The sequence below is a fragment of the Pinus tabuliformis genome, chromosome 3_1 (assembly GCF_031772625.1).
Source record: "Pinus tabuliformis cultivar Carrire ecotype Pingquan chromosome 3_1, CPIR1, whole genome shotgun sequence".
NCBI lineage: Eukaryota > Viridiplantae > Streptophyta > Pinopsida > Pinales > Pinaceae > Pinus > Pinus tabuliformis.
The window spans coordinates 13,273,570-13,345,658 of NC_142301.1; the positions used below are offsets into that span (position 1 = coordinate 13,273,570).

General features: G+C 39.4%; 1 pseudogene; it reads right to left on the minus strand.

The window, feature by feature from the left end:
* Positions 1-2,952: 2,952 nt before the first annotated feature.
* On the minus strand, positions 2,953-56,913 carry LOC149185531 (putative disease resistance protein At1g58390; annotated as a pseudogene).
* Positions 56,914-72,089: the final 15,176 nt, after the last annotated feature.

Consider the following 72,089-nt stretch of genomic DNA (forward strand, 5'->3'; position numbering starts at 1 on the left):
ATAGACCCAAACTCTACGAGAGTAATCATCAATGAATGTTAAAAAATACAATGCACCTCCATATGACATAACAGGGGAAGGCCCCCACAGATCAGAATGAATGTAGTCTAAAATATCTTTACTATTATGATTGCCAACTTTAAATCTCTGTTTACACTGTTTTCCATACACACAATGTTTACAGAAATCTAAATTCAAGGATTTCAGACCGGGAAGAGATTTACGTTTCATCAATATGTGAAGACCTTTCTCGCTCATATGACCCAAACGCTGATGCCACAGACGAGTACCTGCTTCTTCATTTTCTGACGCAACCACTGCTTCACCGACCTGAGTACTTCCTTTTAACCTGTAAAGATTTCCGACCTTTTCTTCCTTCATAACCATAAGAGCACCTTTGAAGACCTTCAAGACGCCATCCTGACCTGTAAACTTATAACCATCTGAATCCAACACTCCCAAAGAGATTAAATTTTTCTTCAAATCAGGTACATGTCTAACACTAGTTAATGTCCTAACTGTGTTATCATACATCTTAATCCTGATATCTCCCATCCCAACAGTCTGACATGACATATTGTTACCCATAAACACATAACTACCGTTTACATTTTCATACGAAGTAAACCAGTTTCTACGTGGGCACATATGATGCGAAGCACCAGAGTCTAACAGCCAGCTATCAAAACTCTGAGAGACATTACATTCAGGTGAAGTTTCATCTATCATACACAAATCTTCAGCAGATAAAACTTTGTCTACCATACCTGAATCAGCCTGATTCGCTTCGTTCTTTAGGTTTTCGGATTCCTTCCGTTTCCAACAGTCCTTCTTCAAGTGTCCAACCTTACCGCAGTTCCAACATTTTGCCTTACACTTCTTGCCCTTCGATTTCGACCTGGAAGACCCCCTTGGTTTGTCTCCTCTTTCCTTTGAGCGTCCTCTAGCAACCATGGCTTCTGACGCAGTTGTATCAGTGCTGGATTTCCTTCGTACTTTTTCAGACAGAAGAGCTCCCACGACTGATTCAAACTTCAAAGAATCAGCAGAGCTGAAGCTGATTGAGGTTACGAAGTGATCCCATGATTCAGGCAGAGAACACAGCAAGGTTATGGCTTTATCTTCTTCCTGTATTTTGACTTCCATATCTGTTAATTGACAAATTAGTGTATTAAAAACATTCAAATGTTCTGCAACGCTTGAACCTTCTTTCATTCGAAGACTGTATAATTGTCGTTTTAGATAAATTCTGTTGGTTAATGATTTTGTCATATAAAGGTTTTCAAGTTTTTCCCACAAACCTGACGCCGTAGTCTCTTCAACGGTGTTGAAGAGAACTTCATCCGCTAGACATAACTGGATGGTACTGAGAGCTCGGGCATCCAAGTCCTCCCAGTCTGAAGTAGTCATGGTTGTAGGTTTCTTAGTAACCCCATCCAATGCCTTGTGCAACCCTTGTTGCACAAGCAGATCCTTAACCTTCAGTTTCCAAAGAGCAAAATTGCTCTTTCCGGTGAATTTCTCCACCTCGAATCTTGCATTCGACATCTTGGCCATTTTTCCTCCTTCCTAGGGTTTCAGTCTTTCTAAAAAAAAACAAATAACCTCCCCAATTCAAACAGAAAGAAAAGTTTCAAATCCTTTGTTTCTTGCAAACCCTTTTGTTTTTCTAGTTTCAAAACATTCTTGCAAATCTCTTGCAAACTTTTCCTTCTACAATATTTGTAAAAAACAACATCCTTTTCAATCTCTGCTGTCTTTAAAAAAATTTCTGAACAACCAAACAACCTTTTCAAACTCTGCTGTCTTAAAAAAAAAATTCTGAACCTTTTCAATCTGCTGCTGTTTTAAAAAACAAATTCTGCAAACCCTTCCTTTTTTTTTCAATATTTTTATAAAAACCACAACTTTTCAATCTTCAGCCTTTGTTTTTTTTTTTTTAAATTCTGCTAGAAAAAAAAAAAACAAGTCTGGAAACTCCGATCAATACCCGGATTTCACGCTCTGTCACAAATCCTCTGCAACTTTATGCAGGCCAGCAGGCAGATAACGCAAGTTCTCCTTCTTTTAAAAAAAAACAATACGCAGCAGTCTGGCTCTTCTGGTTCTTCACGCAGGGACAATACGTCTACAGGGTCTTTCAAAAAAACGCCTCACGCTACACAGCGCTACACAGCAATCTCCCTCACGCACAGCCTTTCACGCTTCATTTTTGGTCACTGGAACGGTTCTTCAGCCTCACGTCTCCGTCACGCAGGGTTTTGGTCACTGGAACGGACGCTACACAGCAATCTCCCTCACGCACAGCCTTTCCCGCTTCAGTTTTGGTCACTGGAACGGTTCTTCAGCCTCACGTCTCCTTCACGCAGGGTTTTGGTCACTGGGACGGTTCTTCAGCAACGATTTCGAGGGTCTCACGCTGATACAGCGACACGCCCAGGTGTTGGACTCACGGCTCTGATACCACTTGCTGAAATAATAGCAGAGATTGAAGAAAGAATAGCAAGAAAATGGGAGAAGACCAAGAAATATAAAACTGAATTTGTATCTGCTTTATTCAAGAATGAATTTCCTCTACATGAGCATTCGATATATTCATGTGAATAACTACCGTTACATACATAACTAAATTACTCGTTACAAAACCGTTTAACTACATTTACCCAAATTCGTTGTCAAACTAACACAAATGCAGATCACACCCTTGATGTACTTTAAAAATCTTTAACCAAATGCAGATCATACCCCTGATATACTTTAAAATACAATGATTTTTTGGTTAAATCTTCAATACTTAATGCGATAAAATCGAATAGTAGGCCCGCAAAGAAGACTACCTTTAAGAGCTCAGTTTCTTCAGTAAGTGGGAAACATAGCCGCGAGAATTGATCTATAACTGTTATCTTTGAAAACAATTCATTTGAACACATCTGCTATACAATGGAAGCAATCTAACCAACTGGAAATATGTCAAGATCTACAATAACAAATCTTTTATACAATGGGAGCAGTGTAAATATGGGACGCTTTTGTTTTTTTTTGGATTTTGGTGATACAAGATCATGAATTTTAGTTGTTTAGTATGTATTTTTGCATCTATAAATAGATGTAACCCTTGGAAAATTTATAGTGTGCACTTGATTTTTGCAGCTTATACAACTGAAACTTCAGATTTTAATGAATCCAGGCAGAATTTCTACCAAAATTATCCAGGGAAAAAAATACCCAGAAAGAACTAAAGAAAAAAACGCCTATCAGAAGCAGACTCCCTATACAATATCAATTTTTAGCTTAATCCTGCGGTCAAGCAAATTTTGTAGCGAATGACCATGCCTGAGATACTTACTGTACTGGATGCGGTCTACTGTCCCCAAATCTATTTCTTCAATACTGCTAAGCCTCTCCAACCCTTGGGGCATATTTGTCAGTTTACAACAATCTTTGATTCCAAAAAACTGTAACATTGGCATTGCATTGTCCTGCAACAAGGGAAACGTTGTCAGAGACTTAAAATCTTCTATCATGAGTCGCTGGAGTTTAGGAAATGCCGTTGGTTGACCAAACTCTTGTGGAAGCTCACTGCACTTTTCGTTTCTATAGAGGCGTAGCTTTCTCATATTGGGAATCCTTTCAAGGCCTCTATAATCATATCCACTGGAACTGTTATCAGCCTCTAACTCCAGCTCTATGAGGTTCGCACGCTGAAAGATCCATTTAGGCACTGCCCATCTACTTAGACGAACTACTTCAACGTGTTTCATAACTTCCATATCAATGGGAAGAATGAGAAGGCTCGAACTGAGAGGCAGGCTGTACCAAATCAGCCTGTTCGCATGTTTGTCATACAAGCAAAAGTCCCCTCCTCCAAATCAATAGCACCTACTTGTAATGATGTGGAGTCATCGGTATCAATTATTAATGATAGGTGCTGGAGAAGGGTCAATCTTTCGAGATCCCTCAATTGCAAGGCATTGACACTGGGTTTGCCTGCGATTTGTCTTTTCAATACAGCACCCTTCAAAGTATGTAGATGAATGAGCTTTGATATTCCCACAGGCAAGTACTCCAAATATGGGCAGTGTTTCACATTCAGATGCAGCATATATTTGTGGTTACCTATCCCAGAATGCAGCATTCTGAGACGTTTACAGCGGCTAACATCAAGAAACATGAGGCGTCTGAGGCGATTGAAGGACTCGGGCAGCATAGAGATACTTGTGGAGGATAAATTGAGGAACTTCAGATGCTTTAAATCCCCCATAGTTTCGGGCAATTTGTGGATAGAAGTATGACTTAAGTCTAACACTGCTAGATATCTCAAATTGTTGAAAAAGCTTGCAGATATTAATGTGAGATCATTGTTATAAGATAACAATAAAGTGCGTAGCCCTGGACAGCGAATGGCCTCCTTGATTGTAGATATATTGTTTTTCATCAATGAAATGCTACGCAAATCCTGGCATTCTTCCACTGTTAATTTTTCCAATTGTCCTCCTGCCTTGAGAAAACATTTAATTTGGTTGAGAGATTCAGAAAGAGCTATATCATGCAACAAATCATGCATTTTGCAACAACCACCCGGTGAATCTTCCATCAGGCATCTATCAATAAGTTCCTTCAAGTAAGAGGGCCCTACATCGTATACGTCCTGTGCAGCATCTTGAGGACAAGTAGAAACAAGGCCTTGACTAATCCACAGATACACTAGAACTTTGCATTTTATTTCACTATTTTTAGGAAACGCAGCACAGAAAAGAAAACAATGTTTTAGATGATATGGCAAAGTATGGTAGCTTAATGTTAAAGAGTTCATAACGTGGTTGTCTATGAAATCTGGTTGATTTAAACGACGCAAGGTCGACTCCCAGTCATTAGTGTTGGGAATTTCTGGTAATTCCAAACAAAATAAACAGAACAAAACATAGGAAAAATGTTCTGTTTTAACCCAGGAAACTAAAAAAAAATTGTTTGCTGAAGACAAAAGTTTACACATGCACAAATAACACTTATATTCATTAAAAAATACTGTTGTTACAAAATAAGATCTTTTTCTTCCTCTAACAGAGGGATTACACAAATTCCAAAAAGAAATTTGCTCTATCTCTGCAACAGAGAGCAATACTCTGTTTTCCCAAAAAAAAATTAACACTGCTGAACATAAAAAAGGCTCTGTCTCTGCTTCCGCATTTCACACCACTGTGTATAAAAAGATTTTCATTCACGCGCTGCTGCGTTTTTCCCTTTCACATTCTGAACAAAGAAAAAATTACATTTCGGCTGCGCATTCCCTTTCTTTTCTTACCAACGAACAAAACTTACTTTCACACTGTTGTGTGTATTTTTATTTCATATTCATCGAACAACAAAACATAAAACATTACATACGTTTTTACTTGTGTTGTAAAAACAAAAACTATATCAGTGAAAATAAAAAATATTAAAATGAAAAACTTTACTAACCTTTACCTACCCATAGTAAATACTCATTAATTGTTTTACTGAGAAAAGCTGGCGGTCAAAATAAAAACTTTCAGTTCACATCAAATTCATGTTGCAGGCTTGAACACAAACTCTGATTCGATTGGACAGCTTCAAACCTTGGTTTCAATCGAACGGCTGTTGGACTATATCGCAAGGCTCTATCTGCTGAAGTTTACGCTCCAGGGAAAACTGCTCTGACAAAACAGTTATGCACGTGTCAGTCGATGATTGTTATCGTTGCCCTTCGGAGGAAAACCATCAACCGGAAAAAGGCGGAGCAGGGAAGTCTGGTGATTTTTGCCTGCAATAAATGCCGCAGTTGAAATTATATTTCAGCACTCCCCTTTAATTTCAACTGCTGGGTTATCAGTCATACTTAGACATTTCCTCAAAAACTCAAAACTATTCTGCCCCAATGGTTTGGTCAAAATATCAGCAACCTGCTCCTCAGTTTTGCAATGTTGTAAAACAATTTCTCCATTGTTTACCAATTCCTTGATGTAATGAAACTTTGTGTCAATGTGTTTCGTTCTCTTATGAAACATAGAATTCTTGGATAATGCAATTGCTGAGTTATTGTCACAAAAAATCACAGTTCCTTTTGTTTGCTCTTGGCATAAACTCCTTAACATCATTCTCATCCAAATTGCTTGACATGTTGTTGCTGTAGCTACCACATATTTTGCCTCTGCTGTAGACAATGCTACAATAGGTTGTTTTTTAGAAGCCCATGAAATGGCTCCTGAACCCATGTGAAAAACATAAGCGAATGTGCTCTTCCGATCATCTACACTTCTAGCCCAATCACTATCAGTGTATCCAATTAATTATGAACATTCTGAAGTAGTATATAAAATGCCAAACCTTTTAGTACCTTTAACATACCTCAGAATCCTTTTTGCTACCTGCCAATGTGCTTCTTTTGGCCTCTCCATGAATCTGGAAATCAAACTAACAGCATACATTATATCCGGCCTAGTTGCAGTCAAATACATGAGGCTGCCAACTATGCTCTTGTACAAACTAGGATCAAAATCCTTGTTGTTGTCCTCTTTGCTGAGTTTTAATCCCATCACTGTGGGAGTGATTGTTGCCTTGCTCTCCTGCATATTAAATCTTTCCAACACTTCATTAACATATTTTGCTTGTGAGATAAAAATCTCATTTCCATTTTGTTCTATTTCTATTCCTAAGAAATATCTCAGCAAACCCATGTCAGTGATTTCAAATTCTTCTTTCATGACTGTTTTGAAATTTTCAATAAGATAATCATCATTACCTGTGAAAATAACATCATCAACATATAACACAACAATTAGTAATTTACCATCATTTTCTTTGATGTAAAGGGTGGGTTCTCCCTCACAATTTTCAAATCCATTTTCCAGTAGATAAGAATCTATTCTACTGTACCAAGCTCTTGGTGCTTGCTTCAGCCCATAAAGAGCTTTCTTCAATCTGCACACTTTGTGCTCTTGGCCTTTCTTTTCATAGCCTAGAGGTTGTTCAATGTAAACCTCTTCCATTAACACTCCATTTAGGAATGTTGACTTCACGTCCATTTGGTAAACTTTCCACTTGTTTTGTGCTGCTATGGACATCATTGCTCTCACTGTTTCCATTCTAGCAACCGGTGCAAAAGTTTCCTCATAGTCTCTCCCATACTGCTGCTTGTATCCTTTGACAACAAGTCTTTCCTTGTGTCTTTCTATTTTGCCTTCAGCATTACTCTTGGTCTTGTAGACCCATTTAACTCCAATGACTTCTTTTCCTTTTGGTAGTTCAACTAAATCTCATGTTTTGTTTCTTTCTATGGCATTGATCTCCTCATCCATAACTTCTATCCATTTCCTATCCTTAATTGCTTATTCGAAATGAACAGGGTCATCAACATGACAATATAAAGCAAACAAAGAGTTCATACCTTCATTTGCTGCCTCTTGTTCATGAATGTCACTTAATTTTCTAAACTTCTTACCTCTTTCATTTGGTGTACAAGTGCTTGAAGAAGCACTTGAATTTCCTCCTTGTGGTGTGCTTGGAGAAGCACTTTCATTTCTTCTCAAGGGTGTCTTTTGCTGCCCTTGTTTTGGTGCTGCTGTTTGGGGATGTATTTCAACGATCTCCTCATCATCTTCATTATGAGACAAAGAGTTTTTAACATTCACTGTTTTCTCTATGCTTCCATCGCAAGCTTCCTCCTCAATGAACTGAACATCTCTACTCACAATAAGCTTCTTGGTGCATGGGTTATACAACCTATAAGCTTTGGATTCCTCACTATATCCAATGAAAATACATTTCTCCCCTTTTCTGTCCAACTTCTTCCTTAGCTGATCTGGAATGTGTGCATAAGCCACACATCCAAAAACTTTCATGTCGATGACTCCTTGCTTTGTCCCACTCCCATGCTTCTTCTGGCACTCTGTTCATGACTACTTTTGTAGGGCATCTATTCAAAATGTACGTTGCACAATGTACAACTTCAGCCCAATAATCATTTGGCAAATGCTTTGCTTTTAACATACTCCTCGCCATATCCATGATTGTCCTATTCTTCCTTTCGGCAACTCCATTTCGATGCGGAGTGTACCTAGTGGTAAACTGCTTATGAATTCCATTTTCTCTATAAAAACGTAGAAATTATTTGGAGATATACTCACCTCCTCTATCAGTTCTTAGAACTTTGATATGCAACCCGCTTTGGTTTTCTACAAGTGCTTTGAAATTGCAAAATCTTTCAAAAACTTCACTTTTGTTCTTCAGGAAATAAACCCAAGTTTTTCTAGTAAAATAATCAATAAATGTTAGTATGTAGTGGCTGCCTGCAAGTGATGGAGTTTGCATCGGTCCACATAAATCTGAGTAGACAATCTGTAAAGGTGCTTTTGCCCTTATGCTTTTCTGTGATGGAAAACTCTCTGTGTTGTTTCCCCAAGATACAACCTTCACAAATGTTGTCTGGTTTCTATATCAATGGTAATCCTCTTACCATTCCTTTTCTACTCAACAAGTTAAGACCTCCAAAGTTGAGATGTTCAAATCTCAAGTGCCACAACCAATTTTCATCCTTTGGTTCGCTTTGGAAAGCTTCTTGTGTCACTGCTGCTATTTCTTCTTTATTTTTTAAATCTGCTTTCATTCTGAGAGGGAACATCATATTCCTTGTCATCTTCACTTCAGCAATACATTGTTTGCTGGGTGTTTTATCCATGATGGTGCATACATCATCCATAAATAAAACATTGTACCCCTTTTGAACAAGCTGTCCAATACTTAAGAGGTTACATTTCATTCCAGGTGTTATCACTCAAGAAAAAATATTTTAAATTCTAAATATCAATTTTTTAATTATAAAGGTTTGGTGTCAGTGCCTTTGCAGTTTCCTGTGGATGAAAGTCCCGTTTTTCTTCTCTATCGAGATTGGGCTTTTAGGCTTATATTTCTCAAGATATGGACAAAATTGGTATTACTGGGTCAAATGGCACCCCTTACAGATGACAACTGGCAAATAAAATTGATCACCGCCAAGCAGAGAGTGAAATAGATCGTATGGATTGGATTGAGAAAATAACAGGAGTAATTGTTTCACTTTTGTGTTCTCAAATACCAGAGCGGAAGCTACCTTGTAATCCAATGAGCAGTGGGTATCAACGCACAGCCAATGAGAGCAGCTCATTGAGGGCAGCAAATGGTCTGGAATCCAAAACCGAAGACAATTCTCGGGCAAATAAGGGATGTACTGGAGAATGTGTGATTTACCTTAATTGTGGTGGTTGTAGCAATGCTGGTTCTGGCATTTCTCATTTCTGGCACTGGTATCATTTGGAAAGATGAAAATGTGAAAAGTAAAAAGAGTGCGGAGGATATAACGAAATGTGCTTTTCTGCAAAAGCAATTACTTCTTGCAGCAATTGACATGGCGGATGCAGGCTCAAAATCAGGAGGTTATGTAGTTTGCCGTAAGAGATTCATTGGTTAATGTTGGTCCATTGAAAGACTTCACATCTGGATTGCGATTGAATGCAGACCTTAACGCAACAGGTGTTGCAAAACAAAGCAACTATGAACTGGTAGGTTGTTCTGGTCATGGAAAGAATGGTTCGTTATGTGTGCTTCAACAATCTATCCGTCCAGAACTAATCACTGAGGTTGAATTGGCGGGTTGCAAAGGAATGTGGACGGTATATCACAAGGGTTCAAGTAGCCATGCATCTGAATCTGCAAAGCTAATGATTCAATCCACGGCCTATGCACCAGCTCATTGCATTATTTTGAAGGACACGATAGGGCAGGTGCAGCGGTGTGCTTATATATGATTCTCAAATGATAATACTTAAAGCTGCCCAGGCTGGTTATGGACTTGTTGGAGATGACGAAGCTAGTGGTTCTGGTGGTACTGTTTTTGTGCATATTGAATCGTCATACATTGTTAATGTGCACGATTTGGATATGAAACACCTGAAGGACTTCACATTTATTCATGGATATATAGAACCTGTGAGGGTCATACTTCATGAGAGGGAGCCTACATGGGCAGGGCGCCTAGCCTGGAAGCATCACACATGCACAATTTCAGCACTTAGTATCAGCATGACTTTAAAGCAACATCCTCTTATTTGGTCTGCTCCTAACCTTCCACATGATGCCTATAAGCTTCTTGTGGTGCCTTCTCCTATTGGTGGTGTGCTTGTAATATGTGCCAACAGTCTTCATTATCACAGCCAGTCTGTATCTTGTGCACTGGCATTAAATGATTTCACAATGACTACTGAAGGCAGCTCAGAGATGCCAAGGTCAAATATTGATGTGGAGCTTGATTGTGCTCATGCGACCTGGATATCAAGTGATGTGGCACTGTTCTCAACAAAAACAGGAAATCTTTTGTTGCTTTTTTGGTTTATGATGGGAGGACTATCTAGAGATTGGAACTCTCAAAATCCAAGGCCTCAAGCTTAGCATCATGCATATGCACAGTTGGAGATGCATTTTTTTTCTCGGAAGTCGCTTGGGTGACAACCTATTGGTTCAGTTCAGTTGTGGGTTGGTATCATCTTCTTCAATTTCAAGATCAGTAAAAGATGAGGCTGCAGAAGTTGAGGCAGAAACTCCTGCAGCAAAGAGGTTAAGCAGGGCTAGAGACAACAACAAATCTTTATTTGAATTGTGTTCATAGGTCTTGTCATGAAGTCTGAAACATTATACTGAAAAAGGCCCTGATATATTTTTCTTTAATGCTAAAAATCTGACATACTGGGGTGGACTAGCAAGACAATGAACTTCGTTTAAGCCTCTTATGTCAGGCAGCTATTGAAGCTCCAAGGATTCTTAATCTCTCAAGCAGTGAACACTTTAGTGAACCTTATGGGGAGGATTTTTTCTTCATTGCCAATGATTGGCATACATCTCTTCTTCCTTGTTACTTGAAGACAGTCAGATTTTGGGTTGAAACTGTGTTTTTGGAATTACCCAGCAGTTTCGTAGCGCGCTACGAAACTGCTGAAGAGGATGCATAACGCTCAGCAGTTTCGTAGTGCGCTACGAAACTGTTGAAGCTACATAATTTAAACTCAGTCAACCGATTTTGTGAGACCGAGGGAAAGGTTTTGAAAAAGGAATATCCTCAAAGGGTCATTTAAAGGTATCAACTTTCAACGAGGGCAAGACAGGTAGATGAAACATATATTCGAACCCAATTCTAAACTTTTTGTTATAAAGTGATCACATTTACTAGTCCATGGTATGTCAGACAACTTGGAGGAGGTTTTTATCTTCACACACGGCAAAGGTAGACAGCAGATCAAAGACGTGGCATTCTGATATGTTTTGTATAATCAAAGATGAAGGGCATAGTTCATTGGATTCGAACATCTTTGAGGAAAACCAAAGGCCGATACACAGGGACAATTTTCTATTTTTCAGGGGCAATGGAGAAAGTGCGACATCAAAGTCCAGCAAGCAGCTTTAAACATCCATCAAGGCTACAGCTGTAGTAATCCACTTGGCAGAGAATGAATCTTGATTGTAATAAATGCTATGTTCAGCATGATGTAGAATTAGAATCCTAATTGTTTTAGGTTTCTAGAGCTGTCAATTAGTAGCCAGTTGTATTTATTAGTTTGTTAAAAGGTTAATAGGTGTCATTAGAAGTAGTTTTCAAATTCCCCTCATGCTTGAGGAGGAATCTCGATTAGTTAGAATAAGAGCTCTATATATGGCTGAAACAGCAAGGTAATAGGGGTTGGAAAACTTTATGAGAGAGCATTGTATTTGGCTTATGTAGAGACAGAGTTTCAGTAATATAATTTGGCTTTACTTCTCAGGACTTATGAAGGATTTCTATGTTCAGAATGTGTGATCTTGTTCTTTCCTTAATTTTTTACAGTTGTATAAATGTATAATCACTTAGAATTCACTGATTGTGCTCTGATTTCCTGTATGCATTTATAAACTATGGTTCCATATGAGTTGTGTTCTGAATATTCAAATGTTGAATGCCCTGACTTCTATGTAAAGTCAAGATCCATGTTTATTAAGATGTTGTTGACTCCATAGGCCCAATGGAAACTTGTTTAATGTTTTTCCAGCATCCATATTTGTCTCAGTTATTTCACAAAGAGTTAGCCATCTTATCTTTCTCAAAATCATTAACCTTTGAGAGAGCCCTCTCAGGTTGAGGAGGCTAAGCCTCAGCCAAAAGTTGGTTTGAAATAGTTACTTAGAGTCAACCTGACCAACAGCCTATCAGGATCTGATTTTGAGATAACACCAGGAACATAATAAACATCTGTTATGGTTTTCTTTTCACCTTTCCTTGTTAAAACTTTACTTCTCCTTTTCCCATAACAGAAACTTTATTATCAGTCCCTAGTGTGACTTGTGACTTCACACTTTGATCTAACATAGAAAACAGGGTTATGTTTCCTATCATATGGTTACTGCAACCGGAGTCTAGAAACCATACATCTTCACTCTTTTCTTCAGCCATATTACAGGGTAAAAACAAATTATTTTGGCTGATATTTTCTCTAGTGAAATTTGCACTAGTTCTATTATTCATATCATGCTGCTTCTTCCTACATTCATTTGCATAATGCCCATATTTTTTACAATAATGACATTGGACATTGGCTTTATCATACCTTTGTCCCTGAGCATGATGTTGTCCACTTTGTTGGCTACTTCCTTGGCCTTGATTCTGATTTGGATTGCTGCCTCTTCCTTGAGCATTTGCTGGATTGTTTCTTCCACTTCTGTTTTGGTTTCTGCCTCTTCCTATCTTGTTTCCTCTGCCTTAACATCTTCCTCTTCCAAAGAACATCTGGGTCTTAAAGGCATGTTCTAGAGATGAGTTTTCATTTGTACTCAATCTCTACTTATGTGTTATCAGTGATGCATGTAGTTCATCAACTGAAAAGTTTGTAAGATCCTTTGTCTCTTCTATGTTGGTGACAATCACATCGAACCTTGAGGGTAAGATCCTCAATAATTTCTCCACAATCCTCTTTTCTTCAAGAATCTCTCCATGAGACCTTATCTGTGTGACCAGACCAATCACATGTGTGAAGAATGAGTCAATATTATCTGACTTCTTCATGCAAAAATTCTCAAAATCTCTCCTCAGCAACTGTAGTTTTGTTGTCTTCACTTTCTCCATGCCTTGATAGGCTATCTTAAGAGTTTCCCATGCTTCTTTGGATCTCTTAGCTATTGCTATCCTTGGAAACACACTCTCATGCACTGCTTGATACAAGAAGTAGAGGGCTTTAGAATCCTTCTTCTTATTTCTCTTCAACAGATCTTTCTCTGCCTAAGTTAAATTATTAAACTCATTTTCATCTGCTGGTTCTTCAAAACTGTCCTCAACAAATTCCCATAAGTCTTGGGAAGCAAGCAAAGCTTTCATGGTTATTGCCCAATAGTCATAGTTCTTTCCATTAAATTGTGGGAGCTGAGTATTACAGATACCCATGCTAGTGCTGGCTCCAGCCATTCTTGCACTCTTAACTATGCTTCAAAATACTTGACTGTGTATTTAAAACAACTGACTGTCCTCAGCAGTAACACAAAAAACTGACTTGAGAAATACCTTGGGTTCTTTCTTGATTGAGTCTTCACTCTGCTGGAGAAGCTGCTGCAACAAGAAATCCTTCCTTCAGCTTCTTTAACACCTTCAAAGAGCCCGGACAAGATTCGATACCATGTTGGGAATCTCTGGTAATTCCAAACAAAATAAACATAACAGAACAGAGGAAAAATGCTCTATTTTAACCCAGGAATCAAAAAAAAAATTGTTTGCTGAAGACAAAGATTTACACATGAACAAAGAACACTTATATTCATTAAAAAACACTGTTGTTACAAAATAAGATCTTCTTCTTCCTCCAACAGAGGGATTACACCAGTTCCAAAAAGAAATTTGCTTTGTCTCTGCAACAGAGAACAATACTCTGTTTTTCCAAAAAAAGTTAACATTGCTGAACATAAAAAAGGCTTTGTCTCTGCTTGCACATTTCACACCACTGTGTGTAAAAAGATTTTCATTCACGCACTGCTGCATTTTTCCCTTTCAGATTCTGAACAAAGAAAAAATTACATTTGCGCTACTGCGCATTCCCTTTCTTTTCTTACCAATGAAAAAAACTTACTTTCACACTGTTGTGTGTATTTTTATTTCATATTCAGCGAACAACAAAACATAAAACATTACATACGTTTTTACTTGTGCTGTAAAAACAAAAACTACATTTGTGAAAATACCAAATTTTAAAATTAAAAACTTTACCAACGTTTACCAACCCATAGTAAATACTCATTAATTGTTTTACTAATAAAAGCTGGCGATCAAAATCAAAACTTTCACTTCACGTCAAGTTCATGTTGCAGTCTTGTACACAAACTCTGATTCGATCAGACGGCTTCAAACCTTGGTTTCCATCGAACAGCTGTTGGACTATATCGCAAGGCTCTATCTGCTGAAGTTTACGCTCCGGGGAAAACTGCTATGACAAAACTATTGTGCACATGTCAGTCGATGATTGTTATCGCTGCCCTCCAGAGGAAAACCATCAATCAGAAAAGGCGGAGCAGGGAAGTCTGGTGGTTTTGGCCTGCAATAAATGCCACAGTTGAAATTATATTTCAACAATTAGGAAGCCTCCCTACTCTGGCCAAGGACACTGCTATTGTCTTGATGGCCAACGGTAATCCACTGCACTTTTTTACAATGAGGTGGGCAATGTTAGTCAGCTTCCCTGGAGGCTCTTCAAGTTCAGGGAAGGCGTGAATGTAGAATAATTTCCAGCTATTGTCTTATGATAAACATGTCTTGTAGTGGATGTGATGAGCCCTCATGGCAGCTGCAACTGTTTTATCATGACTAGTAAGAACAATCTTGTTTTGGGTATCGAATGGAAGACCAATCTTTTCCAAAACATCTTTGTCCCACATGTCATCAAGAGCAAATAAAATGTGTTTCCCTTGTAAATTCTTATGAAGCATGTCTCTAAGCACCTCTGCGTTTATGTATCTAAGATCCTCTTGACTTACCTCGTTTAAATTTTGAGTCTGATTTTCACGGCTTCGGAAGCTCAGCTGAGGGCTTCAAAAGCTCATCTTTTTGTTGATCTGTTTGCTGATATTTTGATCTTTCTTGTTTCTCACCTCATCTGCACTTGAATCCTTTAAATTTTGAGTTGCACTAGTTGGAAGTTTTGCCATATTTTGATTGCTGGGGAGTTTGATCTGTCTCCGTATTTCAAACAGCAGTTGTTTAGCCGCGAATTTTTGTGACACTGATAGCCAAATGAAATGGTCGAAATTCTCTCGGACCTTCTCGCTCTTGAAAACATGTTGAAGAAGACGCCTTTTCCCAAGCCCTCCCATTCCCAAAATCGCAATCACTCCATAGCCATCCTCCAATATCCAATTTGTAATGATATGGATGTTATGTTCCATACCCAAAGTATGGGATTCTCTAATAAATGCACTAGATTTCTCCCTCAGATCTTCTGCATTATATGCATTTAAAAAATTCACATGAAGTACTGAACTGAGATATTTTGTTGGGAATTTCTGATAATTCCAAAACAACAAAAATGAACAGAGAATAATGCTCTGTTTTTAACACAGGAAACAGAGTTTTTCACACACCCAAAAAAAACTTTGCATTCATTAACAACACTGACTGTTACAAAAAAACATACTTCCTCTAACAGAGGGATTACACCAAGAACGCTTCAGATGCCTTTAGTTCTTCACTCTATCTCTTCCTAAAAAAAATAACACTATTGTGTCTGCACTTCTGTGCATTACAAAAACACTCTGTCTCTGCTTGCAAATTTACACTGCTGTGTGTAAAAAAAAAAATTCATTCGCACTTTGCTGCGTATTACATTACATTTTTCAATAAAAAACATGACATAACTTTACGTTTTACTTGTGCTAAGAAAAAAAACAATAAATTAAAGTCTTCACCTACATTTACCAACCGCAGTAAGTTTCCATTAATAACTTCACATGGCGATATATATTTTTATTATTAACTGTAGATTTTACTCCAAGTTAATCGGACGATTGTTGGTCAAAATCGCACGACTCTTTTTATCGAAATTTACGCGCCGAGGAGAGTTGTTTTTGACAAAACTGCTTAGGGCACGTGTCAGCTGATTAGTGTGATCGCTGCCTCCGGAGAATTACCACCTTTCCGTAAACGGTCGTGCGAGGAATTCTCAGACGGTTTTCAAAAATAAACGTTGCAGTTGAAAGTACCATTTCAACACTCCCCTTTAATTTCAACTGTTGGGTTATCAGTCATACCCAGACATTTCCTCAAAAACTCAAAACTTTTCTGCCCCAATGGTTTGGTCAGAATGTCTGCAACCTGCTCCTGAGTTCTGCAGTGTACTAAAACAATTTCTCCATTGTTTACCAATTCCCTGATGTAATGAAACTTTGTGTCAATGTGTTTCGTTCTCTTATGAAACACAGAATTCTTGGATAATGCAATAGCTGAGCTATTATCACAAAAAATCACAGTTCCTTTTGCTTGCTCTTGGCATAAACTCCTTAACATCATTCTCATCCAAATTGCTTGACATGCTGCTGCTGTGGCTGCCACATATTCTGCTTTTGCTGTAGACAACGCTACAATAGGCTGTTTTTAAGAAGCCCATGAAATGGCTCCTGAACCCCTGTGAAAAACATAACCAGATGTGCTTTTCTGATCATCTACACTTCCAGCCCAATCACTATTAGTGTATCCAATTAAATTTGAACATTCTGAAGCTATATATAAAATGCCAAACCTTTTAGTACCTTTAACATACCTCAGAATCCTTTTTGCTGCCTGCCAATGTGATTCTTTTGGCCTCTCCATGAATCTGGAAATCAAACTAACAGCATGCATTATATTCGGCCTAGTTGCAGTCAAATACATGAGGCTGCCAACTATGCTCTTGTACAAACTAGGATCAAAATCATTGATGTTGTCCTCTTTGCTGAGTTTTAATCCCATCATTGTGGGAGTGATTGTTGCTTTGCTCTCCTGCATATTAAATCTTTCCAACACTTAAACACTTAATTAACATATTTCGCTTGTGAGATAAAAATCACATTTCCACTTTGTTCTACTTCTATTCCTAAGAAGTATCTCAGCAAACCCATGTCAGTCATTTCAAATTCTTCTTTCATGACTGTGTTGAAATTTCAATAAGGTAATCATCATTACCTGTGAAAATAACATCATCAACATATAATACAACAATTAGTATTTTACCATCCTTTTCTTTGATGTAGAAGGTGGGTTCTCCCTCACACTTTTCAAATCCATTTTCCAATAGATAGGAATCTATCCTACTGTACCACGCTCTTGGTGCTTGCTTCAGCCCATAAAGAGCTTTCTTCAATCTGCACACTTTGTGCTCTTGGCATTTCTTTTCATAGCCTAGAGGTTGTTCAATGTAAACCTCTTCCATTAACACTCCATTTAGGAATGCTGACTTCACGTCCATTTGGTAAACTTTCCACTTGTTTCGTGCTGCTATAGACATCACAGCTCTCACGGTTTCCATTCTAGCAACCGGTGCAAAAGTCTCCTCATAGTCTCTCCCATACTGCTGCTTATATCCTTTGACAACAAGTCTTGCCTTGTGTCTTTCTATTTTGCCTTCAACATTACTCTTGGTCTTGTAGACCCATTTAACTCCAATGACTTCCTTTCCTTTTGGTAGTTCAACTAAATCCCATGTCTTGTTTCTTTCTATGGCATTGATCTCCTCATCCATAGCTTCTATCCATTTCCTATCCTTAATTGCTTCTTCGAAATGAACAGGGTCATCAACATGACAATATAAAGAAAACAAAGAGTTCATACCTTCATTTGTTGGCTCTTTTTCATAAATGTCACTTAAATTTCTGAACTTCTTACCTCTTTCATTTGGTGTACAAGTGCTTGAAGAAGCACTTGAATTTCCTCCTTGTGGTGTGCTTGGAGAAGCACTTTCATTTCTCCTCAAGGGTGTCTCTTGCTGCCCTTGTGTTGGTGCTGCTGTTTGGGGATGTATTTCAGCCATCTCCTCATCATCTTCATCATGAGACAAAGAGTTTTTAACATTCATTGTTTTCTCTATGCTTCCATCCCAAGCTTCCTCCTCAATGAACTGAACATCTCTACTCACAATAAGCTTCTTGGTGGATGGGTTATACAACCTATAAGCTTTGGATTTCTCATTGTATCCAATGAAAATGCATTTCTCCCTTTGTTGTCCAACTTCTTCCTTAATTGATCTGGAATGTGTGCATAAGCCACACATCCAAAAACTTTCATGTCGATGACTCCTTGCTTTGTCCCACTCCATGCTTCTTCCGGCACTCTGTTCATGACTACTTTTGTAGGGCATCTATTCAAAATGTACGCTGCGCAGTGTACATCTTCAGCCCAATAATCATTTGGCAAATGCTTTGCCTTTAACATACTCCTCACCATATCCAGAATTGTCCTATTCTTCCTTTCGGCAACTCCATTTTGCTGCGGAGTGTACCTAATGGTAAACTGCTTATGAATTCTATTTTCTCTACAAAAACATAGAAATTCTTTGGAGATATACTCACCTCCTCTATCAGTTCTTAGAACTTTGATATGCAGCCCACTTTGGTTTTCTACAAGTGCTTTGAAATTGCAAAATATTTCAAACACTTCGCCTTTGTTCTTCAGGAAATAAACCCAAGTTTTTCTAGTAAAATCATCAATAAATGTTAGTATATAGTGGCTGCTTGCAAGTGATGGAGTTTGCATCAGTCCACATAAATCTGAGTGGACAATCTCTAAGGGTGCTTTTGCCCTTATGCTTTTCCTAGATGGAAAAATTTCTCTGTGTTGTTTCCCCAAGATACAACCTTCACAAAGGTTGTCTGGTTTCTCTATCAATGGTAATCCTCTTAGCATTCCTTTTTTATTCAACAAGTTAAGACCTCCAAAGTTGAGATGTCCAAATCTCAAGTGCCACAACCAATTTTCATCTTTTGGTTTGTTTTGGAAAGCCTCTTGTGTCACTGCTGCTATTTCTTCTCCATTTTTTAAATCTGCTTTCATTCTGAGAGGGAACATCCTGTTCCTTGTCATCTTCACTTCAGCAATACATTGTTTGCTGGGTGTTTTATCCATGATGATGCATACATCATCCACAAAGAAAACATTGTACCCCTTTTGAATAATTTGTCCAATACTTATGAGGTTACATTTCATTCGAGGAACATAATAAACATCTGCTATGGTTTTCTTTTCACCTTTCCTTGTTAAGACATTTACTTCTCCTTTTCCCATAACAGAAACTTTACTATCAGTCCCTAGTGTGACTTGTGACTTCACACTCTGATCTAACATAGAAAACAGGGCTATGTTTCATGTCATATGGTTACTGCAACCGGAGTCTAGGAACCATACATCTTCACTCTTTTCTTCATTCATATTATAAGCTAAAAACAAATTATCTTGGCTGATATTTTCTCTAGTGAAATTTGCACTAGTTCTATTACTCATATCATGCTGCTTCTTCCTACATTCATTTGCATAATGCCCATATTTTTTACAATAGTGACATTGGACATTGGATTTATCATACCTTTGTCCTTGAGCATGATGTTGTCCACTTTGTTGGTTGTTGCCTTGGCCTTGGTTCTAGTTTGGATTGCTGCCTCTTACTTGAGCATTTGCTGGACTATTTCTTCCACTTCTGTTTTGGCTTCTGCCTCTTCCTCTCTCGTTTCCTCTGCCTTGACCTCTTCCTCTTCCAAAGAACATCTGGGTCTTAAAGGCATGTTCTAGAGATGAGTTTTCATTTCTACTCAATCTCTGCTCATGTGTTATCAGTGATGCATGTAGTTCATCAACTGAGAAGTTTGTGGGATCCTTTATCTCTTCTATGGTGGTGACAATCACATCGAACCTTGAGGGTAGGATCCTCAATAGTTTCTCCACAATCCTCCTTTCTTTAAGAATCTCTCCATGAGACCTTATCTGTGTGACCAGACCAATCACATGTGTGAAGAATGAGTCAATATTATTTGACTCCTTCATGCAGAGAGTCTCAAAATCTCTCCTCAGCAACTGTAGTTTTTCTGTCTTCACTTTCTCCATGCCTTGATAGGCTATCTTGAGAGTTTGCCATGCTTCTTTGGATTTCTTGGCTGCTGCTATCCTTGGAAACACACTCTCATGCACTACTTGATACAAAAAGTAGAGGGCTTTAGAATCCTTCTTCTTATTGCTCTTCAATAGATCTTTCTCTGCCTGAGTTAAATTATTAAACTCATTTTCATCTGTTGGTTCTTCAAAACCATCCTCAAAAAATTCCATAAGTCTTGGGAAGCAAGCAAGGCTCTCATAGTTATTGCCCAATAGTCATAGTTTTTCTCATTAAATTGTGGGAGCTGAGTCTTACAGATTCCCATGCTAGTTCTGGCTCCAGTCATTCTTGCACTCTTAACTATGCTTCAAAATACTTGACTGTGTATTTAAAATAATTGACTGTCCTCAACAGTAACACAAAAACTAACTTGATAAATACCTTGGATTCTATCTTGACTGGGTCTTCAATCTGCTGGAGAAGCTGCTGCAACAAGAAATCCTTCCTTCAGCTTCTTTGACACCTTAAAAGAGCCTGGACAAGCTCTGATACCATGTTGGGAATTTCTGATAATTCCAAAACAACAAAAATGAACATAGAATAATGCTCTGTTTTTAACACAGGAAACATAGTTTTTCACACACCAAAAAAAAAACTTTGCATTCATTAACAATACTGACTGTTACAAAAAACAGACTTCCTCTAACAGAGGGATTACGCCAAGAACGCTTCAGATGCCTAAGTCCTCCACTCTGTCTCTTCCTAAAAAAAATAACACTACTGTGTCTGCACTGCTGTGCATTACAAAAACACTCTGTCTCTACTTGCAAATTCACATTGTTGTGTGTAAAAAAAAAAAAAAAATCGCGCTCTGCTGCGTATTACATTACATTTTTCAACAAAAAACATGACATAACTTTACGTTTTACTTGTGCCGTAATAAAATTAAACTCTTCACCTACATTTACCAACTGCAGTAAGTTTCCATTAATAACTTCACATGGCGATATATATTTTTATTATTAACCGTAGATTTTACTCCACGTTAATCGGACGATTGTCAGTCAAAATCGCATGGCTCTTTTTATCGAACTTTACGCACCGGGGAGAGTTGTTTTTGACAAAACGGCTTAGGGCACGTGTCAGCTGATTAGTGTGATCGCTGCCTCCAGAGAATTACCACCTTTCCATAAACGGCCGTGGGGGAATCCTCAGACGGTTTACAAAAATAAACGCTCCAGTTGAAACTACCATTTCAACATATTTCACATATTGGGCACTCCTATTGATTTTGTTGATCCTCTCCTTTAATATCTTGATCTTGCAACCCATCCTATACTTGAATATCAGTTTTCAGAACTTAGGAGTTGTACAACATTCCTCCACTATGTCCTCACGTCGATGAGAAAATCCTCAAGACTGTCAAGCCAATTGCACATCAAGGTGGAGTTGCTCTTCTCTGCGGCGTCATTCAGGAGACACTTAATGGAAATAAGCTCATCACAGAGAAATTCAAATTCCTCTCTGAAACTAGTAAACATCCATACCTCATCAAAGAGTTTCTGCATTACCATAGCAATAAATGTTTGCGTAAGTGAACCCACAATGGTTGCCTCTGCCATGTCTTTCTTTTTTCTATTCCACCACAATGCGCAGGGATTGACTGATTCATCAACATGAAGAGGAGATATTCTTCGACCACATACCCTCACCCGAAAAGGCCTCGTATATGTTACGTTTTTTAGTTTTCTTAATTCTACTGAATTGTTTTTATCAAATTTTAATTTTTGTTGTTGAATGTTTCATCAAGAAGGCCAGAAGATATGCCTCAATCACATACATATACATTTTTTCAAAAAAAAAAAAAAGTATAAATAGGTTAGGTTTTAGAGTGGTTTTTTCTTTTTTTTCTTTTTTTCTTTTTTTTTTTAATTGGTTAAATTATGTTTAGGTTAAATCTTAATTTTTGTAGTCCCACGGGGTAGGTGAGTTGTTAATCACAATGCGGTGAAGTTCCTTAGAAAGTTGGACTGCATACTGAAGATCACGAGTTCAAATCTCCCGGATTAGCCCGGACGCTGTGGAGAGGGGCGGGCATAGTTTCCTAGGGGTTATAGTGGTAGTGGTAAAAATCGACCCCGTGTAACGCGAGTTGCGAGGCTGCTCCAGTTGCCGATTTCTCTGGAATAAAAAAAAAAAATCTTAATTTTTGTTATTTAAATTGAGTTTTTGAATATATATATATATATATATATATATATATATATATATATATATATATATATATATATCGTTTCAGCACTTTAAAAAACTTACTAGACATTTGCATTTCAAAAAAATTATAATTCAAATTTGTGATTCCAAAAAATCTTATCTTATAAGATTCTCCTCCAATAAAAACAAACATGCAACCAAAAACATTCCAACCAAAACTTAATATATCTTACAAGACTCTTGTTGTGCTCCCCATTAATGGCGGTGTTGATCCAACGCTCCCGTGTGTTTCGTGGCATGTGCTTAAATCTAGCGATGTGTCTGTTTACTAATACCTGCGGGTTTTGGTGTAACGGAAATCGTCGCTCCAACAAGTGGTATCAAAGCCAAAGGTCTCGAGTTCGAAACACACCTAGCTCGCGTTGAGGGGGGAGATTGTTGCGCTCCCCGTTAATGGCGGTGTTGATCCAACACTCCCGTGTGTTTCATGGCATGCGCTTAAATCTAACGATGTGTCTGTTTACTAATACCTGCGGGTTTTGGTGTAATGGCAATCATCACTCCAATAACTCTCCTCCTATAAAAACAAACATATAACCAAAAAAATCCCAACCAAAACCTAAAACAAATAAAAATCTTATCTTACAAGACTCTCCTCCCATAAAAACAAACATTTAACCAAAAAAAACCCCAACCAAAACCTAAAACACATTTAAAAAATACTTATCTTACAAGACTCTCCTTCCATAAAAACGAACATGTTACCAAAATAATCCCAACCAAAACCTAAGGCAAATAGAAGGAATCAATTTTTGTCTTCCCATTATATAAGATTCCTTGTTTTGTGTGGTGGGACAATCAGGTTTACGTTTTCCAAATTCCTTTTTAGTCTTATCATCTTCCAGCTATATATTGCAAAAGATTCCTTGCAATTTAGGGTGGAACCATCGCGTTTAGCCTTTTCCAATCCCTTTTTAATCTTATCTCCTTCCAGCTATATATTGTCCTTTACATGTGCAGTGGGATTGGGGTTAAATTTTACGAGTCTTTACTCTCTTTACTTTCTTTTTTTTTAATAGTTCTAGGTCTTAGTCAATCGTCGTCAATCGTGTATACACTTTGATGTAATAACAATGGAGTGATGCTTTTACCAAACTATAATATCTATTGAATTTTTCGTTTAGATTTTGATAACATTTTGTTGGTAATGTTGATATTGATGTCAAATGATCATCTGTTGATTAATTATTTGAAGTTAAGGTTGATTTATGTTGATTACTAGATTGTCATTGTTGCAAGATTGTTGATAAGTGATATGAAGCGTAAAGGCTGATCATTATTGGTTATCTTAATGTATGTTTTACATTTAAAATGAAAAATGGCACATGAGATTTTAAGATGTAAGCCGGAAAATGAATGCTTAAATTATTAAACAAAGTCACTTTTACAACAACATAATATATTACATGTCATGAAACTCATGGTTTTTCATGTTGTTGATCCTCAGATGCATTAGGGTATGAACAAATCTGAAATAGTACTAAAGATGTAGCTGATGCAAATCTCAAAAGCTTTCAAGATTTCTCTTTTGCAATCATTGTTGCCGACCTACATTATTTCATCTCTTTTTTATCTTACAAAAAATCTTGAAATAAATTTCAGATTTGAAAATGAAGTAGCATATTGTGAACAACATTAGAAGACCAAGAGGCAAATCCTCATTTTGTATTCTTGAAAATAATGCAAACAACCAATAAGCTATGCTTACAAAATATACATTGTTGAATAAGAATACATCCCTTTTTGTGAGCTTGATGGGGTCAGCCCATCATGTCAAGAGTTTGAGTGTTTTTCAAGCAACTTCCTACCCCGAGGTGTTGACTGGGCTTTGTTACTGCTGAAACTAGCAGGGGTCCTAGGAGGGAATCCTATAGAGAAACTACTAGGTCAAGGGGCAACAATGGAGCGATAGCCCACTGTCACTTCAGCGAAGGCTCCCTTCTCTTTACGGACTTTAACCGTTGGGAGGAGTCTTGGTATGAAAGGAATCACAAGAATAGATGGATCTCCATGGATGGGATCGCATGGTGTTCGGGGTGAAAAGATGATCGATGGTTATTCCTCAAGCGTGTTGGAAATAATACTGAGAGGGGGGGTGAATCAGTATTATCAGAACTATAAAACTTTTCAATGCTCAGAAACATATACGCTACTTTCGTTAAGTGAACCAGCGTGTACACGCAACTATGTATAAAGAAAACAACGTATAACTAGAAATCTTATAATTTAGTCAGTTTATCTTCAGTTAAGTGCATGAGGACATTATTCACCATATTAAGAGTAAGCAGATGCAGTAGAACAGATCACACAGAAACCATACACATGAACACCAAGATATAAGGTGGAAACCCAATGTGGGTGAAAACCACCTGCTGCAAGTCGTCTCTATCTTTCTTTAATATGAAACTTCAGTTTACAATCTTTTTGTACTGGTGCAGCCTTATACCAGTACGCAGGCTACAACCTGCAGAAGGCTACAACCTTCTCTCGTTCTCCAAACTTCCTTGGAAGGGAGCTTCAACCCCCTTTGCTCTTGTACTAGCTAAGATACTAGTACGTAGGTGCTGACCTACAATCTTCTTTCTTTCAGGTACCACCTTTCATACATTTTCAGACTGGATATTCCTGAAGCACAACATTACAATCTGTAGACCACAATTCATTCAACTTTCACAACAGATCATTAAAGTATAAAACAACCAATACTAGCATCATCAAACTTTGAATCACTTAACCACTGAACCCTTTCAATCACCAGTTACCAGAACACAGAGCAGTCTACAGAACTCTGAAATAACAGTCAGATCCAACTGCAAACCCAAAAATCAAGCTTCAAAAGATATACGCTACTTCAATAAGCGAAACCCGCGTATACACGCGCTTTTACCTAAGCCAACCTGCGTACAGATCTAAAATAAATTCTCTCAACTTGCAGCTGTACCAGACATCAGTTAGACCCAGAACATAATATTGCGACAGTATGCAGATCTAGAAATACGCATAATCAACCATATCATAATAGTGCATTTCAAACCATTAGATCCCGATCTATCCTTAGATCTAGTCTTCCATCATCCGATGTGATTTCTCCTTAGCTTAGATCAAGCAACCCAGAACCTGCATATCAGATCTCTTTCTTTTTCAGATATTCAAGCCTTGTCAAAAGATGATATTGCCTAATGATCTTCTTCTCCTTATATAGCCTTAGGCCTTGCTCAATACCAAGAGCCAAAACCATAGAAATCCAAAACCATCAACTTCAAAACTAGAGATCTACACGTCTGTCGAGGTACTTTGGTCCAAAGACATGGGCACAAGTACCGAGGACTAACTACCATGGACCAAAAGGAAACTTCCCGACATATACGCCCTTTTCTGTTCATGCATCTGCGTGTATACGCGCCTTAGTATATAGATCTCCTGCGTATACGCGACTTAGTATGAATATCACCAGCGTGTATACGCAACTTTGACTTAATTATGCGTATATGAGATTTCTCTTCATTATGTAGTCTGAACGAAGATCTGACATCAAAGAGAGTTGCCATCAAGGACAACACCTGTATCATAGCGCCACACCTGTGCCAAAATGCCAACAATCTCCCCCTTTGGACTTGATGGCAACCTCAAGATTCTTAGAATCATTCTCCCCCTTTGTCATCAAGGGCAAAGGGCAGTGCTCCCCCTGAGTGTTATAGACAATTTTGTGCCTTACAGCAATAAGCATGAATTGTCAATAATCCAAGGGATCCAAAGTTCCCTAAACATGATGTTCCTACCCCTAGAGGAACAAGGTCAGCAAACCAACAGCTCTCAGATCAGTTCTCCACCTGAAAACACTCAAAAACAAGCAATCCTGAAATCAAAGCAGATGCTCCACTAGGCTTCTGCGCTGAAACACAACTGCTCCATGGTGTACCTGCGTTGCAAAGCAGGTAGAACAAAGCCCACCTGCGTTGAGCGAGTTTGGACATGTGGCACACTGGTTCATTGCTCTGGAATCTTCCAAAAATGACACTTGGATCAGGGATTTCGCCTTGTGATGAGTCAGAGGCTTTGTTTCTCCAAGTGGAAGCAAGGTTCACCAAGTGGACTCAAGAACTGAAGATCAACTAAAGATTAACTGAAGAGAGAGAGGACACAAGGCAGCTACACATCAGTTGCAAGCTGACTCATCCTTTCTCAATTCATCTATATATTGAGCTCTCTCCTATGAGCTCTGGAGGCGGGAATTTTGTGCAAAGTAATGATATGCTGTTGGTTTCATTATTGAGTTATTGGGTGATTGTTTGAGAGAGGTGAAGAAGAGCAATTCTTTCTGCTGGGAGGTGTTGCTGGGTTGGAGCCTGCAATGGTTGTAATACTCTCAGAACCTTTATTTCTTCATTAATAAAAGCTATTGAGGTTCTTCTATGTGCTCTTGTTTCAATTATATATTGTGATGATTGCATGTTTGGTTTACACTAATCCATGAACCAGTTATGATTGCATGCCTCTTGTAGTTTCCTTCTTTGTTATTGTGCAGGATCTCATTGTAGCTGGGCGAGCAGAAGAACAAAGAGCTAGGAGCAAGCGGCCAAAGAGAAGAGTTTGGATTCGACATTAAGCGCAAGGCAACGGTTAGTGCTTTCTCCATTCTCTTTTGCTTTCATAAAGAAGTAAACCCTTAGTAGTTTGTTTTACAGTTGTTGCTAAGGAACTGTCACCCTTAGAGTGGGATAGGGTCATCCGAGTCGGATACTTTTCCCTACAACACTGAGTACATGCTGATACCTCTGCTTGGCTGTGCTGAATCATGCTCCCCCTGACAGTAGGCCAGATCTGCAAAAGATGTTCTTCAACAAGAACCAAGACTTATACACCATAAGGGACCTTCCTATCACCAAAAGACTCAATACATACATCCATACTCCCTACCAAGAGGGGACATATCAGAAACAACCAATTATATTACATCATTCATCCCAGGCATAGTGGGGAAACCAACATAGGCCGTTACATGACCTTGACACCATAAAAGAAATATCACAAAAGAGAGACATGACATAGAGACAACAGATCTAGACCAAGACTTATGAAAGTCACCAGCAGCATCTGATAAACATCTTTTAGATCAGCAACCAGGATTTCTTTCTGGGAAACCAATAACCAAAACATCTAAATTCCAACAATGCTTTATAAGACTTTTAAGCTGCTCCCCCTGAACCTGTGCCTGCTGCTCCCCCTGAAACTGTGTCTGAAGAATTCTGACATACCCATCTCAGACCTTTTAAACCAGAGTTTGCCCTTGCTGTTCAGAACTCCATATACGCGATTTCTCCTGCATAGACCAGCGTATGTACGCGGATATACTCTCTGCAACAGGCGTACAACATACACGCGACTTACCCCCCATAAATCAGCGTATATACGCGGATATCCCTTACGTAACTTGCGTATACCAAAAAGATCGAGCGCTTGTTTTGTTCGGCTCGTTAAAGCAATCGAAAATTCATCCCTTCTGTATTGTTTTATACTTTTTCGGACTTAAGGGATTAGATGACGAAAAAGAAATTTTGGAGTTAACTTTTCATACCTTTTCAGACTCTCTAAAAATGAAAAGGACCGAGTTTTCTTTGTCGTTAGACTCGTTAAAATGATTAAATAGCGACAAACTTGTCTTTAGACGAGAACGAGTTTCCCTATCGCTAGGCTCGTTAAAACATAGCGATAGGCTTGCCCGAAGGGCAGGTTATAGAACAAGCATATGTTATCCTCCTCAAGCTTGACAAAAATAAAGAGGTACTGGTCAGCAATGACTGGGGAAAAATTGGGAGAACCTCACAGCATTAATGGTAGCAAGTCGCTCTTGAACATGACACTTTGTCCTCCGTAGCACATCGGGTTGGGTTGTTTCATTCACCGGTCGCATAACCATGGTCCTCGCCACACCATCCGCAATTGGGGTAATGCTACCAATCCATCACATCAGTGTCGTTATATGTTCAAGAGATGTGGTTCTGTAAAGAGTCAACCGTGTTCCACCCACTGCCATACATTATCCTTCATCCATTTCATGACCGCCACCCTGAATCATACATCACAGTTTGTTTTCACCTCATCACAATCACTAGCTCCGTTCCGTGTCACTGATGTGGGATTCATTAAGGCCCTCCTTTGACGGATCGCTCCTTGTCGACATCAGCTCATTATCCAAGGAGTTGATCTAGGAACACCCCCCCTCAGTACTTTGAAGCTTGCATGCCTCAATGGCAAGTTTCTCACTTCCGGCGACAGGTATACATCAATGACCTTCGACCAGAAGATTTTGCATGGTGGTCGACGCCAAGTCCTTTTTCCCACCATGTAGATTGTACTGCAGTACCTTGAGGGTCATCATCCTTATCGGTGATTCCTCTCGCGCTTGTTAACGGTTTACATCATTGACCGGTAATCAAGCGATGTCTTTCCATGTTCAACTTCAAGAAATTCTCACATGGATCGACTTGTACATCGAGTGAAGATCGGAAGAGATTGAAGACCCCGGATCTAGTTTCATCCATCCGGGCTGCGATATATATTCAGGACATAAAGACATTTGATATGTACATCATTACAGCAGATGATCATCCTTCTCAAAGGATGATAACTTCGGCAGAGAATTATCAGTCTACAATCAGACGATCGTCTGTTCTATGTACCAAAATGTATTTATAAAGCTGAGCATGGGAATGCCCGCCTCAGCTAGATCATGAAAAATGTATGAAAAATAATGTATTGTATTGTATCTTATTACAGGACACTTCTCAGCAGATTGAATGAACTTCGGATCCTCTCAATAAAGCATTTCACCCGATAAACGACCTCATACTTTAGGGGGCATCTGTTATAGACAATTTTGTGCCTTACAGCAATAAGCATGAATTGTCAATAATCCAAGGGATCCAAAGTTCCCTAAACATGATGTTCCTACCCCTAGAGGAACAAGGTCAGCAAACCAACAGCTCTCAGATCAGTTCTCCACCTGAAAACACTCAAAAACAAGCAATCCTAAAATCAAAGCAGATGCTCCACTAGGCTTCTGCGCTGAAACACAACTGCTCCATGGTGTACCTGCGTTGCAAAGCAGGTAGAACAAAGCCCACCTGCGTTGAGCGAGTTTGGACATGTGGCACACTGGTTCATTGCTCTGGAATCTTCCAAAAATGACACTTGGATCAGGGATTTCGCCTTGTGATGAGTCAGAGGCTTTGTTTCTCCAAGTGGAAGCAAGGTTCACCAAGTGGACTCAAGAACTGAAGATCAACTAAAGATTAACTAAAGAGAGAGAGGACACAAGGCAGCTACACATCAGTTGCAAGCTGACTCATCCTTTCTCAATTCATCTATATATTGAGCTCTCTCCTATGAGCTCTGGAGGCGGGAATTTTGTGCAAAGTAATGATATGCTGTTGGTTTCATTATTGAGTTATTGGGTGATTGTTTGAGAGAGGTGAAGAAGAGCAATTCTTTCTGCTGGGAGGTGTTGCTGGGTTGGAGCCTGCAATGGTTGTAATACTCTCAGAACCTTTATTTCTTCATTAATAAAAGCTATTGAGGTTCTTCTATGTGCTCTTGTTTCAATTATATATTGTGATGATTGCATGTTTGGTTTACACTAATCCATGAACCAGTTATGATTGCATGCCTCTTGTAGTTTCCTTCTTTGTTATTGTGCAGGATCTCATTGTAGCTGGGCGAGCAGAAGAACAAAGAGCTAGGAGCAAGCGGCCAAAGAGAAGAGTTTGGATTCGACATTAAGCGCAAGGCAACGGTTAGTGCTTTCTCCATTCTCTTTTGCTTTCATAAAGAAGTAAACCCTTAGTAGTTTGTTTTACAGTTGTTGCTAAGGAACTGTCACCCTTAGAGTGGGATAGGGTCATCCGAGTCGAATACTTTTTCCTACAACAAACTGGCGACTCCGCTGGGGATCGTATCCGTTTGATTGTGTTTGTAGTATTTTGCTATTCATTTCCTGAACGAAAGAGTACCAAATCGAAAAGCTTTTGACTATATCAAAAGCGAAGTAGAGGGCAGTTACTCTTGCTCATTTTCTGAGCAAATTCATGATTTGAAGAGCTGATCTACAAAGATCCTTGTAAGCTCTTAGTGATAGCTTTGCACCTTCTAAATCATCCCTTTGAGTGTGCTTGACTGATTGCTTCTGATTTGAGCAAAAACCGTGCATTTTTGAGAAAATTATGACCCGGAAACTGTGAAAACGCAATTCTCGTTTTCCAAAGCAGGTAGTACACAGGCTACCTGCTTTGCAACGCAGGTCCCGAACTGGCTACCTGCACTGAGAGCCAGTTTGACTGTGCAGAGCCTGCGTTGGCCCAAATTTGCTTAGTGCATTTGGGGTTTCCTCCTTTCTCTTGCCTGTTTTCACTTAGTTTTGCTGCTAGGTGTCAGTCTTGTGCCTGTTTTGAAACCAATATTACTTGCCATCATTCCGCCTCTGTTATATAATGAAATTGTACTTGTTCTTTGTATTTCTTACTCATTTACAATTTCCCATAACGAAAAGTAAACTAGTCATGCTTTTGGCCTCTTAGATCTGAACCTGTGTTAGGCGTTTTGCTGGTCTAAAGAGTTAGCTTGTTTGCTGTCCATAGCTGATTAGTCATTTTACTTTCGTTAGTATGGTTTGATTTCATGTATTTCCAGTGATTAAGCAAGTGAATCTTAAGGTGTCTTTTGATTTTGGACAAACTTGTTTACTTTCGCTTTAAATCGAAATCAAAGTTATATAACCACTTTCTTTTTGTATCCATCCACATTAAGAAAGGGAAAAGAAAATACATGCATTGTGCATTTTTCATTTGACTGTGTGCTTGACGATTTAGGAAAAATTTGCATTTTAGTGTGTGCTCTATGATCTGTGTGAAAAGATTTGCCTTTCTTTTCCCTCAGTAGTTGAGGTTTTCAAAGTTGAAAGATTGAAAAGTTTGCTTCTCATCTTAGACTGCATTCAGGAATTTGTTATATACATCTCGTGGTGATCCTTAAAGGCAAACTGATAAGCAAGATCAACATTAAAATAAATCCAATTTACATAACAACGCTTTGTAACGTAACGCAAACACATAGAGGTCTAGGTAGAGACGTGTTCCGGTGTCGTTAAACATAGTGACTGTCGATCTCTACGAAGGTGGGTGATTCCTCCTGAGAGTCGGTGGCACTAATACGGACTTGTGCTCCCACGTACCGTCGCGTATATATTGGGAGACCCCTATAGGCAATTATCCTTTATCCATAGGAAGCCGTGTCGACCGCCCTACTGATCGCGATGCAGTGAACACAGCATTCACGAAGATCGACCACCCGTACCGTAAAACGTATTCTGTGGTTTCGCGAAAAGTTTGGCACACCCTCTGCCTAGAACTCCAGAGCAGTTTCTTTTGGCCTTTTTCAAACTCTATAACTGAAAAAGTCCATCCAAGCATTTGTCACTTCGGGCTCGTTAAAACATCGAAGGCGACTAGAGTCATCTTTAGCTTTTTCTCGACTCTTAAAACATGAAAAAGCAAGTTTGTGTCTAAAAGCGTCGTTAATAAAATTTATTTTAAGCGGAACATAATCACCTGTTATTCCCACGTTGATCTTTCAGTTGAAAAGAATGGAGCCCACCAACCAAGGAAGTAACCTTGGCGGAAGTCCAAATCCCTTCTCCTCTTGGGGAGATGTTGGTGCGCCTCATATGGCAACATTGTCACTTCCAGGATTGACAATTGGCCTACCTGTATGGCTCTTTTCAACTAATGTAGTCCAGATCGCCACTAATCCTGAGCAGTCGAATCAACAGTCAGAACAGTCTAGAGCTACCCACCAGCCTTCCACTTCTTATAATTCTTCCTCTGATCCTTCATCTTCACAAGGAAGAGCTGGCAAAAGTCAGCCTCCCATGGAGAAGAAGGAAAAGAAGAAGAGAGAAAAGAAGCAGAAGGGGCCTATGGCGAAGGCGACTGGGGGCAAGCAAAAGACAGCTGACAAAAACCCACACACTGCACCGACCGGGCCTAAATCGCCATGTGTCATTTGCAAAGGGGCCCACTTCCATCGTGATTGTCCTTGTATTCCCCGGATACTAAGGGACTGGTCCCCAAGGTTGCACAATCCGGTAGCATCAACCTCTGGTAGTCATGTTGATTGCAGTCCGTCAACTAGCGAGAGTGAAGGACGAAGAGGGAGACCAAGATCACCCTGTATATTGTGTGAAGGCGAGCACGCCATCCACAAATGTCCATTCTTAGATGAGGCAAAGAGAGTTTTGGAAGATCGTCCGGTTTCACCGTTACGACTTCCTCCTGGATACCAAAAACTCGCGCCTAATCCCTCGATAGTTGAAAATCCAGCTGACCCGCCCAAGTGGTCAGCTGAAGTGTCGGTCATTGAGAATGAACCTACTGAATCCAGACCAGACGAAAGTCTAAAGGTCGAAACGGCAGTTGACCCGGTTCTTCCTTCAGAGTTTTCATCGTCCAATGACTCCGTCATTGAAGACCCATCTTCAAATGACACCCTCACTGAAGAGGATAAAGATGACACCATCCATATCCTTTTCATTAACACAGACTCTGATGAGCATCAGGGCAATGCGCCCATTCCTTTATCGCAGGAAGGAACATCGTCAGGGTCGTATCCGGCCATGTATTCGGTCCCACCACCAAGCAACCTAGTTGTATCCTTTGATTGGAATCAACTAGGCAGACCCCGGTTACCAGCCAGTATCCCATTCAGAATCATAGTCCAAATCTACAGAATGGTGATGGCTGGAACTATCATTGATGAAGGGGCATCTGTGAGTATCCTTTCCTCTGTTGCTTGGAAAGCACTGGGTTGCCCGGCGCTTTTACCTGAGATGAGGAATCTATCAGGTTTTGATAAAGGAACCAGTCACCCGTTAGGGATTCTCCCCAATGTTCCAGTTACATTGAAAGGGAAGACAGTTCGCATGAACATCATGGTCGTCCAGGGACCCTTGGCATATAAATTACTCCTTGGACGAGACTATATATATTGCATGGAGGCAATAGAGTCCTCTCTCTTTAGAGTCATGTGTTTTCCGCACGAAGGAAGAATGGTCAAGCTCGTAGACCAACTTTCATTTCCAGGATCACGCATTGCAAATAGTCAAATACCATCCCTTAACGGTTTATTCACTCAAGGAATGCCACCGCCCCCGGTCCTACTTCCCGATGAATGCGAGTAATTCGAGAAGAAAAGAATGGGGACCCAGGGGGCATGCACCCTGGCCTGCCTCGGGCAGAGAAAACCTTAGGTATAAAGTTAATTTCCGCAGAAGGATGGACTAGTCCGTACCCCGTCCGGCAGAGGAAGAGAGGGTTGTTCTAGGATAAAATTCTTTTGTCAAAGTTATGTGAGCGAAAAGAATCGCTCCCTTTGTCTAAAAAAGTGGGCTCTCCTAAGGAGGGGATCTATTTGTGGCAGCAAGTAGCCACCATCTTTGAATGTCAAGCCTCACCCATTAAAACAATATGTTTTGAAGGATAAGTAGGGGCAGTCTCCAAAGAAAGAGATGAAATTGCTGCAACAAGTAGTCACCATCCTTAGCAACCTAATGATAGACATCGCCGAAAAGAGAGTTTAGTTTGCGGCAGCAAACAAAACCATTTTTCGAATAATAAGTAAGAGATGGCAGAATCTCGAAATTATACTTTATACCTGGGGGCATGCAAACCTTTTGGAGTGCAAGCACGGGACGACTATTTATTTTTTTAAATTTTTAGGTCCTCCCTTTAAACCTGTAGGTCTAACCCGTTAAACTCGTAGGATTAGCCGTTTCCAGCTTGCATAAAGAAAGGATGAAGGGCAAAAGTTAAAACCTGCCAAATTGGAGTAATTAGTGAGGTATCACTCCTTAAAAGAAGATTACCTCACCTGAAGCATTCCTTGTATTAAGACTGGTATAATCGAGCAGTTTTAGCAATGTTCATGCTCGTTAAAAAATAAACGCAAGAATCGAGCAGTTTTTGTGCAGAGTTCATGCTCGTTAAAAAATAAACATAAATTGTGAGCAATCTTTCCCTAGCAGTTCAAGGTCATCCAGAAAAAATGAACCGGTAAACAACCTCGAGAAATGTAACCTTTGAAAGCCATATTAAAAGCCCTTGGTCGTGTTTATATGCCATCACCTCCATCCGTTCATTTGGCCAATCGTTCACCTCCATATGTTTGTTTACCCATTTTGAGGAACAGCTGCGAAGAGTGATTTCATTTAGCCATCCTTGTGACACTGCCGTGATTGGAGAATTCCAACCTGTACCTGGAATCTGCTGCTATCCCTGTTCATCACTCGTTCCTCAAAAGACAAGTCTTCTTTGAGCTCTTTTCACTGACTCGTAAAATATGAAAAGTTTGCCGAGTTTTGGCCTTCCAGCTCGTTAAAGCGACCGGAAAGCTATCCCTCCTCTAAATTTTAATCTTTTTGGACCTGAGGGATTATTGCACAAAAAGATCGAGCGCTTGTTTTGTTCGGCTCGTTAAAGCAATCGAAAATTCATCCCTTCTGTATTGTTTTATACTTTTTCGGACTTAAGGGATTAGATGACGAAAAAGAAATTTTGGAGTTAACTTTTCGTACCTTTTCAGACTCTCTAAAAATGAAAAGGACCGAGTTTTCTTTGTCGTTAGACTCGTTAAAATGATTAAATAGCGACAAACTTGTCTTTAGACGAGAACGAGTTTCCCTATCGCTAGGCTCGTTAAAACATAGCGATAGGCTTGCCCGAAGGGCAGGTTATAGAACAAGCATATGTTATCCTCCTCAAGCTTGACAAAAATAAAGAGGTACTGGTCAGCAATGACTGGGGAAAAATTGGGAGAACCTCACAGCATTAATGGTAGCAAGTCGCTCTTGAACATGACACTTTGTCCTCCGTAGCACATCGGGTTGGGTTGTTTCATTCACCGGTCGCATAACCATGGTCCTCGCCACACCATCCGCAATTGGGGTAATGCTACCAATCCATCACATCAGTGTCGTTATATGTTCAAGAGATGTGGTTCTGTAAAGAGTCAACCGTGTTCCACCCACTGCCATACATTATCCTTCATCCATTTCATGACCGCCACCCTGAATCATACATCACAGTTTGTTTTCACCTCATCACAATCACTAGCTCCGTTCCGTGTCACTGATGTGGGATTCATTAAGGCCCTCCTTTGACGGATCGCTCCTTGTCGACATCAGCTCATTATCCAAGGAGTTGATCTAGGAACACCCCCCCTCAGTACTTTGAAGCTTGCATGCCTCAATGGCAAGTTTCTCACTTCCGGCGACAGGTATACATCAATGACCTTCGACCAGAAGATTTTGCATGGTGGTCGACGCCAAGTCCTTTTTCCCACCATGTAGATTGTACTGCAGTACCTTGAGGGTCATCATCCTTATTGGTGATTCCTCTCGCGCTTGTTAATGGTTTACATCATTGACCGGTAATCAAGCGATGTCTTTCCATGTTCGACTTCAAGAAATTCTCACATGGATCGACTTGTACATCGAGTGAAGATCGGAAGAGATTGAAGACCCCGGATCTAGTTTCATCCATCCGGGCTGCGATATATATTCAGGACATAAAGACATTTGATATGTACATCATTACAGCAGATGATCATCCTTCTCAAAGGATGATAACTTCGGCAGAGAATTATCAGTCTACAATCAGACGATCGTCTGTTCTATGTACCAAAATGTATTTATAAAGCTGAGCATGGGAATGCCCGCCTCAGCTAGATCATGAAAAATGTATGAAAAATAATGTATTGTATTGTATCTTATTACAGGACACTTCTCAGCAGATTGAATGAACTTCGGATCCTCTCAATAAAGCATTTCACCCGATAAACGACCTCATACTTTAGGGGGCATCTGTTATAGACAATTTTGTGCCTTACAGCAATAAGCATGAATTGTCAATAATCCAAGGGATCCAAAGTTCCCTAAACATGATGTTCCTACCCCTAGAGGAACAAGGTCAGCAAACCAACAGCTCTCAGATCAGTTCTCCACCTGAAAACACTCAAAAACAAGCAATCCTAAAATCAAAGCAGATGCTCCACTAGGCTTCTGCGCTGAAACACAACTGCTCCATGGTGTACCTGCGTTGCAAAGCAGGTAGAACAAAGCCCACCTGCGTTGAGCGAGTTTGGACATGTGGCACACTGGTTCATTGCTCTGGAATCTTCCAAAAATGACACTTGGATCAGGGATTTCGCCTTGTGATGAGTCAGAGGCTTTGTTTCTCCAAGTGGAAGCAAGGTTCACCAAGTGGACTCAAGAACTGAAGATCAACTAAAGATTAACTGAAGAGAGGGAGGACACAAGGCAGCTACACATCAGTTGCAAGCTGACTCATCCTTTCTCAATTCATCTATATATTGAGCTCTCTCCTATGAGCTCTGGAGGCGGGAATTTTGTGCAAAGTAATGATATGCTGTTGGTTTCATTATTGAGTTATTGGGTGATTGTTTGAGAGAGGTGAAGAAGAGCAATTCTTTCTGCTGGGAGGTGTTGCTGGGTTGGAGCCTGCAATGGTTGTAATACTCTCAGAACCTTTATTTCTTCATTAATAAAAGCTATTGAGGTTCTTCTATGTGCTCTTGTTTCAATTATATATTGTGATGATTGCATGTTTGGTTTACACTAATCCATGAACCAGTTATGATTGCATGCCTCTTGTAGTTTCCTTCTTTGTTATTGTGCAGGATCTCATTGTAGCTGGGCGAGCAGAAGAACAAAGAGCTAGGAGCAAGCGGCCAAAGAGAAGAGTTTGGATTCGACATTAAGCGCAAGGCAACGGTTAGTGCTTTCTCCATTCTCTTTTGCTTTCATAAAGAAGTAAACCCTTAGTAGTTTGTTTTACAGTTGTTGCTAAGGAACTGTCACCCTTAGAGTGGGATAGGGTCATCCGAGTCGGATACTTTTCCCTACAACACTGAGTACATGCTGATACCTCTGCTTGGCTGTGCTGAATCATGCTCCCCCTGACAGTAGGCCAGATCTGCAAAAGATGTTCTTCAACAAGAACCAAGACTTATACACCATAAGGGACCTTCCTATCACCAAAAGACTCAATACATACATCCATACTCCCTACCAAGAGGGGACATATCAGAAACAACCAATTATATTACATCATTCATCCCAGGCATAGTGGGGAAACCAACATAGGCCGTTACATGACCTTGACACCATAAAAGAAATATCACAAAAGAGAGACATGACATAGAGACAATAGATCTAGACCAAGACTTATGAAAGTCACCAGCAGCATCTGATAAACATCTTTTAGATCAGCAACCAGGATTTCTTTCTGGGAAACCAATAACCAAAACATCTAAATTCCAACAATGCTTTATAAGACTTTTAAGCTGCTCCCCCTGAACCTGTGCCTGCTGCTCCCCCTGAAACTGTGTCTGAAGAATTCTAACATACCCATCTCAGACCTTTTAAACCAGAGTTTGCCCTTGCTGTTCAGAACTCCATATACGCGATTTCTCCTGCATAGACCAGCGTATGTACGCGGATATACTCTCTGCAACAGGCGTACAACATACACGCGACTTACCCCCCATAAATCAGCGTATATACGCGGATATCCCTTACGTAACTTGCGTATACCAACTTTTCTGTAGAATAGACAAGCTTTAACAGCAGGATGAAGCATCAACTACTCCCAGCTTTTGTCTGAGATATTCAAAAGTTTCCCTGGGCAGTGGTTTTGTGAGAATATCAGCAACTTGTTCCTTAGAAGGAACATACTCCAACTTGACCTTCTGCTCAAGCACTTGCTCCCGAAGAAAATGGTACTTGATTGGTATGTGCTTGGTCTTTGAGTGCATGACTGGATTCTTTGAAATGCTGATTGCACTTGTATTATCACATAAGATAGAGACTGGTGGAGTGCAAGTGATTTGAAAGTCCTGCAAGGTTTGCATCATCCAAAGAAGTTGTGTACAACAAGATGCCGCAGCCACATATTCTGCTTCAGCTGTAGATAAGGCAATCGAACTCTGTTTCTTGCTGAACCAAGATACTAGTCTGGAACCCATGAAGAAAGCACCACCACTTGTGCTTTTCCTATCATCCACACTTCCAGCCCAATCTGCATCTGTGTAAGCATGAAGAGTGAGATCTGTATTTCTAGGATACCATAAGCCATAGTTTTGTGTCCCTTGAAGATTCTTTTGACTGCCTGAAGATGAGTTTCCTTTGGGTTGGCTTGAAATCTTCCAACAATTCCTACTGCATGTGTAATATCTGGTCGGGTACCTATCAAATAAAGCAAGCTCCCAATCATGGATCTATAAGTGGGTTGATGAACTGCTGCTGATTCATCATTTGCACTGAGGTTGCATCCTGTAACCATGGGTGTACATACAGGCTTTGACTCTTCCATGCCATACTTCTTCAAGATCTGCTTGAGGTATTTGGTTTGAGACAAGAAGATACCTCCTTCATTTTGTTGGATTTGCAATCCAAGAAAATATGTCAATTCTCCAAGTAGTGACATTTCGAATTCTTTCTGCATAACCAAGGCAAAGTTTTGACTCATAGTCTCTTCATTGTTGCCAAAGATAATATCATCTACATAAACAACAAGAATTAGTAATTTGTTATTTTCAACTTTTATATAGAGATTGCTATCTGCTGATCCTTTTGAAAAGCCTTGTTGGTGAAGATATTTGTCCAACCGATAGTACCAAGCCCTTGGAGCTTGTTTGAGTCCATAGAGAGCCTTTTTCAATCTGCATACAAGGTTTGGATTATTCCCAAGAATGAAACCATCTGGCTGTTCAATATATACTTCTTCTTCTAAGTCTCCATTCAGAAAGGCTGATTTCACGTCCATTTGAAATACCTTGAAGTTTTGAAAGCTTGAGAGAGCAAGGAACATTCGGATGGCCTCAAGTCTTGCCACAGGAGCAAAGGTCTCTTCAAAATCTATTCCTTCTTGCTGCGCATACCCTTTACAAACAAGCCTGGCCTTGTTTCTAATTACTTCTCCATTTTCATTTAATTTATTCTTGAAGACCCATTTTGTTCCTATTACATTCTTATCTTTTGGTCTAGGAACTAATTCCCAAGTGTTGTTCTTTTCGATCTGCTCAAGTTCTTCATCCATTGCTTTGACCCAACATTCATCTTTGCATGCCTCTTTAACATTTTCTGGTTCAGTGGAGGAGAGTAATGCCAAATAGCTTGAAGCTTCTGCAAGTGTCCTTCTTGTTTGTACTCCTGCTTCTTTCTGCCCCACAATCTGAGATTCTGGATGATTCTTTTGAACATATCTGGATGGAGTCTTCTCTTCTATTCTTGTCTGCTCCTCTGGTTCTTCTTGAGGTTCTTCTTCTTCTTGAGGTTCTTCTTCTTCATCATTCCGCCTTTGGGGGTAACCTTCATCTTCTTCAATGTCTTCACGATGAACTTGCCTAGGAATATATCCCTTCTCATCAACCACTACATCAATGTTGTCAACAATTCTGCCAAGTCTTTTATTGTAGCACTTGTATGCTTTGCTATGTGGAGAATACCCAAGAAGAATGCCCTCATCTGCTCTTGGTTCAAGTTTGCCAAGTTGCTCATCAGTATTCTTGATATAACATTTGCTTCCAAAGATTTTGAAGTGCTTCACCGAAGGAGTCTTACCACTCCAGAGCTCATGAGGTGTTTGAGTGCTGTTTACTCGGACATTTGTTTTGTTAAGAATAATAACAGCAGCATGTGCAGCTTCACCCCAGAAGGTTGCGGGAGTACCTGATTCATCGAGCATAGCACGAGCCATTTGTTGGATAGTTCTGTTCATTCTTTCCACAACCCCATTTTGCTGAGGAGTTCTAGCTGTAGAGAATTCTCTTCTTATCCCATGTTCGTCACAGAAATCGAAAAATTCATTTGAGGTGAACTCCCCACCTCTGTCAGATCTGAGACACTTAATTTTGTGTCCTGATTCATTTTCAACCAAGGCTTTGAAGGATTTGAATTTTTCGAATGCTTCATCTTTGTGCTTCATGAGCCCTAACCAAACAAATCTGGAGAAATCATCAATGAATAATATCAGATATTCTTCTCCTCGAGGTGTCCTCTTCCTAAATGGACCACATACATCTGTATGGACTAGCTCGAGAGGCATGCTAGCTGATCCTTCCTTCTCTGGAAAGTTAGTTCTGGTTTGCTTTCCAAACTGACAAGATTTGCATATGGTATTGTCTGGAATTTTGATATCTGGAAGACCACGAACTGCCTGATATTTGCATGCTTTCCTTATTTGTGAAAAGCTTAGATGCCCCAACCTCCGATGCCATAGCCAATGTTCATCATCCTTGCTTAAGTAGCATTGTTGTGCTTCCTCAAAGATATATAGATTATTTGGAGTCCTTCTTCCTTTGATCACTGTTTTACCTGTATCAAGATCGCGAACACAACATCCATTCGATCTAAATATTACCTCGGTTCCTTGATCGCACATCTGACTGACACTTAGAAGATTATGCTTCAATCCATCAACATATAACACATTTCCTGCTTTGACCTTCTCTTTCAACGGAGCAACACCTTTTCCTTTTATGGCTGCAGAGATATCGTTCCCAAAAGAAACTTTCTTCCCTTTTTCTAATGCGGTATATGACTCAAGCTTTTCTTTGTCCCCTGTCATATGCTTCGAACATCCGCTGTCAATGTACCATAGACTTTCTTGACCTTCTGCATAAAAGGCTATCCCACATCTTTCTGGTTGTGATTCTTTTATTCTCCATGTTCTAACATTTGAGGTTTGTTCCTTCTGAGTTGTCTTCCGGAATCTGCTCCTGCATTCAGAGTCTTCATGACCAAAGTTATTACAAATAGAGCATTCAACTTCATTTTCAAGAACCGAAAAATTGTTATAAGTCCTTTTCATGGTTCCAGTCATTCTCCCTTGCTTTTGAGCTTCTCTAGTCATGATTGTTTTGTAGGCAACACATTGAGCTGCTTTGTGACCGAAGTTATGGCAAGAAAAGCATTGGCCATTAAAGAAACTTCTGCGATAATCAGATCTATCATCCAACCGATTGTAGCTTCTATTCATTCTTGGAGCAAATTGGGAAGATTTTACCTGTGGCTGATTGTAGCTTCTGTTTGTCCTTAAGGCTGTTTGTCCCTGAATTTCTTGATGGTCTTTATTTGTTCTTGAGATCAACTGTCCCTGATTCACCTGATGACTTTTATTTGGCCTTTGCTCGCTTCTCCTTGCTGCATCAAGATAACTTTTAGAGGTAGAGGCTTGAGATGTTTCTCCATTATATCCAAGACCTGTCTTGATCAGAGGAGATCGCTGCACATTGATAATCTCATCCAAGGTTTCAGATCCTTTAACAAACTTAAGATTAATTGCTTTGGTTTTCTCAATCTCCTTTCTAAGACAAACAATATCACATTCCAATTTTTCAAGATGTTTTTCCTTTTCAGCTAGTTGACATTGTAGAGAATCAATAATAGCACTCTTCTCTTCTAAACAAACTTTGAGATCTTTCATTTCTTCATAAAAGCCTTCTACATCTATAGCATCCATGTAGTCATCATCTTCAAAAGCCATTAAAAGTTTATATCTATTACCTTGTTCATCTTCATCACTATTTGAAAGACCATCACTATCCTCATGAGTGTAATAGCTTTTCTTCTTTTCATTCTGTTTCTTGTTCCATCTAACAGGTTCCTTTCCCTTGTCATTCTTATCTTTGTGAGGACATTTGGCAGCATAATGACCTACTCTTCCACAAGCAAAACATGTAAAAGGTAACTTACCTCTGAACCTTCCAGAACCCCTTTGAAGATTCTTGACAAAATTTGATTCTTCTTCTTCATCTTCTGGCACATGATTTGCTTCATAATAATCTTCTTTGCCTGAAGCTTTGAAGGCAGCTTCTCTTCTGTCTGATGGACCTCCCTTTCTCATTTCATAAGCGGTTAGAATTCCATGAAGCTGAGACATAGTGAGAATTCGGAGATTTTCCTTTTCTTCTATTGCAGATACTTTAGATTCAAACTTGGGAGACAATGATCCTAGAACCTTTTCAACAACTATAGCCTCTTTTATTTCTTCACCCAAATTTTTCATACAATTAACAATCTCATCTACCCGAAGAAAATAATTAGCCACACTTTCATCATTATACATCTTGAGAGTCTCATACTGAATCCTGAGAGTTTGAAGTTTAGCACGCTTTACCTGTTCATCTCCTTCATAGCTTGTGACCATTTTGTCCCATATCTCTTTTGCGGATTTAAAGTGCATTACCTTCATGAATTCCGTTTGGGATATACTTCCTAATAGAGTACTGACTGCTTTTGCATTTGTTTCATACTTCTTTTTCTCAGCTGGATCTGTAGGAGTAGCTGAAGGAAAAGCATAGCCTGTTTCTACAATGTCCCAAACTTCTGTACCAAGAGATTGAAGATATGCAGTAACTCTTACCTTCCAATAATTGAAGTTTGTCCCATCGAAAACGGGTGGCCTGATTGATGCTTCTCTCTCGTAGTTGCTCATGATGAACGATCTACCTTCAAGCGATCAAGCTTCTCTGAAGCACTTGCTCCGATACAAATTGTTGGAAATAATACTGAGAGGGGGGGTGAATCAGTATTATCAGAACTATAAAACTTTTTCAATGCTCAGAAACATATACGCTACTTTCGTTAAGTGAACCAGCGTGTACACGCAACTGTGTATAAAGAAAACAGCGTATAACTAGAAATCTTATAATTCAGTCAGTTTATCTTCAGTTAAGTGCATGAGGACATTATTCACCATATTAAGAGTAAGCAGATGCAGTAGAACAGATCACACAGAAACCATACACATGAACACCAAGATATAAGGTGGAAACCCAATGTCGTCTCTATCTTTCTTTAATATGAAACTTCAGTTTACAATCTTTTTGTACTGGTGCAGCCTTATACCAGTACGCAGGCTACAACCTGCAGAAGGCTACAACCTTCTCTCGTCCTCCAAACTTCCTTGGAAGGGAGCTCCAACCCCCTTTGCTCTTGTACTAGCTAAGATACTAGTACGTAGGTGCTGACCTACAATCTTCTTTCTTTCAGGTACCACCTTTCATACATTTTCAGACTGGATATTCATGAAGCACAACATTACAATCTGTAGACCACAATTCATTCAACTTTCACAACAGATCATTAAAGCATAAAACAACCAATACTAGCATCATCAAACTTTGAATCACTTAACCATTGAACCCTGTCAATCACCAGTTACCAGAACACAGAGCAGTCTACAGAACTCTGCAATAACAGTCAGATCCAACTGCAAACCCAAAAATCAAGCTTCAAAAGATATACGCTACTTCAATGAGCAAAACCCGCGTATACACGCGCTTTTACCTAAGCCAACCTGCGTGCAGATCTAAAATAAATTCTCTCAACTTGCAGCTGTACCAGACATCAGTTAGACCCAGAACATAATATTGCGACAGTATGCAGATCTAGAAATACGCATAATCAACCATATCATAATAGTGCATTTCAAACCATTAGATCCCGATCTATCCTTAGATCTAGTCTTCCATCATCCGATGTGATTTCTCCTTAGCTTAGATCAAGCAACCCAGAACCTGCATATCAGATCTCTTTCTTTTTCAGATATTCAAGCCTTGTCAAAAGATGATATTGCCTAATGATCTTCTTCTCCTTATATAGCCTTAGGCCTTGCTCAATACCAAGAGCCAAAACCATAGAAATCCAAAACCATCAACTTCAAAACTAGAGATCTACACGTCTGTCGAGGTACTTTGGTCCAAAGACATGGGCACAAGTACCGAGGACTAACTACCATGGACCAAAAGGAAACTTCCCGACATATACGCCCTTTTCTGTTCATGCATCTGTGTGTATACGCGCCTTAGTATATAGATCTCCTGCATATACGCGACTTAGTATGAATATCACCAGCGTGTATACACAACTTTGACTTAATTAACCTGCGTATATGAGATTTCTCTTCATTCTGTAGTCTGAACGAAGATCTAACATCAAAGAGAGTTGCCATCAAGGACAACACCTGTATCATAGCGCCACACCTGTGCCAAAATGCCAACAAAGCAGACCTGAAAAAAATTATAGAGATGTGATTCTCATCGGGTCCATCAATTATAATATCGAGTGGGCAAGTTAATGGCCAGAAATTAGCTATTGACCGTCGGATCTCAAAGGGAAGGATCGCACGGTATTCGGGGTGTTAATCTGTTCGATGGATAATCCCCAAAGCAGACCCAAATTATATATAAAGTGACATTTTAGTTTCTCATCGAGTCCGAATGATGAATTAAAAAGTGGGCAAGGTGATGGACCGAAATTCCTTTTGGACCGTCGAATCTCCGAAATCAGGATCGCAAGGTTGATGGGTGTAAAGATGATCAAAGGTTAAGGAGAATGCATTGTAGGCCCTCGGTTATGTGGGCCCTCGACATCAAGAGCCTAAGTGTCACGCCCCCAGGCCGACGGTAGTCTTTCATCCGTACTTGGCGAGGTGCGGCACCACCGAACACTTTTTTTTCACCAATACTTATGTTCATGGACTATGCCTAACCATTAGTCTACTTAGTTTGTTTTTCACAACCAAGTATTATTATGTTTCCTTTAGACCAATGAACACCCATACACATTCATTATCATCAGCAATTATACTTGAAGAACACAATTGCACAGTATAAAGAGAGGGTCAACTCCCTGAACAATGAGTCTGCCCGAATTCGATATATTATTCAACTTTACAATGTTACAAGCTTTATAAGTATACTTGGGAAACACAAAGTTTCATACTTAGCCAATTTTACAACATGCCACACCTTCGTGTATCAACCAAATCTCCTTGCCTGGTCTAGGCGGGCGCGCCCTCACACGAGCTGCCAACCGCTCCTCAACCGAACTTTGTTTCAATGGACGAGAAACCTACCTGAGTCACCCTTCACACTTTCACACGGCGGGCGGGCGAACTACCCTAGTCACCGTTCACCTCCACTGCGTTTTGCTTTACACGCCGGGTGGGTGACCCACCCGAGTCACCACCCGCGCCTTCACCCAAACGCTAGGCGCCTTCACCCGCGCCCTTGCCTTTCTTCCAAGCTCGTGTGCTACCTTCGTGTGGTGCTGCCCAAAGATAGGCGCATTACAACTGCGCCTTTCCTTGCTGCGGCTAACACTCCCTTCACACTTCACTTGCTTCACGAAAGACTTGCTCAAATTCGTTGATGCCAAATGCCTCCACTTCGCATATAGTATATATGCCTTCGTGTGTGGTCATGTCACCCCTCGGCCAACCTGCGTTTATCTTCAACCGACGCTTTCGTTTGCTCCTTTGGTTGGTTGGCCCATCGACCAACGCCCCAAATCACAATTCCTCCACCGTTGGCTCGTTTGGTGAACGCCCTCGCTCGTTCACTATAAATTTATGCAACCGCCCTAACACTTCACGCATATTTCAAGTGTCGCTTGGTTATGTTTTGTTAGCTCGTGCGCTCTTTTGCTTTAGCTAAACCTTCACACATTGCCTCTTCGTTATGCCTTGGAGCGCAAGTCCTTACATCCTCCTCCACCTGAAGTCGTTGTCGTCCTCAACAACATCCCCCAGGTGATCATCCTATTATCAAGATTTTTATATCTGAACAGTCCTATCCATGATATCAACTCCTCCACATACTACAAACATCCCTGCAACATATGTAGAACCACCATCTCCATCATGTCTCGTCCTCATCCTGTAGTCTTTCATCAGATGTTCCACCATGCCAACACACTTCTGTCATGTGTCACCATGTAGTCCCGACACTAGCACAACTCTGCACACTAGTACCCCTCATGACTTGAACTAGTTGGGTAGCTAATCCAACCATACGTCTAAACCACAAGAATGCACATCCTTATGCCACCATCAGTCTTTCCCTGACTTCTGCTACATCTCGGACTCATCAAGAATCTTTCCAATTCCCATGCTCAGGTCCATGGAATCTCCATCCCATCTGCAACATGTTCAGCCCATGGCCTTGTTGCACAAGAGTGTGCAACCTCTCCACTGGCTCATACATCTCCATGTCATAACAACATCTATACAACATCCTTTGCTTCGGCATTCCCCAAATAATGTCCATGAATGACATCTCCACACATGCCCTCGCATAATGTCCCTGCATAACTGTTATGCTCCATGTCTCCAACCTGATGTCCATGACTCTAGTTGTCCATGATGTCCAACCCATGTAGACTCCATCCCAACATCTGATCATTTGCATCCAAGTCTGCAATTTGTCATAAAGAAGCCTCCTCCCAAGGCCCCTTGCTAAGGTGGTGCAGCCCCTTCCTATCAAGTTCCCTGCACCAACCCATCTCCAAGGTTGTCTATAGAGAAAGGAGGGCCAGGGATTTTCCTCCCTAACTCTCATCCACCCATGTATCGGATTGATGTTGTGTCCTCAAGTATCTGTGCACAGCCTCAATATCCTCACATGTACATCCAAGCTCTTCAAGCTTGTATTTCGTCAATTGAAAGTCATATATGCCCATATCATACCTGCAAAAATCCACTATACCAGCCGAATCTCTACCTTCATAATCCTCTCCAACCACTGCTTTTGAAGTAGTACTCGGACTCCCTTCTTTCGCAACTCCATTGTGAAGATCATCAGTGGAAGATGTCTCTGTCAAGTGCTTCAAGGTTCGTGAGATTGATCTCCCACTTACTTCATTCTTTCTCGCTCTTGCAACGAAGTCAATCAACTTCCCTTCCTTCGTTGTTTGAGTCATACTCCCATGTCCTCTCTACTCCACATCCTCATGCTTCACATTCGGATCTTTGGGATACAAAGTCATAGAATTCATCCTCGGTCTATACCCCAAGCAACTCCTTTTATTCATCGGAACCAACATGGTTCTTCCTTCAGTTGTGATCAAGAGAATGTCCCGGTCCACCATTGGTATGGCTTGTGAAAGCCTCATGAAATCTTGCCCCAGCACCATAGAATGATCATCCATGTCCATGATCCTCAAGTCTAACTTTCCAAACCACGATCCCACTCTCACTTGAGTGTTTTTCATCACACTAGTAACAACTTTCATGGTAGAGTTGACTGCTTTGAAAGCACTCCATTCCCTCTCCATCTTTGCTTTCTTCCCAAAAGACTTTGTTGCTTTCCTGCTTAAGAAGCTATGAGTAGCCCCCGTATCCACCAAAGCTGCAAATCTCTTGCCTTTCACGGTTACTTGCACAAAACGTAGCTTCAAGTCATCACCTCCTTCTGTTGGCTTTATCTTGTGCCTCACATCAGTAACCTTCTTCAAGAATTCGGCCTCAGAAGTGTCAATTGGCTTATGCTCCAACTTGACATTCCTCCTAAGTTACTTCACTTCCTTGCTTGGCTCTTATAAGCAACTCGATCCTGGTCTAGCTTGATTCCCTTCAAGCTTTTCCTCCATCGCATTCTACTCAAGTGCACCAACCAAGTGTCCATTGACTACTTCCATAGAACTAAGCTTCTGAACATCCTCTGGATTATCACGGTAGTGAGTTCCCAGCCTGTCAATGTAGTTGAGCTCTTCCTGCTCAATTACAATAATCTTCTTACCAAGACGCTTCTTTTTTATCTCTTCCTCAATTTGCTTGATTTCGGCTTCCCCCATGGAACATTTCTTCCTTAACTAGGCTCTTTCATCCAAGAGCTCTTGAAGACCAAGACCACTTTGTCGGATCTCCTCATCAAGTTCCTTGAGTTCACCATCTATCATACTTTCGCATTGGCTTTTGAGTTCTTTAAGTTCCTTCCTTAGTTCCGAACAGCCTTCCTGAATCTTCATGTTCTCAGCCGTCATCGAAACCCAATTAGAACTCCATCGACCCATCTGGTCCAACACATTGTACCGGAAGATTTCACCTGCAATATGGCTAGATTCACCTGTCGTAGGTTCATCCACCATCTTTGCCTTTCGGCCTTCTCCAAGTTCCTTGCAAAACATGAACCAGCTCTTGATTCCACTTGTATGTGAAACCAGCTTTCTTCGCCTACAAGTACCTGTTTCCACTGTCACCAATTGTCGAGCTTCTTCAACCCTAAATCAGCTTCAATACACTGACTTCACCCACTTTGAACCTGCTCTAATACCACCTGTCACGCCCCCAAGCCTACAGTAGTCTTTCAACCGTACTTGGCGAGGTGCGGCACCACCAAACACTTTCTTTTCACCAATACTTATGTTCATGGACTATGCCTAACCATTAGTATACTTAGTTTGTTTTTCGCAACCAGGTATTATTACGTTTCCTTTATACCAATGAACACCCACACAAATTATCATCAGCAATTATACATGAAGAACACAATTGCACAGTATAAAGGGAGGGGCAACTCCCTAAATAATGAGTCTGCGCGAATTCAATATATTATTCAAATTTACAATGTTACAAGCTTTACAAGTATACTTGGGAAACACTAAGTTTCATACTTAGCCAATTTTACAACATGCCACACCTTCGTGTGTCAACCAAAGCTCCTTGCCCGAGCTGGGCGGGTGCGCCCTCACACGAGCTGCCAACCGCTCCTCAACCAAACTTTGTTTCAACGGACGGGCGACCTACCTGAGTCACCCTTCACACTTTCACACGGTGGGCAGGCGACCTACCCAAGTCACCGTTCACCTCCACCACGTTTTTCTTTACACGTCGAGCGAGTGACCCACCCGAGTCATCACCCGTGCCTTCAACCGCAAGTCGGGCGCCTTCACCTGTGCCCTTGCCTTTCTTCCAATCTCGCGTGCTACCTCCTTGTGGTGCTGCCCAAGGATGGGCGCATTAGAACTGCGCCTTTCCTTGCTACGGCTAACACTCCCTTCGCACTTCACTTGCTTCATGAAAGACTTGCTCGAATTCGTTGATGCCAAATGCCTCCACTCCGCATATAATATATATGCCTTTGTGTGTGGTCGTGTCACCCCTCGGCCAACCTGCGTTTATCTTCAACCGACGCTTTCGTTTGCTCCTTTGGTTGGTTGGCCCATCGACCAACGCCATAAATCACAATTCCTCCACCGTCGGCTCGTTTGGTTAACGCCCTCGCTCATTCACTATAAATGTATGTAACCGCCCTAACACTTCACGCATATTTCAAGTGTCACTCGGTTATGTTTTGTTAGCTCGTGCGCTCTTTTGCTTTAGCCAAACCTTCGCATATCACCTCTCGGTTATGCCTCAGACCGCATGTCCTTACACTAAGGGTTTGGCGATGAGCGAGTTTTTGACATCAAGAGCTTAGGGGTTCATTGTTAAGCGAGAATTTTGACTTCAAAAGCTTAAGGGTTCGTGTGCGCTGGTTATCATGAATGCCACCCTCTAATGGATGGATTGTTTTCACAACAGTCCTAATGTAATTTTGGTGAGTCAACCCAGCTGTATTCTAAATGGTTCACAGAGCTGGTGTTGCGGTCGTATAATATGTATTTTTCTTGCCTAATGGAAGGTTCCACTCTTACTTGATCAAGAAAAGATAAATAAGAATTTGTTAAGGTGAGACGTGAAATGGCAAGGACACCAGTCAAACTTGATCACAAATTGTTGAGAATAAAATTTTGTGCCCAAAATTTTGGTAACACCATGTAAATAAAGAGGGTGATGAGCTCAAAATGGAATTTCAATCTTACAACCTAGTATACTTTTACTAACTTTCTTATGCTAATGAAGAATTTTCCAAATGGATATTCCATAGAAACTTTTCAAACAGAATGATAGTAAATTAAAATGTACAATCGCTTAATATGATGCTCATAGTTGGTTTTTTTGAGATAATATTTTAAATACAACAAAAACACTTAGCAAAGAAAGTAGACATTTGTATACCTAATTTTATTTAAATTGTTTTTGTTATTCTTATTGTTGGAATTCCACCTCAAAGCGCATGCTTACCAAAAAAGGAAAGTTCTCAGTAATTTTCAAAACTCAATAATAATAGGATTAGAACTAGGTTAGATCACCTATAAAATGCAAGTTTTCTCAATGTTTATGATTTGTCAAGATCACATAGAGCACATGGAAAAAAGCATAAGTAGGCATGCAAACATTTTCTACTCAATTTTTGATTTGCCAAAGTCACACACAGGTTAGGTAAAATAGCACATGTAGATAAAAAATAGTATCAAAATAGAAATATAAAGAACAAGCTAAGAATATAAATATAAGCAACAAAATAAAAAATAAACTCTCTCTCCCTATATATATAGAAAATGGAAAACTAGATAGCATACCTTTGGATCCAATGAATAATATAGTGCTCCATATACAATGTAATAGTTTTCCTATGCCAAAAATAAATAATGCTATATCTAGGGAAAACAACCACCTTTTTCCATGAAACGAAAGTTGTTTTTAATTGAAAATAGTGCCACTTACACAATGTAATATTTTTCTTATGCCAAAAATAAATAGAAATAGTAGACTTGACAACAACATAAGCTCAAGATTTTGATCAACAATAGGAGTAGCTGTTCAAATGAGCTCTTATAGGGTGAAAAAAATTATTAATCAGTCACACAACCAGATCGAAGATCATAATGCCAATATTTTTTCGTGGAGGGATCATAATGCCAATATTTTTTTATGGAGGGAAATAGTCCATGACCCTAGCCGAAATATGCTAATATATTTTCGTGGAGGGATCATAATGCAAATATTTTTCCATGGAGGGAAATAGTCCATGACCCTAGCCAACATGGTCACTTGAAACAGTCCATGACAGTAGTAAAAAATTAATGAAAAAAGATTAAAAAAAAAAAAGGTAAGTAAAAGAGTTCTCATAATGGATGATTAGTTATGACCCTCCATGTTCTTTAAATAGATATCATAGACAAATTCAATGTTAAACCCATATCAATAAGTATTAGTTTCGAGTAGAATATGAGCCATCGAATAACTCTATGTCTAGAACATATTGTGACCCTCAAATTACAATACAACTAATTCGTACAAAAAAAAATAAGATTTTGTTTAATAGAAATATTAGACCAAATTAAATTTAACTAAATTCCAAATATTAAAATATTCTAACATGATGTTGTTAAAATTCCTTTTTTTTTTTAAATATATAACTTTATTTACAAAGATAAAACTAGATCAAATTTATCCTTTAACTTTTAAGCAAATATTGATAAATTAAAATCCACCTAAATCCAAAATGACTAAAGGAACTGGAAAGAAAATACATAAATAGAATATAAAATCATGATGCCTACCTTAAAATTAGATTCAGTGTAAGGATGAGAAAAACCTTCTTATCTTCTCCTAATGAGTAGCTTAATTAGGGAGGTAGAGGGCGTTTTAGGTAATGTTGTAAGCACTTAGTAACAATGATGATAATAAAACACCACTTTTCAATGGAGAAACAAGTAGTTTACCTTTATAAGCATATATTCTATTGACAATCCCTATTGTAAAAAATCCATGAAATTCCCAACAAAGAAGGATGGAATAGAGATGCTTCTCGTCCATGATCTCCATTACTTAATCCCACTCATTAAAGGTAAATCCTTAAAAAATCAAGCCACTTAGCAATGCCAATTCATCTCCCATTTCCCTCCTATTTTAAGATTTTTCCTATTTGGCCAAAATAATTAGGAAAGAGTATATTAATAAAGTATCCAATCGTTTACCCCAAAAGGGTAGGCAAGTTGGTAATCACACTGCGGTGAATTTCATTAGAAAGGTGGGCTACGTACTGAAGGTCACGAGTTCAATTCCCCCGGACTAACCCGGCGCTGTGGAGAGGTGCGGGCGCAGCTCCCAGTGGTTATAGAGGTAGCGGTCATAATCAACCTCGTGTAATGCGAGTCACGAGGCTGCCCCTGTTGTTGATTCCACTGTATACAAAAAAAAAAAAGTATCTAATCGTTTTGTTTAGATAACATTTTTTGCAATTGGGAAAAGGTACATGAATATAATATTTGATGACACTTTTTAATAAATAGACTACAATGTCATTACAATTTAGTACATAATTACAATTTGTTTTCGCAAAAACAAGTGACAAAAGATATATGAATAGAATATCAAGTATATAAATAAAATAAAATAAAATAAAGTGGCCAAAATAAAATAAATAAGGCTCCCTACTCTTTATGGACTTTAACCGTTGGGAGGAGTCTTGGTATGAAAGGAATCACAAGAATAGATGGATCTCCATGGATGGGATCGCACGGTGTTTGGGGTGAAAAGATGACCGATGGTTATTCCTCAAGCGGACCTGAAAAAAATTATAGAGATGTGATTTTGTTTCTCATCGGGTCCGTCAATTATAATATCGAGTGGGCAAGTTAATGGCCCGAAATGAGCTATTGATCGTCGGATCTCAAATGGAAGGATCACATGGTGTTTGGGGTGTTAATATGTTCGATGGATAATCCCCAAAGCGGACCCGAATTATATATAAAGCGATTTTTTAGTTTCTCATCGAGTCCGAATGATAAATTAAAAAGTAGGCAAGGTGATGGACCGAAATTCCTTTTGGACCGTCGGATCTCCGAAATCAGGATCGCAAGGTTGACGGGTGTAAAGATGATCAAAGGTTAAGGAGAATGCATTGTAGGCCCTCAGTTATGTGGGCCCTCGACATCAAGAGCCTAAGGGTTCGGTGATGAGCGAGTTTTTGACATCAAGAGCTTATGGGTTCATTGTTAAGCGAGACTTTTGACCTCAAAAGCTTAAGGGTTCGTGTGTGCTGGTTATCATGAGCGCCACCCTCTAGTGGACGGATTGTTTACACAACAGTCCTAATGTAATTTTGGTGAGTCAACCCAGCTGTATTCTGAATGGTTCACAGAGCTGGTGTTGCGGTTGTACAATATGTATTTTTCTTGCCTAATGGAAGGTTCCACTCTTACTTGATCAAAAAAAGATAAATAAGAATTTGTTAAGGGGAGATGTGAAATGGCAAGGACACCAGTAAAACTTGATCACAAATTGTTGAGAATAAAATTTTGTGCCCAAAATTTTGGTAACAACATGTAAATAAAGAGGGTGATGAGCTCAAAATGGAATTTCAATCTTACAACCTTGTATACTTTTACTAACTTTCTTATGCTAATGAAGAATTTTCCAAATGGATATTTCATAGAAACTTTTCAAACAGAATGATAGTAAATTAAAATGTACAATAGCTTAATATGATGCTCATAGTTGGTTTTTTTGAGATAATACTTTAAATACAACAAAACACTTAGCAAAGAAAGTAGACATTTGTATACCTAATTTTCTTTAAATTGTTGTTGTTATTCTTATTGTTGGAATTCCACCTCAAAGCGCATGCTTACCCAAAAAGGAAAGTTCTCAGTAATTTTCAAAACTCAACAATAATAGGGTTAGAATTAGGTTAGATCACCTATAAAATGCAAGTTTTCTCAATGTTTATGATTTGTCAAGATCACATAGAGCACATGGAAAAAAGCATAAGTAGGCATGCCAACATTTTCTACTCAATTTTTGATTTGCCAAATTCACACACAGGTTAGGGAAAATAGCACACATAGATAAAAAATAGTATCAAAATAGAAATATAAATAACAAGCTAAGAATATAAATATAAGCAACAAAATAAAAAATGAACTCTCTCTCCCTATATATATAGAAAATGGAAAACCAGATAGCATACATTTGGATCCAATGAATAATATAGTGCTCCATATATAATGTAATAGTTTTCTCATGCCAAAAATAAATAATGCTATATCTAGGGAAAACAACCACCTTTTTCCATGAAATGAAAGTTGCTTTTAATTGAAAATAGTGCCACTTACACAATGTAATATTTTTCTTATGCCAAAAATAAATAGAAATAGTAGACTTGACAACAACATAAGCTCAAGATTTTGATAATAGGAGTAGCTGTTCAAATGAGCTCTTATAGGGTGAAAAAAATTATTAATCAGTCACACAACCAGATCAAAGATCATAATTCCAATATTTTTTTCGTGGAGGGATCATAATGCCAATATTTTTTCATGGAGGGAAATAGTCCATGACCCTAGCCACCATATGCCAATATTTTTTGGTGGAGGGATCATAATGCCAATATCTTTCCATGGAGGGAAATAGTCCATGACCCTAGCCAACATGGTCACTTGACACAGTCCATGACCGTAGTAAAAAATTAATGAAACAGATAAAAAAAGTAAGTAAAAGAGTTCTCATAATGGATGATTAGTTATGACCCTCCATGTTCTTTAAATAGATATCATACAAGAATTCGATGTTAAACCCATATCATTAAGTATTAGTTTCGAGCACAATATGAGCCATCAAATAACTCTATGTCTAGAACATATTGTGACCCTCAAATTACAATACAACTAATTCGTACAAAAAAATTAATATTTTGTTTAATAGAAGTATTAGACCAAATTAAATTTAACTAAATTCCAAATATTTAAATTCCAAATATTTAATATTCTAACATGATGTTGTTAAAATTCCTTTATTTTTTTTAAATATATAACTTTATTTACAAAGATAAAACTAGATCAAATTTATCCTTTAACTTTTAAGCAAATATTGATGAATTAAATCCACCTAATTCGAAAATGACTAAAGGAACTGGAAAGAAAATACATAAATAGAATATAAAAGCACGATGCCTACCTTAAAATTAGATTTAGTGTAAGGATCAGAAAAACCTTCTTATCTTTTCCTAATGAGTAGCTTAATTAGGGAGGTAGAGGGCGTTTTAGGTAATGTTATAAGCACTTAGTAACAATGATGATAACAAAACACCACTTTTCAATGGAGAAACAAGTAGTTGACCTTTATAAGCATATATTCTATTGGCAATCCCTATTGTAAAAAATCCATGAAATTCCCAACAAAGAAGGATGGAATAGAGATGCTTCTCATCCATGATCTCCATTACTTTATCCCACTCATTGGAGGTCAATCCTTAAAAAAATCAATCCACTTAGCAATGCCAATTCATCTCCCATTTCCTTCCTATTTGTAAGATTCTCCCTATTTGGCCAACATAATTAGGAAAGAGTATATTAATAAAGTATCCAATCGTTTAGCCCCACGGGGTAGGCGAGTTGGTAATCACATTGTAGTGAAGTTCCTTAGAAAGGCGGGTTCCATACTGAAGGTCACGAGTTCAATTCCCCAGACTAACCTGGCGCTGTGGAGAGGGGCGAGCGCAGCTCCCAGTGGTTATAGAGGTAGCGGGCAGAATTGCGCTCCCAGTGGTTATAGAGGTAGCGGGCAGAATTGAGCGCGTGCAACGTGAGTCGTGATGTATCTAAGATCCTCTTCACTTACCTCGTTTAAATTTTGATTCTGATTTTCACGGCTTCGGAAGCTCAGCTGAGAGCTTCGGAAGCTCAGCTGAGAGCTTCGAAAGCTCATCTTTTTGCTGATCTGTTTGCTGATATTTTGATCTTTCTTGTTTCTCACCTCATCTGCACTTGAATCCTTTAATTTTTGAGGCGCACTAGTTGGAAGTTTTGCCATATTTTGATTGCTGGGGAGTTTGATCTGTCTCCGTATTTCAAACAGCAGTTGTTTAGCCGCGAATTTTTGTGACACTGATAGCCAAATGAAATGGTCGAAATGCTCCCGGACCTTCTCGCTCTTGAAAACATGTTGAAGAAGAAGACTTTTCCCAAGCCCTCCCATTCCCAAAATCGCAATCACTCCATAGCCATCCTCCAATATCCAATTTGTAATGATATGGATGTCATGTTCCATACCCAAAGTATGGGATTCTCTAATAAATGCACTAGATTTCTCCCTCAGATCTTCTGCATTATATGCATTTAAAACATTCACATGAAGTACTGAACTGAGATATTTCACATATTGGGCACTCTTATTGATTTTGTTGATCCTCTCCTTTAGTATCTTGATCTTGCAACCCATCCGATACTTGAATACCAGTGTGCAGAACTTAGGAGTTGTACAACATTCCTCCACTATATCCTCAGCGTCGATGAGAAAATCCTCAAGACTGTCAAGCCAATTGCACATCAAGGTGGAGTTGCTCTTCTCTGCGGCGTCGTTCAGGAGACACTTAATGGAAATAAGCTCATCACAGAGAAATTCAAATTCCTCTCTGAAACTAGTAAACATCCATACCTCGTCAAAGAGTTTCTGCGTTACCATAGCAATAAATGTTTGCGTAAGTGCACCCACAACGGTTGCCTCTGCCATGTCTTTATTTTTTCTATTCCACCACAATGCGCAGGGATTGACTGATTCATCAACAAGAAGAGGCGATATTCTTCGACTACATACCCTCACCCGAATTCCTTTCTAATATTATCTTCTTCCTCCGGCGTAAGGTGCGTGGGGATTGGAGGACAGGCGATAAGGTGCGTGGGGATTGGAGGACAGGCGATATGGTAAGACCAAATACTCTCTTCCGAATTCCATTTTTGTCGGACCATTCACTGGTTCAGGCGATATGCTTCGATCACATACCCTCTACCGAAAAGGCCTCGTATACGTTACGTTTTTGAGTTTTCTTAATTCTATTGAAAAAAAATTTATCAAATTTTAATTTTTTGTTGTGGAATCTTTCATCAAGAAGGCCAGAAGATATGCCTCAATCACATACATATGCATTTTTTCAAAAAAAATTAGGAAAAAAAAAAAAAAATTATAAATATCTTAGGTTTTGGAGTTTTTTTTTTTAATTGGTTAAAATATGTTTAGGTTAAATCTTAATTTTTGTAGCCCCACTGGGTAGGCCAGTTGGTAATCACAATGGAGTGAACTTTCTTAGAAAGGGGTAGGCCAGTTGGTAATCACAATGGAGTGAACTTTCTTAGAAAGGCGGGCTCTGTACTAAAAGTCGCGAGTTCAAATCCCCTGGACTAGCCCGGAAGCTATGGAGAGGGGCGGGCACAATTTCCTAGGTGTTATAGTGGTAGCGGTTAGAATTGACCCCATGTAACTCGAGTTGCAAGGCTACTCCAATTGCCAATTCCTTTGTAAAAAAAAAAAAAAAAAAAAACTTAATTTTTGTTATTTAAAGTGAGTTTTTGAATATATATATATATATATATCGTTTTAACACTTTAAAAAAATTACTAGACATTTACATTTCAAAAAATTTATAATTCAAATTTGTGATTCCAAAAAATCTTATATTATAAGATTCTCCTCCCATAAAAACAAACATGTAACCAAAAACATTCCAACCAAAACTTAATATAAATAAAATTTTTATCTTACAAGACACTTGTTGGGCTCCCCGTTAATGGCGGTGTTGATCCAACGCTCTCGTGTGTTTCATGGCATGTGCTTAAATCTAGCGATGTGTCTGTTTACTAATACCTGCGGGTTTTGGTGTAACGGCAATCGTCACTCCAACAAGTAGTATCAGAGCCAAAGGTCTCGAGTTCGAAACACACCTGGCTCGCGTTGAGGGGGGAGATTGTTGCGCTCCCAGTTAATGGCGGTGTTGATTCAACACTCTCGTGTGTTTCATGGCATGTGCTTTAATCTAACATGTGTCTGTTTACTAATCCCTGTGAGTTTTGGTGTAACGGCAATCATCACTCCAACAACTCTCCTCCCATAAAAACAATAATCCCAACAAAACCCTAAAACAAATAAAAGGAATCCATTTTTTCTTCCCATTGTAAAAGATTCCTTGTTTTGTGTGGTGGGACAATCAGTTTTACGTTTTCCAAATTCCTTTTTAGTCTTATCATCTTCCAGCGATATATTGCAAAAGATACCTTGCAATGTAGGGTGGAACCATCGCGTTTACCCTTTTCCAAACCCTTTTTAATCTTATCTCCTTCCAGCTATGTATTGTCCTTTCAATGTGCGGTGGGACCGGGGTTAAATTTTACGAGTCTTTACTCCCTTTATTTTATTTTTTTTAATAGTTCTAGCTCTTAGTCAATCGTCGTCAATCGTGTATACACTTTGATGTAATAACAATTGAGTGATGCTTTTACAAAACTATAATATCTATCGAATCTTTCGTTTAGATTTTGTTAACATTTTGTTGGTAATGTTGATATTGATGCTAAATCATCATGTGTTGATTAATTATTTGAAGTTAAGGTTGATTTATGTTGATTACTAGATTGTCATTGTTACAAGATTGTTGATAACTGATATGAAGTGTAAAGGCTTATCATTATTGGTTATTTTAATGAATGTCTTACATTTAAAATGAAAAATGGTACATAAGATTTTAAGATGTAAGTCGGAAAATGAATGCTTAAATTATTAAACAAAGTCACTTTTACAACAACATAATATATTACATGTCATGAAACTCATGGTTCTTCATGTTGTTGATCCTCAGACGCATTAGGGAATGAACAAATCTGAAATAGTACTAAAGATGTAGCTGATGCAAATCTCAAAAGTTTTCAAGATTTCTCTTTTGCAATCATTGTTGTTGACCTACATTATTTCATCTCTTTTTTATCTTACAAAAAATCTTGAAATAAATTTCAGATTTGGAAATGAAGTAGCATATTGTGAACAACATTAGAAGACCAAGAGGCAAATCCTCATTTTGTATTCTTGAATATAATGCAAACAACCAATAAGTTATGCTTACAAAATATACATTGTTGAATAAGAATATATCCCTTTTTGTGAGCTTGATGGGGTCGACCCATCATGTCAAGAGTTTGAGTGTTTTTCAAGCAACTTCATACCCCGAGGTGTTGACTGGGCTTTGTTACTGCTAAAACTAGCAGGGGTCCTAGGAGGGGATCCTATAGAGAAACTACTAGGTCAAGGGGCAACAATGGAGCGATAGCCCACTGTCACTTCAACTAAGGCTCCCTGCTCTTTACGGACTTTAATCGTTGGGAGGAGTCTTGGTATGAAAAGAATCACAAGAATAGATGGATCGATGATGAGATATGAGGTGATTCTTAAGGCCTATTCACAAGAGAGGCTCAAATAGTTGGCTTGCTTTCTTTGAAAGCAAGGTGATTAGCTCTTTAAGAAGGGCAATGAGGATGCTTAGACCTAGGGTTGGAGAATTCACTTAAGAAGAGGTATCCCACACCTAAGAATCATAAAGGAGAAATGGATTTTATGTGACCCTTGCGGATTGTGAGTTACAAAGTTGTGGGACCACAAAGAACCCAAGTGGGCACAAACTACGTCAAGGATATGGAGTTGATCGAGACCATAGGGGCTTGACCTATTTAGGGAGGAGTATAAGGTCAAAGAAAATTTTTTCTTTTGAAATACAAATGCAATGACCCAAGTGAGGACACTAACCTAAATCAACCTAAGGAAAGAGATGATTTTGCGGCTAGGGCTTGCTATATCTCGGGATTCCACTATCAAATTTTCTTCAAACATGGATGACCTCTTGAGAAAACCTCAGCGCAGTAGTAGACCAAAATTCAAGGTTTTTTTATGGCTACAAACAATTAATCATGATTCCCTAGGTGTGCTTCTAGGGTTAGGCCTAGAATTGGAAGAAATGAAGAAAACAAGGGTAATTTTGACCACCAAAGGGATGTCAGGATCAATGTCTTGCTTCTTGAGCTTAATGGAGTCAAGACACACCTAGATCAAATATTTTCTTATGCTAAGGAACCCTAGTAGACCTTCACTAACCTTTCCAAGTGCAGCAACTAGGGTGTCATGGTTTTATACTGCAAACTTGTAAAGGAGATGAAGCTTCCAGGTCTTTCAACCTATGAGGCGCCTCTAGGAGCATTCACCCACTCCGTCAAAGAGAAACGCATGCATTAAATCACATATTCTAGGTTCCTAGAAGAATCTCACATTACTTTAACCCGTACAAGAATAATGATAACAATACACATGCATTCTACAAGTAAGATAACAAAAATAGCATTAAAATTTCACTTACACGAGATAAAGAGTATATCCATTCATCAACCTTGCCTTAAAAAGAAGCTCCAAAGACAATAGTGAAAATCCAAACATCATACTACATCAAGAAACTCCAAAATTTCATCCCAACAAGTGCAAAAATTTGTCAAGAGATACTAATCGAATCGAAGTGATCATGAGAGGAACTATGTATATCCATCTTAAAGAGTTTGATTTTCCTAATTAGGCATAATTAAGCCCCAAATAATAAAATAATGTGCAACAATAACATTCCTAGGTGGCATGCCCACCAAGATAGCTCAAAATAGAGGGATAAGCCTCTCAAGAGGGAAAAATAGTAAACATGATGAGTCATTGGGCCATTGAGAAGGCCTAGTGGAGTCCAAAGTGTGCCAAAGTGAGAGAATAGGCTCCAAACACAGTGATCAAGGGGTTGGCCCCTTGATATCAAGCTAGTCAAATGTGGTGTCCCCAAGTGGCTGTGGGGGGCACAATGACATCCTCATGGGTCTCCAAGTGGATCGATAATGTGTATAAACCATATGTAATTGCTAGAATGATGACATAAGCCCTACCTTTGTCTCCCATGGCGAGACACATCCTCATCTGGGACCTGGAACATCTGCAAAGTGTATGGTACACGTGTGGAGCTGGTTAGGCATGGTGGCCTAGGTCCACCATCCTCATCCAAAAAGGTGGAACACGAGCAATCACTGAACAATGTTGATGGGTCCATGAAATGGTTCTGCCATGGTGGAGGCCCATGGATCTCAAAACTCACCCTTTATTTGCTAATGTGACCCTCTAGAGGGTTTGGACCCCATATATAGAGACCAAACCCCAAATCGAGACCCACTTGCAATCTGCATAAGATATAATGTGTCCCCTTGCCCTCGAGTACAACAAATCATTAGATTATTCAAGTAAAAGAGTTTACAAATCATGGAATCAAATGGGTACTTCATGGTGCCATGCCCTTCCATGGTGGGCTTTGGCATGTACAGGTGTCTCAAAACTCAATAAGGGGGGTTAACCATGGACTATATTACGTGGTTTCGACTTTTAAAGGGGGTGACATGTCCATCATAGATCCATCAAGTGATAGGTGGCATGTGATACAATGATGGAATTGAGTGAGGATCAGGGGAAGTCTCTAAGCCACATGCCATGGTACATGGGTAGTTATAATCGGGAAAACTCATACTTGGGTATATGTGTTTAGGAGGGAGAAATCACGTTAGATGAGTTACCCCAACCTTTGTTTTTCCACTCTTTTTCACATGTTTTTTTTCCTTTGATCGATTTTTCTTCATAACTGCTCGGGGCTCTAGGGCATGAGAGCATGATGTGTATGATACAAAAATAGATACCCCCTTTAAGGTGGGGCATTTCATGGCCCACCAGGCGCTAGGGACAATTGTGGGTTCCTTAATGTGGAGGGGGCTCATCTAGGGCCCATAGGAACTAGGGTGATGACCATAGATAAAGGGGTAGAGTTCATGTTTTGGTTTTGCCCACGTGCTAAATCTGTATGTCCCGACCACCTTTTGCATTTTTTGGTATATTTCCTGTTGAGAGTGGCCAAATTATGCTTTTTCCTTTTCTTTTAGCTGCATCAACCTTTGGGTCTTCATTCTAGGCCTGACCTAAGGTTTGGGCAAGGGGAGTGGGAGGCTAATCCTTTGAGAGGCTAAGATTGATCATGGGTTAAATTTTACCAATGTTTACTATCTTCACCTTATGTAATAGTTATCTATCATATTCAATCTTATACTATCAATTCTAAAATAAAACAAGAACAATACAAGAACAATAGTTGCAACACAATATAGTCGTTGTCTACCACTATTTAATTAATTAACATTATGCTTCTTTCAGCGGGGTCCACATTTTGCTCACATCTGCGTCTTCGCACGACTTCCTTTGCACACACTTCTTCCGCACATGCTTCCTCCATACAACCACCTTCAAATAACCACATGCTTCCTCCACATAACCACATTTTTACAAGCTTCCTCTACACATCCAACCCCGCACGCACCTCTTCTTTGTATGAAAACTAAGATCCAGTTCTCCACACAAGTATTTGGTCGTATGAATTGTACAATTAAAAACTATTAACAAGTTTAGAAAATAATTAGATTGAATATTAGAAAGTCTAGTCTACCTATTAAAATTTTTATACTAATAATTTGAATCAAATTATAATATTTTTATTGAATTATTATCTAAATTATTATTTTATTTTATTGAATTATTATATTGAAATTTAAAACTATATGAATCCAAATAATTGATGTGTAATTTGTTTTTGTGTGAATGTTTGCTTGTGTTGAGCTTTCAAACCTCTTCACATAAGCAAACTAGCAAACTTCCGCACACTTGTAAATGCATTGCCAACAATACCAGAATGTGTTAATCGATAATAACAACTTTGAAGCTTAATCGATCAATTCACTAGACAAACCAGGGAGGATTATTAAGAGAAAAGTCAGTTTCGTGGTGGTCCCTGCAAACTTAATTGTGTAGAGGCCCTCCGCGCAAGTACCAATGTCAATGTATTATAATTGCACGAGTATCAAGAGAAAAGCGAGTTTCGTGGTGGTCCCTACAAAGTTAATTGTGTAGAGGCCCTCCGCGCAAGTACCAATGTCAATGTATTATAAATGCAATCCTCTTGCAGAATATATTGTACTATGTGTCAAATAAATAAGTTAGATGTCATACGTGGGCCATTCAAATAGAAATGATTTTGTCCTTTTTCCGAAGTGGGTGTCACTTTAGTCTAGCGGTGGCAGAGGCACATCTCGTTCTTTTTAATCTAGCGGTGGTAGAGGCTATATATTGCAAAAGATTCCTTGCAATGTAGGGTGGAACATCTTGTTCTTTTTAATCTAAACTCCTTCCAGCGATATATTGTCCTTTCCATGCGCGGTGGGACCGGGGTTAAATTTTACGAGGTTTACCTTTTTTCTTTTTAATAGTTATAGGTCTTAGTCAATCGTCGTATACACTGATGTAATAACAATTCATTGATGCTTCTGCAAAACTTTCATATCTATCAAATCTTTGAATAACTATAATATAATTAGTAGATTTGGATAGGATTTTGTTGGTAATGTTGATCTTGATGTCAAATGATCATGTGTTGATTAATTATTTGAAATTAAAGTTGATTTATGTTGATTACTAGATTGTCATTGTTGCAAGATTGCGGATAAGTGATATGAAGTGCAAAGGTTGATCACTATTGGTTATCTTAATGTATGGCTTATATTTAAAATGGAAAATGGCACATGAGATTTTAAGACATAAGCCAGAAAATGAATGCTTAAATTATTAAACAAAGTCACTTTTACAACAACATAATATATTACAAGTCATGAAACTCATTAGTGTATGAACAAATCTGAAATAGTACTAAAGATGTAGATAATGCAAATCTCAAAAGTTTTCAAGATTTGACTTTTGTAATCATTGTTGTGACCTACATTATTTCATCTGTTCTTTATTTTAATCTTGAAATAAATTTCAGATTTGGAAATGAAGTAGCATATTGTGAACAATCTTAGAAGACCAAGAAACAACTCCTCATTTTGTATTCATGTATATAATACAAACAACCAATAAGCTATGCTTACAAAATATACATCGTTGAATAAGAATATATCCTTTTTTGTGAGCTTGATGGGGTCAACCCATCATGTCAAGAGTTTGAGTGTTTTTCAAGCAACTTCATGCCCCGAGGTGTTGATTGGGCTTTGTTACTGCTCAAATGACCAAGGGTCCTAGGAGGGGATGCTATAGAGAAACTACTAGGTCAAGGGGAAAGAATGGAGTGATAGGCCACTGCCACTTCAACTAAGGCTCCTTGCTTTTTACATATTTTAACCGTTAGGAGGAGTCTTGGTATGAAAGGAATCACAAGAATAGATGGAGCGATGATGAGATATGAGGTGATTCCTAAGGCCTATTCACAAGAGAGGCTCAAATAGTTGGCTTGCTTTCTTTGAAAGCAAGGTGATTGGCTCTCTAAGAAGGGAAATGCGGATGCTTAGACCTAGGGTTGGAGAATATCATTTAACATGAGGTATCCCAGACCTAAGAATCATAAAGGAGAAATGGCTTTTATGTGACCCTTGTGGAATGTGAGTTACAAAGTTGTGGGACCACAAAAAACACAAATGGGCCCAAACTACGTCAAGGATATGGAGTTGATTGGGACTAGAGGGGCTTGAACTGTTTAGGGAGGAGTATAAGGTCAAAGAACATATTTTCTTTTGAAATAAAAATGCAATGACCGATGTGAGGACACTAACCCAAATCAATCTAGGGAAAGAGATGGTTTTGTGACTAGGGCTTGCTATATCTCATGATTCTGCTATCAGATTTGCTTCAAACATGGATGACCTCTTGAGAAAACCCCAACATAGTGCTAGACCAAAATTAAAGGTTTTTGGATGGCTATAAAGAATTTTTCTTGATTCCCTAGGTGACTTTCTAGGGTTAGGCCTAGAATTGGAAGAAATGAAGAAAACAAGGGCAATTTTGACCACCAATGGGATGTGAGGATCAATGTCTTTCTTCTTGAGCTTAACGGAGTCAAGATACCCCTAGATCGAAGATTTTCTTATGCTAAGGAGCCCTAACATACCTTCGCTAGCCTATCCAAGTGCAACAACTAGGGTATTAGAGTTTCATACTTCAAATTTGTAAAGGAGATCAAGCTTCCAGGTCTTTCAACCTATAAGGTGCCTCTAGGAGCATTCACCCACTCCCTCATAGAGAAACACATGCATTAAATCACACATTCTAGGTTCCTAGAAGAATTTCACATTACTTTAACCCATACAAGAATAATGATAACAAAGACACATGCATTATACATGTAAGATAATAAGAATAGAAATAAAATCTCACTTACATGAGATAGATGATGAGCACCAGTATTGCAACAAAAATGTTGCAACTCCTGGGGTTATCAACTTTACTTTATCAACCCGAGGTTCATACAAACTTGGAGGTGACAGTGCTGTATACACAAGAAAATGTGATGGGTCCTTTCTTTGTCACTGCTAAGCTGGCGATAGACCACTAAGATTTTCAAACCAGACTTCTATTGATTTAGAAGAAGCTTGATTACCGATGAGGAAAAAGGGAAATCTACACTAAAAGAAATCTTGTCTATTGTAGTAAGGAAAAAGACTGAAATCAAATGCTTAAACACACCATTCATCTAATCTAACTGCTAAGAGGATTTGCTTCAAGAGAATGCTAAATTATCATATGTGCAATCCTATTGTCCTAGGCATGCAATTTGAAACATCAAACATTCTACTGCTGTGCATGTAAATGAACAAAATAACTCTTTTTTCCTTTTGTCTTTTTTGTGTGAAAGTGTGAAAGCTAACTTCTTTTGGTGATGTGGCAGGTGGATTAGGGATGATGGTGGATGGTCAGATGGCTTGGGAGGAAAGTAGGGGTCCTTTTCTAGCTTCCTAGGGGATTTTTCCACAATTCAGCCTCAAAACAGGCCACTACAGGTCAACCTACAGGATGTCCTAATTCGTCCTACAAGATGTCCTAATGCTCCTACAAGATCCCATATATTCTTACATTATACAACCGAGAACAAGAGGATGGAATTGGAAGGTGATGTAAGGCTTAGGGAAGGTGAATGGTGGGTGAAATGAAGTAAGGGAGTGCCTAGGACTCCTTCAGAACTCAAAAACAGAGTTGTGAGATGGTTGGATTTGCTCAACAAGCTTGGAGAAGTATTCTTGTGGAATGATGAATTTAGTGAGGGATTTAGTGAAGGAAAGTGATAACCATGGATGGATGAGGTTAGGATGGGGTTGTTGATCATGAAATTCTCTATGTACTACTGAAACTTCGACACTAATTCAATGATTGGAATTTATCCATAAATCATGTAAACAAGAAGGATTTCAATTAACTAAGGAAAACATAATTTCATGAGCTAGTTGCCTATTTCATGCATGGGAAAACTTGCAGGGTAATATGAAACCTTGATGAAATCTAATGTAAGATTGAAGATAGTAGAAATGACAATTAAATCCTATTCTTGAAAACTAGTAAAATGTTGACCTAAGTAACAGAAAACCCTAAATTCCATGAGAAATCAGAATTTTGTCTTTTTGGGGCTGCATAGGAGTTCTTTCCTCAAACCATGGTCCCTGAAGGGAGGAGTGAGGCCAAATCCACCTACTAACAACTTTTTGATATTCCTTTATATTCCTAAGCTAATGTTGAAGCAATGCACAAATGGAAGCAAACTAATCAAATCCACAACTACTTGTAATGAAATAATGCTAAAGACAATTCAACCATTAATCTATGAAATCAACTAAGCATACAAATATAAGAATAGGAGTCTTTGCTGCTAGGGTTGGCACCCAAGAGCTTTAGCCCTATGAGTCAACTCAGTGTTGGATCAAGGAAATGCTCATTCTCATTATCAAATCAGAAATTTACATAACAATGTCTTCCACAAGTCTTGAACTCGAAAATCCCTAGTGTTTTTATATCAAAAATTTGAATCCTAATGAGGCTCTAGGCCTCCTTATTTATACAACTAAAGTCTCCAATGACTTCCTTAAATCTAGGGAGTCTTGGCTCCTAAACTCAATATGAACTGGCTCTTTAACTGTCACTGGTTCAACTGCCTTTTGATCTTCATGACTTGGCTGCTTGAAACTACGAGCTAGTGTGATTTGATGGAGGAATATTCTAATGAGTGAGGAGTAAATGAGGAGGATCTATCTCCTAAAATATATCCTCCTTGTCTCATTCGATTTTCAGCCCTTAATTTGCCAAAATTTCCATGATTTTCTCTCAAAAACCTGCAATCAATGCACATTAGTCCACTAGGCATAATATCACATTTTGACTCAACTCATTAACCAAAATATGTAAGAAATTATGAGAAGAGTTGATTTGATAAGCTAGGAGGTGTATTAAGGTCCATATAGTTACGCAATGATGAGGCTCATAATCACCTTGCTACTGAAAGTGTTGCTCATCCTCTGAGCAACTCAATCTATATTTGTTGGGCGCGGGATCCCCCAAGGCAAGTTTTGGGGCTTAAAGCCCAAGTTTTGACTACATCTGATGTAAAGACTCTGTGAAGTGTGGGCGTGGAGTGTGAAGTTGTAATTAAGTCACAAGGTTGTTTGCCCTTACTTTTGTAATGTAATGTTGGCTTGGGAGTTCTGCCCATTTTCCACGGACCATGGGATTGTATAAATAGAGCGAGGCTCTAAGTTGTAGAGACAACTTATTAGATCTAAGAATGTAAGATAAGATGAAGCATTGAGTCTTGGTTGAAGAGTAAAGTCGAGTCTTTGGATTGTAGAGTAGGAGAAGGCTCTGCAGCTGAGTGCATAGAGGCGTAGTAGTCCGCAGCTGAGTGTGCGGACCCCTGCAGCTGAGTGCGCAGGGTGAGTCGAGTTTGTACTATTGGAGAAAATAATAAAGAGAAGTTTCTTATCATTTTGTGTGTCCTTTTCCTGTTTTATGCATTGAAGTATATTGGGTATGAATTGAATTTTTATTGTTTATTTGCTATGCGAACTTATATGAATGTGTTGAATATAAGATAAGCATTTGTTTACGCGAAGTTAACTAACAGTTATAAGAAGATAAGTAAGATCTGCAGTGTAACTTAGAAAAAGAGCACAGATCGCTGCCTTAGGAGCACAAAATCACCTCATCCCCTGATTAAGGGCTACGTGAAGGTGAATATAACATAGCGTGAAGGCCTCGTAGGTTAGGAAAGTGTGCAAAGTGACCTGCTCGAAGCTATTCCTAGTTGGACTAGTCGACCCCTCAGACATCTCAAGGGTGCGGAAACTTGGTTCCAGCATCCCCCCATACTGCTTCGGGTGAGACCTAAATCTATGCTCCACGGTGTATTGCTGGAAGGGCCAGTAGTACAAGAATTTTTTGGTTAATTAACTCTGAACTTGGTTCAGGCCCCATCAAGCCAACAAATGGTTTTGTTGTCAGGACCGAAATCTGCATAGAGATGTCTGATGTCACATCACTGGAATCCAACTAAGAAGGAGATTGAAGGGTGGTTGGATAGGAAAATTCACGAATTCACGATGCAGGAGAACATGAATCTGCTACTATTGAAGGAAGAGTGGTTAGACTACTACCTGGACACAAAGATCCATGAAATTTTCTTCGCATCTTCCCCTACTGAGCTATACGAGTGGATTGCGAAGCTAGCAGATAACCAAGAAAGGTGGAAGCTCGACGGACTTATTGTGTGGACCCCAGAGTTGGTGCATATATTGGAAGCATCGAAGCATAAGATTGCATGCGCTGTTGATCATTGGTTTGATTGGATTATAGGAGGATTCATTACTGAGTTCGCGGTAGATACTTCGGTCAACTATAGCAAGGTAGAGCAACACTTTCTCGAGGGACCGCAAGGTAAGTACGTAAAGTCTCTGAACACTTAGATTAAAATGCCATTGTACGAAAAGAGGATTATGCAGCTACATTGATGTTCAGGGCTACACAAAGTGGGAGACGGAAACAAAGAGAGTGCGGGACTAGAGACTAGCCCCTTGATCTCACCTCCGCGAAGCGATGAGGAAGAGATCACGAAGGTATCTTCTTGAAGTGCGATCCATTTGATAAGGCAGAGGATTCCGCGCATACCACCTACACCCACACCACTGCGGGTTTCACCCTCATCACCTCCATCTTCGCTTGTACCACCGCCACCACCGTGTTTTAATATGGCAAGCTCAATAAAGTTGCTTGTGTTCAAGGGAGTAGGAAATGAAGGTCCGGGTCAGTTTTGGTTCGTTGTAAAATCTATATGGGAAGCGCAGGGAGTTATAGATGATAATATCAAGAAAGAGACATTGGTTAACACTCTGTAGGATCGCGCGTTGACCTGGTACATCAAGCACTCAAGTGATAATCCGAATGCAGGAATTGTAGTTATCCAAGTTACGCTAACTAGGGAGTTTAGCAGGTTGAAGTTAGCAGTGCAATCGATCATTGGGTTCAAAGAGATCACAATGCTACCAAGTGAGACTCCTTGGGAGCTGGATCAGAGGCTGAAGTGCACAATTCATGAAGCTAACATTACTCTGATGGATGGACAACACCGCGAATGGTTTGTAACATCACTATTGCCGCATTTGAGGAATGCACTATCACAACAAAGGTTAACAACTCAGGCAGAGGCTTTAGAGATTGTGATGAGGTTGTGTGAGACTCAATATATGATCCTAACTTGGGAGTTCAGTAAATCCATGCGCAGTTGAAAAACTTATGCCTCAAGATGAAGAGTCTAAAATAGGACAGAACAATCCGACTAGAAGCACGCGAAGAGGTGTGGCGTGTGAAATGCAAAGGTCAGGGTCAAGATAAAGACCACTACCTAGTATTCGTGAATTACCTCGCGGGAGTGGGACCAATGCTGTTAAGACCAGAAGCATAAGCAGGACCGAGCGCAACGCCTACTCTGCGGTGCGTGATTTGTCAAATAGGGGGAAAGCATGCTACAGATAAATGCCATTTGTTGGAAAAGTGCATGTTACACAGTAATTTCTCACTGTCTCCCTGTCAATCACCCTACTATGTCAGGAGTTCACAATAATCAAGTTCATGCCTTCTGAATTGGCCAAAAACCCACTTTTCCAAAGTTTTCCTCATCAGCGCGACTGTTTTTAAAATATCCGCGCTGACTGGCGCTTCATAACAGACCGCATGCGCTGCCAGCGCGGAAGCACATGACTTTTCCGCGCTGGTCGAATTTCATGACCAGCGCAGCCTCTGTTCATATTGAGTCACGCTGACATGGCCCTGTCCATTATTACTTTGCGATGTCAGCGCGCCAGACCAGTTTTGCACCCGCGCTGATCCAGTTTGGGCGAATTTGTTCCAACAGCCAGCCTTCCAGATAACTACAGGCTTGGTTGTTGGCCTTGTGAGTATCGCCTCCCTTCTTTGGCATGTTTGTTCGACCTTTGAAACCACTTCCCTTGAAGATAAGCTCATCCTTCCACCATTCAAGGAGACCCCCTCTCCTTTATAAACCTCTACCATTGCCATGAGCAGCTAGTTTTGGATTGTGTGGAGTTTATAGTGCTCAGATTGCTGCTACTATAGGTAGTTGGTGTGATAAGTGTGGAAGTGCTAGATAGCTTAAGGAAGGTTGTGTTGTGTTTCTTGTGTGAGAGAGAGTTTCTTGTCTTGGGAGATTCATTTCCAAAGGTGAATGCTTAAGAGACTTGCTGACTGGACCCTCTTGAGAAGGATATCGACGTCAGAACATTTGGTTGTACTCTTCTCTGTTATTGATTAATAATAGATGACTACTATTATGGTTCCATTCTCATTTGTCTCTGCAATGGTTAATGTGAATTACATCCTTTCTGACTGATGTATAGTTGCTTTTATTAGATTTCACGCTTGTGTTTGTCTTTCTCTTCGTGTGTGCAGGTATCTATTCGCGGAGATCGCGGAGGATCGTGACCGGCCAGAGCGAAGGAGCGAGAGCGGCATCTCTTCATCAAACAATAGCGTTGGAATCCAAGTAGGTGTTCCTTGCCTACCTTTTAATTGCAATTAGGAACTTGCATAGTAGCATTGAATGATTGTTGCTAGACCCATTCTGGGCTAGTAGGGATCGCCTCTATCCGTAGAGGGGATTTACCTCTCCAACAATTTGGCGACTCCGCTGGGGAGACGACCTTTTGTCTCTTGTGTCCATTTTTGTGTTTGAGTTTGATTGTTCTCTCTTTTCAAAATTGGGGATTGGTTCTCTGCTTTTAGACTTCCTGGTTCAGTCTGGGAGGTGTATAAATTGTTTAAAGAGTTATGGACTTGGTTTGGGAGTTTTTGGCTTGATTTTTCCTCTTTTTTAGCCTTAGCGCGGTTTATATCAAAACAGTTGCGCTGACAGCGCATAGCTGTTTCTTTAAACCTGTTGTCATCGTGCTTGTATGTAAAACAGTCGCGACGGTTCCGAAATCCAACCAGCGCGCTTAAGTCGTGTCCTTCCGCGCTGACAGCGCCAAGTTGCTACGTGTGACCTCTTGTCAGCGCACAGTTGCTGAGCGCTACCCGCGCTGATCCTGTAAAATTGAATTTGGTTCAATTTTGCCTCCTGAGCCTATTGGTTTGACTATCTCCAGCTTTTTCAACCTGGTTTATGACTTGATATTTATTGTTTGAATTGTTACACACTTGCTTGCAAAGTCTTGTCGAACGAATTTCGTTTTTGTGTCTCGTGACCTAGTACCATCATCCAGTTTCCACTGGACTGACCTTGTTTTGTTCTCTTGTTCACTTGTTCGCAAAAGTTCGTTGTTGCTTGCCTTTGCTACTGCGGAAACCTTCCTTTTTGCTTTCTTTGCTTGGTTGTTTAGGTGGTTGTTCTCGAACCAGTCCTTCGGTTGTTTCGGTTACTCCTCGCCACCCAGACATAGATTACAATTGCTTGGGTTCAACCAGCTCTTTTCACGCTTGTTGTGTGTCCCATTGAGTGATTTTTGTTTCCTTTACTCGGTGTTGTTGTCTCTCAAAATTCATTGTAAGTGCATTGTGCCATTGAAAAGGAAATCGAACTAGTATCTTTTGCATTCGATAGTTAATCAAAGGAAGAGCATTTTATTGATTTGCATTCTCAAAAGAAAAGTCTCATTTCTTTGTCATTAGCTGCATTAGATTGCTTGGTTGTTTGAGTTCGTTTTGTTTGATTGAAAACTCTTAACCTTCTCGTAGTTAGAATTCATCGAACGAAACGGTGTTCTTTGGCATATAGCTTGCA